A 72,089-nucleotide genomic window follows, 5' to 3' on the forward strand; every position below is an offset into this window, starting at 1 on the left:
TAGCGGAGAAGGACACGTGGCGGCCTGAGGTAGCTCCCCTAGGAGATGGCGTCAGAGCTGACCTACCGCAGTGTCCCCATCCGTCATTGTCGCCATTGTCGGGCCCCCCATGGGAGCGACTGGGGGTACCTGATGCAGAATCAGGGCAGGGAGATGCTGGGGGGAAGGCGGTGACGCGTCGTCAGAGAAGAAAGGCGTCAACGGGTGGGCGCGGGAGGAATGGCGGAGCCACATGGGAAAACAGGTCGAGTCTCGCTAGGAACAAGAGACGAGGTGGAGGAAACATGTGGGTGTAAATTGTTAGGAAAAGATAATGTTTAGGTGAGGCGGAGGTTCGGTGCGTTCCAACCTCTATAGGACATGAATCATTTTTATTTGTTTAAACTAGCACATACTAATGTGTAGGGATGTAAACAGATCGGATCAGATTTTGCTTGTACCATATCCTTTATCATATATGTTTCTCGAATTTGGACCGGAGCAGATATTGATCGGTTTCGGATTCGAAAGCGGATATACCGGACTGCGGATTCGAATGGGGTGGACTCGGACCGAAAAAAAGTCAGATATTTGCTCTCATGGTAGATAGTTATAGTTTTTGCAAATTTTGAGAGGAAATTAAACTTCCAATCTTGTGTAGTTAAGAGAAAAGAGACACAATACGCTAAAACTGAAGTATTGATAGAAGTTTAGAGCTAAACATGCTCGCCAAATGAGTTTAGTAACTCAATAAGTGCTAAATTTATGAGATTGGTCTTAGCTTTTGACTAAAAGCTCGGATTATCCGATTTAGAATCTTCGAATTATTCTAATTAAATTTTGGATAATTCATATCCGCAAGCTATTTGCTATACCGTATCCGGTGCACCTCTTTGAAGTCGGATATCTTTATCCGTCGGGTTCTCTAAAATTAGAGATGGATAGCTTAAAACAGATTTGGGCCGATTTCAGGGCGAAAATTATTCTACCGAATTACGCCCCTACTTACTTAGTGGGATGTGTGCTTTCAACCCTAACTTAGAGTAGGGAATTTAGACTGACGTAGCCACCCACCCACTACGCTAGTTGACTGCTTCCTCACTGCCCGGTGGGGTCTCCAAATCGGACCTGTCAGTCTGTGACAGCCGATCGACTGTCTCGTGGCATAGGATATTCGGATCCCGAGATCCCGACGGAATCGCGTGACCCATAGATTATCATGGACCCTGCACGACCACACCCTAGCGGGCATAAACATTGCGGGGAGAATCCTGTGGTTGATTCGTCGATCGATGGATCTGAGCTGCGGAATCTCAAGGACAAATGGGGACATGGATCGCCTGCTAGGCTGGGGCTGCTACCGAGCTTGTCTTGTGGTGAGCATGCATAACGCATGGGCGCATAGCCAAGCTGCCAATACAAATATATCACCCGCTATCGTTTTCCGATCCGTGAGTTGCCATGGGTGTGTGTTCGATCGCGATCGAGAGTACCCAGTTGCTCCCTTGGCATGCAATTGGCACACGTGGTCCGGCAAGATGAGGGTAGATCGATCCAATCGCCTTCGCCACCTTAATTTCTCCACCTACCAGATCAACTCTTTATGATAGGGCATCTCCAACCGGCTGACCCAAACGGACGCGCTGGGCCGTCCGTTTTGGGCCGTTTGGGTGGCCAAGCGGACACCCGGACAGCGGCCCGCGTCCGCGTGTCCGTTTGGGTCGCTGCAGCCCAACGCCAACGCGCGGACGCAGCGCATTTGTAATAAAATAAAACAAAAATGAACATAAAAAAGGAAAAGAACAAAACATAAATTTAAACTAGTTGGTCATTAAACTTAGCCCTATTTTGGGCAAATTTTACACAAAAGAAAGCCATATATGGCTTTAAACTAAAAAAACAAACCCTAGCCGGGGTTTGCGAGCACCTGTGATGGCCGCCGGCGATACTACCCCAGTAGTACTCGTCGTCGTCGGCGTCGATGACGACGACGCCCCGGCGGCGACGCGGCTGTTCGGCTCGAAACGCCGGAGGGCACCGGGACTCGGCCAGGGCAACCACTGCGCCCTTTCCCGGGCGGAGTCCGGGTTCGGCGGGCTCGCCGGCTGCGCGGCCGTGCCCTCCGCGCGGACTCACCGCGGAGCTGCTCCTCCGGTGCGGCTGCGGCTCCGCTGCGGCGGAGCGTGGCCAGGCGCTCCTCCTCCGCCAGGCGCGCGGCCCAGCGCTCCTCCTCCTCCCGGAGCGCCGCCTGACGCGTTGCCTCCTCCTAACGGCGCGCCAGCTCGAGGAAGGCCCACGCCTCCGCCTGGGCGTCCTCCTGGGCCTTCCTGGCCGCCTCCTCCAGCACGGAGGTGCGCAGCGTCTCGGCGAGGTGTGGCCATTTGGCCAGCTGTAAGGGTACATTGCCTCTATGTGTGGTTTTGGTAATTAATGACAACCCCTATGGACTAATGTTTTCATTGAGTTTATATGAAGGAATATTCCATAGGTACTACTTGCTCTCCATGTGTTGGATTCAAGTATGGATGTCATGAAGATAAATGTATATCTTGTGTATTGGCATCAAGATCATCGGTATGAAGATATATATATGTGATATGATCAATAAGAAGAAATGAAGATGGAGTTCTTATGTGAAACTCAATATTAGCCATGATCTATCTTATGTGAGTATGTGAAGATACAAGGTTGAGTTGGGCAAGTTCAAGATGAGCGTCTCAAGTGAATCACATACTTGAAGCTTGCCGTCCATTTGATGATAATGGACTTGTGAAGATGTGCATCAATGGAGCTTTCCCATCATAGTGTATGGGGGAGCATTTGTGAGTCTTCACGAAGCAACATTGGTCAAGAGAGGCATTCCGGCTTGAGTGAAGCTTGAAGAGTTATCATCAAGATCAAGCGGGATGCGCAAGGCAAATGTATGGCCTTGCTAGGTTTTCCTTTTACCGGTCTCAAGGTGGATGTTGGGAGACCGGATTATAGGATAGATAGCCGCACTATTAAGAGGGGCTTTCGGTTGGGTAACTTGATCACATCGTCTTAGGGAGCTCAACCCTTTGCATACTTTGCATATCCTTATTGCTTCTTGGTGTTTCTCTATGTGAGGTTCTTGAGCTTGTTGATAGCTTTACAACAAGCCCAAGTTCATCGAAAACGGAGTTCGCATGCATCTTCTATTGCGTTTTCGAGGTTGGGTGATTTTACCGGTTATTCATAATATAAGGTTCTACCCTTTTATATTCATGATAAAATCCCCTCATACAATTTCTTGAGTTTGCACTTTCTATTGGATGGCATTTGTTATTATCTTTCCAACGGAATTTGTTTCATGTCAATCGGAGTTCGGGAGCAATAGTTATTAAAGAAAAGGTAAAAGGAGAAAAAGGAAAAGAAAAGAAAAAAGGGGGAAGGCCCCGGTTGCCGCCCGGCCTGCCGGGCCGCTCGTCGGCCCACCCGGTCCGAACCGGGTGCCAACCGGACCGGGCGGCAACCGGCCCACGCGCCAGGCAGCCCAGCTCCCAGTCCGGTCCAACCGGGACTTTAACCGGGCCGCCACCCGGTCCGGCCCACGCCCGTCGCGCCCCGCGCGGCCCTGCGCTCCGCGCCGCCGGCACCTTCGGGCCGCCGCAGCACTGAGGCAGTTCGGCCGCCCTGCGCGCCATCTGCAGCGCCCGGTCGGTGGGCCGGTCCGACCGGGCAGGCCACCGGCCTCTCCGGCCCAGCTCGGTCGGCCGGCTTTGGCATTGGCTGTCTTTTTTAGCCGATTTTAATCCGATTTTCACCCGGTTTTCTCCCCAACGGTTATTTTTCTCCCTAGACTATAAATAGCTCTTCTTCCACCTTGAGCAACAACTTCTTCCCCTTTCTCTCACCTCCATTGTTGCATTTGAAGAAGTTGCTCTCTCCCTTGATTCCTCCAACCGTTCTTGCTCATATTTGAGGATTTGAGAGAGGAGATCTAGATCTACACTTCCACCAAACCGTTTCTTCTCTAAGTGAGGGAATCTCTTGGGATCTAGATCTTGGAGTCTTTGGTTGACTTTCCCCCTTGTTCTTCCTCTCCAATCTCATCCTAGCATTCGTTGCTTTGGTGAGATTTGAGTGTGAAGGACTTGAACACCTCCAGTGTTCTTGCTTTGCATCATTGCATAGTGTTGAGCTCTCCACCACGATTTGTTCGAGTGAGAGACCGTGAGCTTGTTACTCTTGGAGGGTGACCTCCTAGTTGGCTTGGTTGGTGTCCCGGTGATCTCTTCGTGGAAGATTGCGAAGGGGCCCGGGCTTCTCCTTCGTGGAGCTTGTGAAGTGGTTGTGGAGCTTGCCATCTCCGGAGCGGAGGAAAAGCTAACCATAAGGAAAGGGCCATTATCCTTCGTGGGTGTGGTTCGGAGAATAGGGTGAGCCTTCGTGGCGCGGGGAATCCTTCGTGGGACCTCCACTCCTCCAAACGTGACGTACCTTGTTGCAAATCAAGGGAACACGGGAATGCATCCTCGTCTCCGCGTGCCTCAGTTATTTCTATACCCGAGCTCTCTTTCCTTGTGATAGCCATCGTGCTTGAAGTACATATATCTTGCTATCACTTGTGCTACATATATCTTGTGCCTATCTTGGTTAGCTCTAGTTGCTATTGTTACACTTAGTTGAGCTTAGCATATTTAGGGTTTGTGCTTGTAAACTAAACGATAGTTTAATTCCGCATTCTTACAAGTCAAATCCGCAAGAGTTTGTAATTGCCTATTCACCCCCCCTCTAGGCGACATCTCGATCTTTCAATTGGTATCAGAGCAAGGTCTCTCCTTGTTTAAGGCTTCACCGCCTTGAGAGTAAAGATGTCGGCTAGTATAGTGCACAATGACACAATTGTCTTTAATGGCACAAATTATCTTTTGTGGAGAAATTGCTTGCTTTGTAAGCTTCGGACCTTGTGTCCACATATAGAGCAATTTCTAGATGTCGGTTTTTCTCCTCCGATGGATTCTCAAAATCTATCTTTAGAGGATGAGAAAAACTTACATCTTGAAGCTCAAGTATCTAATGAGCTTTTATTCTCTTTGAGACCCGATTTTCGTAGGTTCTTGATATATATAAAGCGAAAATCGTCTCATGAGATGTGGATCAAGCTTAAGGAAATGTTTGGTGGATCCACTTCTCAATTGGTCGGTGGTGACTCCGAGGAGCTCTCTTCCCCTTCACATCATGAAGAGCTCCAAGTTGCTTCCACCTCCGGTCGTGATGAGTTATCATCTTCTTTCACTTCACCAACGTGTAGCAAGACACGAGGTAATGATATGGTGAGTGGTGAGGAAAATTGCAATGTTGATATTGTGCTCAATAATGATGATTCTTCATCTCTATCCCATTGTAATGCTTCCTCTTTGGACTTAAACACATCTAGCATTGAAAATGACCTACATTCTTGTGTTGATAGTCCTTGCATATCATGTGTAAATTACTTACATAGATCTCATGAAGATATGCTTACATTGTCTTGCTCCCATAATCAAAATGCTTATATTTACTCTAGTTGTTTGTTGACTAACAATGTAGAGGAAACCGAACACTCTATGGATCAAGACATGATTTCAAATGAGGATTCAAGAATATCTTCATCTTCATCCTCCGGTATGCACATGTGCCTTATGGCAAATGGATCAAAGGTATCTCCTACTTTGACTCCTAACACTTCCTCTAATGATGAGAGTGATGATGATGATAATGATGAAGAATATAATACTTTGGTGCATAATATGGCAACGATATATGCTTCTCTTCATGGTAATAAAGAAGCTCGTGCTAATCTCGAACACTCTATGGATACCTTGAATAAATATAGGGAAACCATAGTGAAGTTGGAGTCCCATGTTGAAAATGAGGAAATGAGATTCACTCTCCTCAAGCATGAGCTAAAAGATGAGAAGCATACTAATTTTATGCTTACACAAAAAATTGAATCCTATATGCATGAAAATGAGAAAACTATTGTTGATGCTTGTGCTACTAACTCTAATTCCTGTGAAGCATCTACCTTAGAGGAGAATGTTGAGCTAAGGGCTCAACTTGAGTTGCTAACTAGCAATTATAGGGAATTGGAAGAAAATCATAAAAAGCTCTCAAGCTCTCATGATGATCTTCTAATTTCCTATGATGGGCTAAAGTTAGCTCATGAGGCAAGTATCACTAAGGTAACATCTTGTGAGCCTCATATGGATGCTAGCACAATCTCTACTACAAATGTTATATTGCCATGTGCTAGTCCTTGTAATCCATCTAGTCAAACTAGTGATACACCTTGTGTTGGATTACTCACTTTGCCTTGTTGCTCTAACAATGAAGCTTCTACTTCCTCTAGTACTTGTATTTCTACTAACCATGTAGAGGAAATCAAAGAGCTCGAGGCCCAAGTCCTTTCTTTGAAGAAAGTCTTGGAAAAGCGTCATGAAGGGAAATCCGCACTTGACAAGATGCTAAGTGTGCAACAATCCCCCAATGACAAGAGTGGACTTGGATTCAACTCCACTAACAAGAACAAGTCCAAGAGCAAGAGCAACAAGAAGAAGGGCCAAGATAAAGTCGATGATCCGGCCAAGTTAGTTTGCTTCAAGTGCAAGGTTGAAGGACATCATGTTAGATCATGCCCATTAAAGAAAAAGAAGAAGCACTTGAGTGAGAAACAACAAGGGAAAGGGCCACAAGGTAAAGGTCAAGCTCATGCTCTACCTCAAGTTGAAGATAGGCCACTTCCCAAGAAGAATCAAGATATTGTTCCCCAAGAGAAGAAATCAATAAAGAAGAGAAAGGGGAACACTTGCTACTTATGCCGTGAGAAGGGGCACTTTGCTTCTTCTTGCTTAGGTGGTACCTTATCTAACCCTATAATTGTTGATGATGATTATTCTCTAGGGAAGGATAAGGATGGCAATGTGTTTGCCAAGTTTGTTGGAACTCAAAGTGGTTTCAAGAAAAGAACCATTTGGGTTGCCAAGCCTATTGTGACTAACCTCTTAGGACCCAACTTGGTTGGGGACCAACAATCTCAAACTTGATCAATAGGTACAAGTGGAGGTCATTGGAGACTTGGCTACTTCATGAAGAATTAAGGGATCTTCATATATTATATTTTTACCAAGCCAAGTCGTATGGATTATCATCTATATCTTATATCCAATGTTCCTCTTTGCGGTAACTTATACTTCAACTCTTCATGTTTATTGTAAGTTACTTGCCCCTTTTGCATGTTTGGTTTTGTACCAAATATGTGTATGTATGTGTTGTGCCTTACTTGCCTATATTGTGTATTCAAGTATGTTTGTTTGACTCATCATATACTTGTGTATTGTTTTGAGCCTAATGCATCTTGATGATATCTTATTTGGCTCTCTTTTAAGTGATTAATGGAACATCCCATTTTGGGGGAGTGATATGCTTTGTGCATCTCTCTTTCTTTAAAATGTGTGTACATGAGTACCACCACTTAGTATTGATATTGCAAGATTATCTAGTCACTATGTGGTGTGCCATACTCATGAGAAATTCAAATTCTAAATATCCATTAATCATCTCTAGTTGAATTTTAGTTGCCTCTTATTTAGAAGAAATGTTTTATCACATTATGGGGGAGTAATATGTTTTGTACATATCACAAGCCTAGAAAATGTGAACATATGAGGTTATGCCACTTAGAGTTGATGCTCTTAATTATCTTGCTCCTAGGTGGCATGTTTGCTCAAACAAGCTCCATTCCTAATAAAATATTTTATTACTCATCTTGTGGGCTCTTGTTTGAATATGAAATTCTTGGTGCGGTTTTTCCTCAAATACATATCTCTATATCTTATTTGGGACACCGTTTGCTTCAAGTTATTCTAATCATTGCCGTGCGTGATTGTGTGACTAGTTGAAGTTATCAAGAATCTTCATCCGTGCATAGTGCATAATTCTATATACTTATCCTATGCCTTTTATTGTGAAGTTGATCCTTACTATCATTGTCAATACTCCACCGGAAATTATTTCCAATATACTCATTGTCTTTGACAATTGATAACCTTGTATGTGGTTGAATTTTTGGATCATCTTCACCTTGGATTGTTTCTTACTTCCTTATTTTATTTCCAAGAAATCTTTGTTGCTCCCATATGTCTTCCTTGTTCCTTTTTGAAAAATCTTTTGATAAAACCCCTTGATTCATATCAAGTGGTTGTTTTGGAATACATACCTTTTTTTTCTTACGGTACATTGTGCCATTGTGAAAAGTGTAGTGGGTTTGGTTTATTGGTTCGAACCTTGCTCTTTTGGGGAGTTTGCTATCTCATTCCTTCTTACATATTTCATTACCTTGAATGAGATAAATCTTTGAGCATGTTTGCTTTATTTCATCCTCTATGCTCAATGGTTTCTTCTTAGTTCATTTGTTGAACTTTGTTGAACAAATCTTTTGAGATTTGCTTCTTAGACATAATTTGGACAACAAATTTGTTTTGTAACACCTCTATACCTTATTTAATTCTTTTGGTGTTTTGTCCAAAGTATATCTTTCTTGGATCTTTAAAGTTTTGGTGCATGCTTATATGTAATTTGTTTATACTTGTAGCATGCTTGCTTTCTTTTGATCCATTATGTAGGATATACTCCATCAAATCCTAAATGGCTAAGATGTGCATGAAATTCAAACTTCATCTAAATATGCACATGTTTATATGGAGTGTGTCCTATATATTGTGGTTAGTCTAACCATGTTGGACCCAATAAGTTTGGGGACCAAGATGTACTTGAATATTGTTTTAGGTACATTGGAGATGCAATGGAGGCTTGTCTCATCTATAAGGAAGGTGTTGTCACCATATGAGAATTGGAGTCAAGCTAGGATGATCGATGAACTCTTATCTACTACATCAAGCCATTGCTATCTCGGTAACAAGTATCCTATTCATGCATTCACATATAGCATCCAACCTCTTCTAGGCTGTATCTTGGCATGAAGTTATTTATTTCAAAAAAAATATTGCGGTTCTTGAAAACTCATTTTTAAAAGTAAAACTTTTTATTGTACATTTGAGTAAATTGAGAAGATGCATATGTTGGGAATATATATACATCATGTTTATGATTCACCTACCCAAATATGCCCTCTAGCAATTTATTGCATATCAATTCCTCAAAGAGCTCTTATGTGCAATATTGATGAAATTGCGAAATAAATCCATATTTATGATACTTGTTGCCTTTCTCAAAACACTCCAACTAGCTCTACTTCCCTTATTGTTAGTTGTGATGTTTTTGAGGTTTAACTTGGTTGAAGTTCATTCATATATACCATAAGTGAAAATTGGAGCCATAGGCTATATATGCTTCTTAAGCAAACATCCTTTGGTATATTTTATGACTTCATCTTGGATATCTTGTCTTATCTATTTTTGTTAACCTCTTGTGTGTGCATGTTTCTTTATGGATCACTTTGTCCACTTTAGAAACTCATATACATAAGAGCGTCAATCCATCACCTTGATATCCTTGTTCTTTGCCAACTATCTTCTTATCCTTTTGATTTTAGTGTTATTGGTAAAGAAGATTTATGAGTGCTTGGTTTATTTGTTTCTCTTCATGCACTCATATCTCGTAATTGTTGGACTCAAGTTGTTCTTGATAAGCATATTCTCTTTATCTTTGTTGTGTTCTAAATGATATATATAGGGAGTAAGGATTCCATGTTTGTGCATATTGTATTCAAATGCAAACATTATAAATTGTGCACGAACCTTGGGGAGCTTTCTTATTTTTAGAGCACTATATCTCTCTTATCATGATATCTTTGTTTGTCCAAGTGGATCTTTGATTGCTTGCTTTATTTGTTGAAGCTCACTTCACCATGTTATCTTTATGCAATCTTTGATCCTCAATATAGTTTGACTTCCTTCAAGTATTCATCATTGGATATGTGCACTTGATTCCACTCAAATTATGAGAAGTGCACACTTTGGGGAGGAACTCACATTATATTGGCCTTCTAAATTTTTCACCCATTTTGACAATCGATGCCAATGGGGGAGAAGTTTAGAGGGTTTAAGGGAATGGTTTTATACTTAAGTTTGGTTTGTGCTTAAGTGTTTTGCCTCTCATGCATTCCATATTTATATGTCTTGCATGGTTGTATATATATAGTGGAAACTATCCCAAAGGTTAATCTTGACAATGTATGCAATGAATTCATGTTCATCACACGTGCATACATTGTGGGGGAGTTTTCTCTATATATATTGGTTCTACTCACATTCATTGAATTTGTTGTAGTTGTGTGAGTAGAGCCGGTTTTGATATGGGCTAGTAGCTTTGTGTTACTTGACCATATCAAATACAACCTCTTGTATACAACTTATTCTCGGATAAGTTGCGTACTTGTCACTAATATTCATTATATAAACCCTCTTATTGTGGTTGTCATCAATTACCAAAATGGGGGAGATTGTAAGGGTACATTGCCCCTATGTGTGGTTTTGGTAATTAATGACAACCCCTATGGACTAATGTTTTCATTGAGTTTATATGAAGGAATATTCCATAGGTACTAATTGCTCTCCATGTGTTGTATTCAAGTATGGATGCCATGAAGATAAAGGTATATCTTGTGTATTGGCATCAAGATCATCGGTATGAAGATATATATATATGTGATATGATCAATAAGAAGAAATGAAGATGGAGTTCTTATGCGAAACTCAATATTAGCCATGATCTATCTTATGTGAGTATGTGAAGATACAAGGTTGAGTTGGGCAAGTTCAAGATGAGCGTCTCAAGTGAATCACATACTTGAAGCTTGCCGTCCATTTGATGATAATGGACTTGTGAAGATGTGCATCAATGGAGCTTTCCCATCATAGTGTATGGGGGAGCATTTGTGAGTCTTCACGAAGCAACATTGGTCAAGAGAGGCATTCCGGCTTGAGTGAAGCTTGAAGAGTTATCATCAAGATCAAGCGGGATGCGCAAGGCAAAGGTATGGCCTTGCTAGGTTTTCCTTTTACCGGTCTCAAGGTGGATGTTGGGAGACCGGATTATAGGATAGATAGCCGCACTATTAAGAGGGGCTTTCGGTTGGGTAACTTGATCACATCGTCTTAGGGAGCTCAACCCTTTGCATACTTTGCATATCCTTATTGCTTCTTGGTGTTTCTCTATGTGAGGTTCTTGAGCTTGTTGATAGCTTTACAACAAGCCCAAGTTCATCGAAAACGGAGTTCGCATGCATCTTCTATTGCGTTTTCGAGGTTGGGTGATTTTACCGGTTATTCATAATATAAGGTTCTACCCTTTTATATTCATGATAAAATCCCCTCCTACAATTTCTTGAGTTTGCACTTTCTATTGGATGGCATTTGTTATTATCTTTCCAACGGAATTTGTTTCATGTCAATCGGAGTTCGGGAGCAATAGTTATTAAAGAAAAGGTAAAAGGAGAAAAAGGAAAAGAAAAGAAAAAAGGGGGAAGGCCCCGGTTGCCGCCCGGCCTGCCGGGCCGCTCGCCGGCCCACCCGGTCCGAACCGGGCGCCAACCGGACCGGGCGGCAACCGGCCCACGCGCCAGGCAGCCCAGCTCCCAGTCCGGTCCAACCGGGACTTTAACCGGGCCGCCACCCGATCCGGCCCACGCCCCGTCGCGCCCCCGCGCGGCTGCGCTCCGCGCCGCGCTGGCGCTTTGGCCGCCGCAGCCCGAGCGGCTCGTGCTTCCCCGCGCACCTGAGGCAGTTCGGCCGCCCTGCGCGCCATCTGCAGCGCCCGGTCGGTGGGCCGGTCCGACCGGGCAGGCCACCGGCCTCTCCGGCCCAGGCTCCGGTCGGCCGGCCTGCTGGCCGGCTGGGCTGTCTTTTTTAGCCAATTTTAATCCGATTTTCACCCGGTTTTCTCCCCAACGGTTATTTTTCTCCCTAGATTATAAATAGCTCTTCTTCCACCTTGAGCAACAACTTCTTCCCCTTTCTCTCACCTCCATTGTTGCATTTGAAGAAGTTGCTCTCTCCCTTGATTCCTCCAACCGTTCTTGCTCATATTTGAGGATTTGAGAGAGGAGATCTAGATCTACACTTCCACCAAACCGTTTCTTCTCTAAGTGAGGGAATCTCTTGGGATCTAGATCTTGGAGTCTTTGGTTGACTTTCCCCCTTGTTCTTCCTCTCCAATCTCATCCTAGCATTCGTTGCTTTGGTGAGATTTGAGTGTGAAGGACTTGAACACCTCCGGTGTTCTTGCTTTGCATCATTGCATAGTGTTGAGCTCTCCACCACGATTTGTTCGAGTGAGAGACCGTGAGCTTGTTACTCTTGGAGGGTGACCTCCTAGTTGGCTTGGTTGGTGTCCCGGTGATCTCTTCGTGGAAGATTGTGAAGGGGCCCGGGCTTCTCCTTCGTGGAGCTTGTGAAGTGGTTGTGGAGCTTGCCATCTCCGGAGCGGAGGAAAAGCTAACCATAAGGAAAGGGCCATTATCCTTCGTGGGTGTGGTTCGGAGAATAGGGTGAGCCTTCGTGGCGCGGGGAATCCTTCGTGGGACCTCCACTCCTCCAAATGTGACGTACCTTGTTGCAAAGCAAGGGAACACGGGAATACATCCTCGTCTCCGCGTGCCTCGGTTATTTCTATACCCGAGCTCTCTTTCCTTGTGATAGCCATCGTGCTTGAAGTACATATATCTTGCTATCACTTGTGCTACATATATCTTGTGCCTATCTTGCTTAGCTCTAGTTGCTATTGTTACACTTAGTTGAGCTTAGCATATTTAGGGTTTGTGCTTGTAAACTAAACGATAGTTTAATTCCGCATTCTTACAAGTCAAATCCGCAAGAGTTTGTAATTGCCTATTCACCCCCCCCTCTAGGCGACATCTCGATCTTTCACCAGCTCGTCGAGGTCGCCCTGCTCGCGGGACGCCGCGAGCGCCGCCTGCAGCTCCGGGTCGTCCTCCTCCTCCTGGGGCTGCGGCTGGGGCGCGGGCTCATTGATGTAGAGGCCGCCGGGGCGGCGGCCTGCCCGCCTAGCAGGTGTGCGCAGCTGCGCGCGAGGCCGCGCCGTCGCGGATGTGAAGCACGTGCGCCGGCGCGCATCGTGCTCCACCTCGAACCACAAGTCCCAGTTGGGACTTGCGTCGCCGCTGCGGGGTCTGCTGGAGGTCCGCCGGCGCTTGAGCGCGGCGCCTCCGGATCTCGGCGTAGCGGGCGCGGCCGGAGCCGGGATGGGCGGCACCGGAACCCGATCTGGGCTCGGTGCCAGCCGTGGGGAGGTGCACGTCCCCTACGGCATTGGGACGCCGGCGTCCCAGAACATCTGCGCCACCGCTACGGTGACGTAGATCCGGTCGCGTCTGGGCATCGCCGGCGGCCCCATGGCGAACGGCGCCGGCGCGACTGGCCGGCTGCTGCCGGCCTCGTGGTCGTTGGCGGATGGCGAGAACTCGCGCTTCGGGGCCATGACGGCGCGGAAGCTTCGAGCTCGCGCGTGCGGCCGGAGTGGGAAGTGGGGACTGGATAGGGACAGTCCCCTTCCCCAGTCCACATTTAATAGGACTGGGGCACCGACAGGTGGGCCAGCCACGTGGACGAGGCGGACACGCGAGGGCGCCGCGTGCCATCCGCGGCCACGCAAAACCGGCCTAGATTTGGGCCGGGTTTGCGTCGTTCCGGACTCCGCGGCCGTCCGCTTTTGCGGTGCGTCCCCGCGCTGGACCGCGTTTTTGTCCGGCTCGACCCAAACGGACGCGCGGGCGCGGTTGGGTCGCGCGGTTGGAGATGCCCTTAGGGCATCTCCAGCAGCGCGATGCATTTTAGCGTCCGCGCGCGTCCGTTTGCGTCGACCCTTTTGGTCGAAATCGACCGCGCGTCTGTTTGCCTCGGGGGTGGCTCCAGCGGCACGACGCATTTTTGTAGGACAAATCATTTTTTTAAACATGAAACATAGTTTACATACTTAAAACATAAAAAATAAACCTAAACGCCTACTGCTCCTCGTCGCTGTGCTGCTCCTCGTCGCTGTCGAGCACGATGAGGTCCGGTATGACCCAAGGCCAGTTGCCATCCGGGGGAGCGTACGCCGGGCGCGCCGCCGCCGGTGCTCGAGGTTGAGGAGGCTGCGGCTGTGGCGGCGGTGGAGGCGCCCAGTGCTGTAGCTGTGGCGGCGGTTGAGGCGCCCAGTACTGCGGCTGTGGCGGCGGTGGAGGCACCCAGTGCTGCGGCTGTGGCGGCGGTGGAAGCGCCCAGGCCTGCGGCTGTGGCGGCGGTGGAGGCGCCCAGTGCTGCGGCTGTGGCGGCGGTGGAGGCGCCCACTGCTGCGGCTGTGCCGGCGGTGGCGGAGGTGCCGCCGACTCCAGGAGCGCCCGTCGAAGTGCTTCATCCGCCGACAGGCCCGGCGGCATGACGGCGGTGGCGTAGCGGGGCATCAGCGGCTGCACAGGCGCGTCGTACTCTGAGACGAGGACGGCGACCTTCGTCATCTCGTCGTTCGTCATGTTCTCGGAACTCGAAGTTCCGGCCCTCGGCGAAGGCCTGCTGCCATTCGTGGAAGACGACAGCGACGTAGTCGTCGCTGTCGTCCTTCACCTCCTCGCTATGGTACGCGAGCGCCTCGACGTAGTCGTCGTCGTACACGGCGTAGGCTTCGTCGTCGTCCTCGCGGTCGTCGGCGTCGTTGTGCTGCGTCTGCTGATGTCGCGTCCGCGCCTGCTGACGACGGGTCGGCGCCTGCTGACGACGAGCCGGCGGTGCAGGGCCGAAGGGGTAATTCCTGTCGCCCATGAAGCCTGCCCTTCGTCTCCTGTCCGTCTCCGTGGACAGGTACGTACGCCAAAGCTCCGAGTCGATGGCGTACGCCGGATCGTCGCGGAGGTCCGCCGGCAGATACCGCCTCCTGCGCCGGATCTCCGCCGTCCGATCAGGCTCACGCGCAGGTACTGGAGGGATGGGCACCCGGCGGCAGCTGAGCCGCCAGCCGCCAGGCAGCTGCACGCCGGACCAGGCGTCATCGCACGGCATCCATTTGCCGTGCATGAGCCTCCCCACCGTGACGGGGAGCGGCACCCTCTTGCAGCCGCTGCCGGAGGCCTCGAAGTCGTTTTTCTTCCCCATGGCGCTGCGGCGGTGGTGGTGCGAGTGGAGGCGTGGTGTGGGTGAAGGAGCGACGCGGCCGGTGGACTTTTAAGGGCGGCCGCGCGCGGGATACAATGCCATTGAAGGCGGCGCAGAAGCCCAGCCGCCGCCCGCCAGTGCGCGTGCAGAACAGGCAGCCGCGCCATTGATGGCGAAGGCTGCGGCGCAGACGCGGAAGCGCTGACCGCCGAAGCGATGCCCTCGATGCAGGCTCGCTGCCAGGCGGGCCCGGTGGAGAAGCGAGCGGACACTTTGCGCGTCCGCCGAGCGTCCGCAGAGACGCAAACCTGACACATATTTGGGCCAGGTTTGCGTCTCCGCGGACGGCCCGGTCACTTTGCGTCGCGTCGCTGGAGATGGTGCACGACGCATTTTCGGTCAAGGCGGACACAAGCGTCGCGCCGCTGGAGATGCCCTTAAGCATTTGCTTCCATCGATCCCAGCTTACCAAACTAAAGCATACCCCTACCAACCCCCTCCCTCTTCTCGGCTACCCATCAGAGGAGATCGACCGGTCCATTTCCATGGGAGAGTACTCTCTCCTTCTCACGAGGATCGTGTCGTATGTCTATATACATCTAAATTTTAACGGATTTCAGATAACCTTATTCCTACGGCAGAGAGAATACTAGGACTAAGTGGTACCTTAAACTATGGCTCTCTTTTAGCCCCAACCGTAGTAATGAGTGCCTGCTATTATATTCATGAAAAATCAAGGAGACACAAACATAGATATCCCCTCGCTCGTACTGTCTACACGTATTTTACTATATAGATACATATGTATCTAGATAAATTTGAGTTAACTTTTTTTTTTCCAGTGGAGGTTATACTCAACTAGCTCTGGGTATGTGCCTCAGATCTCAGACATCACCTCATCGTCATGTCATTTTGGTTATCTATCCGAAGTAGGCGACATATCAGTTGAGTTGGCTAGTATTTTCAAGGTAGGATTTTTTCTTTTCTTTTATATGCATCTAATAAGGGATTGGTGATCGGAATCAAAACATCCCCCAACCCGCTCCCATGACGCCCCCAGGGGCGAACCCTAACTGCCGCCAGAAGCCCAACCGGTGGTCCTCCCTGCCGCTGCCGCTAGCATGGGCCGCGGTGGCGGCGGTCCCCGATGCCAAGGTGCTGGGGAGGAAAGGAGCTATGGCTTCTTCGAAGGGGCAACTGGGTCGACTTCGTCCGAGGTCGTGGCGGGCGGTGGTCGGGGCGGAGTTCTCGGTCAGGCGGTGGTGGTGGATTGTCCCGGATTCGGTGGATGCAGGCGGCGCTAGGCTGGTCGTCGTCTGACGGCGCGTGCGTACTAGGCGAGTGGCCAGACCGCAAGTGTGGGCAGCGCTCACAGGTGGAGTTGTGTCAATGAGTTGTCGGTGAACCACTCAGGCGATTATCTTCGATCTGCTCCGTGACTGGTCAAGATCTGAGCTTTTCGGCCAAGATCTAGGCCGGAGGGGCTCATCCAGGGAGAGTTGCGGGTTCTGGTGTTAGCACGGCTACGCTGGTGAAACAGAGCTCTGGATTGTCTTCTCCGAGATTAGCTCTACTTGAATAAAGGAAGTGGTCCTAGGGTTCCTTCTAGGCACCAAGATGAAGTTATGCCGGATGCATTCCCTCATTGACCTAGCCGAAGCGTCGTATTCCGGAAGGCTCCATCGGTGAGCTCCGCTGGGCGTATCATGCTTGGAGATTGCTGGTCCGGAAGGGATTCGGTCGTGCGCACCCATATTTTTTGTCTGGACGTTTGGTTTCAGAGGGAGCGCTTCGAAACTGTGTTGGATGTTAATATCATGGGGCATGTTCTCGTTCCATGGTGCTGGCGGAGAATGTCATAAAAGCCGAGGTCTGAGGACGAGGATGGTGGTTCGAGTCTGGGCGGCGATGGGAAATTGGCTTGGTTGATTTATGACTTGGAGCAGCGGCATGCTAGTGGGGGCGACCACACATGAGAGGTTCTTTGTCTTGCCTTTCAGGGTGAAAATCCAAGGTCTGGCCTTAATTTGTTGTGTCTGGCAATGTCCTTGCTGAAAACATTATTTTAAGAGTGAGGACTTTCTTTAGGGTGAAAACCTAAGATCTTCGATCGAGCGACGACGGTGCTTGTGCACTGCTTCCTTCTTGAAGGTGTCGCTTTTGGAGAAGCTGGACGTCTGGTGTTGTCTTGGGGGTGTTAGGGCTGCTGTTTCAAGGATTAGATCGCCGTAGCACAACTTTTTTTTGGTAATTATTTTTTTTCCTGTGTGCATCCGTACCTGCTAGGATAATGTGTTGTTGATTGGTATCTCTGCGATATGAATATGTGCTCTTTGTCGAAAAAGTATGTTCAAGGTTTGAGCTACAAATGATTAAGTCATTTGAATCCCATTTAACATGGCATAACTTAACTTTTTTGTTTTTGGCCTAAAGGGTCTCCGATCATTTCCAGAGGCTCCGGAAACCTTAGCACTAGCTAGTCCAAATGACGTGTGTTAGCTAGTTTTGACCCTGTCTAGGCCAAAACCGGCCAAATCATTTTGAGCCCAGACATACCAATCAACGTTCATGGTGGTGGTGGAGTGAATTCCACTTTTTTACCTTCTAATTATGTATTCGTGATACTAATTACCCATTGCGTAAAAATTGTCTAGATTATCCCTTTAAGAAGCTTTTGACGCTCATTTTCTGATGTGTGTCCACCCAGCAAGGTGTGAGGTGATAACCAAGTTTCAAAAATATCAGGACGGCAATGACCATGGAACATATGGACGAGGAAAGTTTAGACATGATTGTCGACGCTGCCCTCCGGTCTTTACACAATTTTCGCACCATCTCGATGCAAAACTCCAGTCCTATCTAGCAAAAACAAGCAAATGCTAAATAGGTTAACCGTGTTTAAAGTATTTTAGATGGGATATTTCAGTAGAACCTGCACTGGTAATATGTGTCAGAAATACGCAACTACATGTAAAAAAAAGTCCCTAACAAGCTAGCCCAAAATACTTAACTAAAATGGGTCATAAGTGGTTGAATTTTTTTTCCAAAGCCACAGGTGGTTGAAAAATTGATAAATGGGGCGTAATAGCTATCAGACATCTGTAAAGACAGTCCTCTCGCATCTTCATTTTTACTGTTTGTCCGATCACACATGTTTACGATCATAGCTAGCAAGCAAGTTCGGGAGCAGGGGTACGCCTTCCCGGCAACTCTATTATTACACACAAGCATATGCATACATTCATAATTTGTGATAGCAACCTGAATTAAAGTACGTGCCTGCAGTCTGATCTAAAAAACAAATTAAGTCTATTGTTTTCTGTCTGGACGTCTGGTGACCGCTACAGCGCGGATGTCACCACGCACAAGCACACAATACCAGTCAATCTTTTGCTACTTACTACTACTACCGCACATGTTTTTCTTTTCTTTCGTTTCTTTTTTGGTTTGTTGGCTTGCTGCGATGGTGCTACTGCTACGTGCACATGTTGAACACGTTCGTTTGACAATATTTAAAACCCTCATGGTGATAAACTGATAAAGTATATAGAAGCGTCAATTTTCTACATCCCTCACGGTGAGAAGTATATACAACTGTGAAATTTCGACAGCGACGGCTCCAGGAACTGTTATTGTACTTGTAGGTCTTCTCTTTGATCTGGTCATCCACCGTACCGCTCCATTTCTTACGGGGAGGACTACTAGCTGTTTTGTCTGAGATTTTGTAGCAGTTTCGAGGGCTTCTTTGGTTATAGTGGAGTAGTATTTTACAGTAGAAACAGGAAAACGAGCGATTGAGATATCGCGTGAGGTGGATTCCTATAGATTTCAGAACACATGAATTGTTAAACATGTGTCTTTGAATGGCGCAAAGGAAATAAACACAGGAATTTTGAAGGATTGATGAGAGAAAACAGATAGATATAGAGTAGACTTCTCAAAGAAAATTAATATTCAGTTTTAACTCATGTTGAGATTCCTATGAAACAGGAGGCATACAAACGAATTACATAGGAATTTGGTAGCCCGAACCCTATTATCTTAAGGGCTTCCATAGGATCTAAATCCTCCAAAATTTGTATGAAAATCATGCAGTCCAAAGAGCCCTCAAGGGTTACTTCATAAGTTCTAATGCATCGAAGGACATACATATAACATGAAAAACTTAATAATGGCCTCTTTGATTCGAAGAATTTTTACAGTAATTTTGGAGGATCCCAGTCCTTTGTATTTTTTTTCCTATTGTGGTTGTTTGATTTGCAGGATTAAATTATGTAGGGATTTTTCTAAGAGACATTTGGTCCACATTCCGTAGGAACTCTAACATTCACTTAAAACTATGTAGTAAGAAAGTTTTGCTTCTTCTGTGATGGAATCAAATTAACTTTAGTATAGATAAAATCTTGCAGGATTGAAATAGATTTGACATTGCAATCCTATGTTTTTCATATCCTCGCGTTTTGATATCATGTGAATCAAATGATGCCCTAAACATGCAGCCAAGAGAACCATGAGAGAAGTAAGGGGCTATTGGGATTGTAATAAGATTTGTAACATATATTTAGAATCCAAGTCCTAAAGATTTTTTTATGAAATCCTTTTGATCGTATTCTTGGGCTATCTAGTTTCTACGAAATCTATCGTCTCCACATTTCAAAGAATCTTGACAAGACCTCAAACGTTGTATTTTTTTAAAGAAGTATAATTAATGTAATTCCTCTCTCGCTCACTCATTTTCTGCTTAATTCCGGTGCCCCGTCCAATGTCATCTATAGTACAATTTTGGTGTTCTAGAAACCCAAAAGAAATCCACATTAAACGACACAATAATCCTTCATTTTCATATTCGTACATCATATATCAACTAGCCTTTTCGTACTAACTGGTAGTTAAGCAGTAGTTAAATAAGGAATTCTTATCATCATTTCAATGAATCCTAAGAAAGAAGACAATGATATACAAGAGACAAAGGGCGTGTTTGGTTAGCCTTACTTTTGGCTTCTGAATTTTGGATTACAAGCCAGAAAGACAGCTACATGGGTGCTCTTTCCTTTGACGTTTGGCTTTTTTTTACGTGGTGTTTGGTTAGGCCTATCTCTGACTTTTGGCTTAGAAGCCACATATGTCAAAATGTTATATCATATTGCAACAATATCCAGTCAAGGTAAAAAAGCTAAAGCCAAAGTACCTATATTTAGGTTGTTTAATTTGTGGGCTATAAGCCAAAATCTAACACTAAAAATAAGCCCAATCAAACAACTCCTAAATAATATAAAAGCGAGAAGCCAAAGCTCAAAAATCACCTATTAGGTTTGTTTTTGGCTTATAGGTGAGATTTTCCTATAGGATCATTTCAAGATTTTTTTAGTTGTTTAAAAAAAATTTAGGTTTAGGATTTTCTTTGAAGTATTCTTTTTTCAAAAGGAAAATCTAACAATACATCTCCTAACAGTATTTTCTCAGTGGAGGATCGAGTAATTAATTTGATAGACAATTGTTTTTAGATTTATGTAGCACGGCATATAAGCTTTCTCCATCTAGCGTTGACCTGTCACTAGAGGATGGGTGCGGTGTAATTTTATATACTGTCCACGCACGTTAGGCATGCAAGCTGGTCTCATAGTGTTCAACGTTTTTTTTTTAATATTCGGAACAAACTAATGAGGTGTATTTATTGTGCGCGTGTTGGCTGCATAATTTGACCTTACAAAGCTCCAAGCTAACTTTATACTTTTATTGCAATCTTGTCTTAATTTTTGAGATGCACATCTCACACGCTACATTATACATCATACTCCATACTCCATCTGTTCTCAAATAAGTGGACATCTAGCTTCAAACTTTGTCCATAAAAGAATGTGCTTCTATCTTCTCAATGCACTTTAAATTAGCAAAAAATGTTTCTCTCTCATCGCACGGAAATCAAACCCAATGCAATTTTTTCTCCTTTTGCTAATCTATCTTGAGAATCCCGCATGTCCACTTATTTATAGACGGAGGACATGTGTAAAAAATACGCTGAAATGGCACAGATGATAATAAATAACATGACAAACGGAGAACTTTTTTACTCCCTCCGTACCATCAGAAGTGTCTCAACTTTTACCAAAATTTAGATATATCTACCTACTAGATAGTGTCTACATACATTTAAATTTTGATAAATTTGAGATATTTTTGGTGGGAGGGAGGGAGTACATTTAAATGTTTTTTCCAACCACATGAATTTAGTTCTGTTCGGTGAAGCAGTGTGCGTTGGGTATGTTCAGTAGTACGCAAAGCCGGCCCAGGCTAGTTTCTCCGGCGTCCTTCCTGGGCGAGAGAGGCCCGTGCTCCACGCAGCCGTTACCGAGGAGCACAAGCTGATCTTCGTATTCTTCGAAAAAAGAATTAGGAAGTTCCCACGAGTTGCTTCACGGTCTAGACCAAGCCAAAACTTCCCAGTGACCCCGTGCAGAATCTTCTTTTTTTTTTTGCGGGTAACCCCGTGCAGAATCTTCATGTACCAAACGGTTTGGTCCAGATTTGTTTGACCATATGAACGGCAGAACGGCCAAAGATCGCAACCACGTGCCAAGTCCTGGGCAGTGTGTGAGGCATCCATTTTTGGTCGATCGGTGTCACTCCAACAATTATTGTCCTTGCATTAAATACATTGTTTCAATAATGGAGAATTATTGTACTATTCAATCTATTTTTATATTCCCTCTATCTTATAAAACATATCTTAATTTTATTTAAATTTAAGAACGTGTACATGTTAAATAATGTCTAGGTACATTTCAAATTAGATAAAATTAAGATATGTTTTATGAGGCTTGAGGGGGGGCAGTAGAGCAACTATTCTCTTTGTTCGTAAAAGAGTGGATGTCTACGGTCCAAAAAATTCAGATATACATGTATGTTGGGATTTTTGTTGGCTTGCGTTTAGGTCCTCAATCCACGCGTCAAGTTGTGACCATCTCTTACGTAACCGATGATAACAAGTGGTACCAGAGCATTTTGTGTTATGTAGCGTTGACCAAAACAACTTTTATGAGTTTCTCCAACATGACCTATGATCCTACTATATGGTTTCATTGGTTCAAGGAACAAATGGAAGACATACACCCGCCATTTGTGGTGATCATATATATCACCACAACAAATTATGACCTTGTAAGACTTTATGTACTTTCTCTGTTTATAAAGGATTGTCTTAACTTTGTCTAGATATGCATGTATCTAGATGTATTTTAAAGCATATAGACATATAAATTTTAATAAAGTTGAGATATTTTTTTATAAACGAAGGAAGTAGTTAAATTTTTGACAGATTCCTCCCTCTGTTTCCGGTGCTAATTCAAAACATTAGTACACTGTAATGTTGAGATTGATGGAGTTGTCATAGACAACGTTGGAATGATTGGAATAGCATTTTTTAAGAAAGAAGCGAACACCCATATAAAATGTAGGACTTGAATCCGATTGAGCAAATTCTACACAAGGGAGGCTAACCAACTGACCTATGTAAATCTGCCGACGTACAAATTTGTTCGGTGTTCTCCGCACCATAAATGTAACGCATCACGCGTACTGTTGTACTGTTCTACTGCACATCCATGTCGGGTATATGCGTGGTCAAGCGTTCGGCTGCGCGTTCGGTTAATTTGGTTAATTCGGTTCGGTTAATACGGTTTTTAAGTAAATACAATTTCAGTACTTTGATAAATACGGTTTCGTATAAAAATATCATACGGTTTCGGTAATAACCACAAAATATCGGTACGGTTTCGGTAATAATCAAACTAACCAAAGTTGACACAAATTTTTGAACACCGCATAAATTATAATGACATATATTTCATATATTTTATTTTTGTGATTGAACGGCAAAAATACAAAAAAGTGCGGCCAAAATAAAATTGTAGCCAAGTTTAGATGTCCAACTTAGGACCAGTGACCAAAATAGCAAAAACATCCACACCTAAATCACCACGCTGGGAGGGTCTTCTCTGTGTACATTGAAATGTAAAACTTATATGGACGTAGACTGCAAAGTTCAGCTAGACCAGGGAGGAAAATTCGTCACTAGCTTGAATATTTGGTTTCTTTTGATTTTTAACTGAATTAACTGTTTGACATATGGTTACCTAACTTAAAACTGAAAATAGTCCTTAATTTAGTTACGGTTAGATTTTTTCCAGTTCGGTTTTCAGTTTCGGTTCGGTTATGCACAGCTGGCTCAAGCGATTACGAATTTTGCTACGTGCCGAACATATTGGTTAAATATGTTTACTTGAAAATGTAATGCAAACGGGGTGGTGGCGCAGTTGGCTAGCGCGTAGGTCTCATAGCTAAAGCGAGTGATCCTGAGGTCGAGAGTTCGAGCCTCTCTCACCCCAACTTTTTTGTCTTTTTTTCATTTTTCAGTGTCGTTTTCGCATGCATTCCCTTGTCTCTTCTGACCTTTGCAATGCTCGAGTTTCAGGCCGTCCTCTTTGGACATGAATACGATTCTGTCTTACCCTCACGTCGAAATGTCGAATAGAGCATCGAATGCTCCTCGGAATAAAGTAGACACGGCCGAACCGAAAGGTAGCATCATCAGTACGTACAATCACCGTGTCATCCACCAAGCATCACATTATCGCCATTGTCCAGACTCCATTACTCCAACGCGACATATACCTCCCTTCCTTCTCGATTCGAACGAACACTGATACTAGTTCATCATCTTCGACACCTTCCAGAATGTCCGCCTAACCTATCTAGTCTGACCGTACACGGCGACACACACCGTCCGTCGCTCGGCCTACACACAGGTTTTGACAGTACGCCGCCCGAAAAGAACCGGCCGTCGACGGCACCGAGCTGGAGGCAAGCACAGACCTCTCACCCATGGCGGGCGGGAGACAGACGCGGACGACCTGGTGCAGCCGCTGCGGCGCGTACCTGTCGGTGCAGCCTGGCGCGCGCTCCGTCCGCTGCGCTCTCTGCCACGCCGTGACACGCGTGGAGCACCACGGCGGCCTGCACCAGGCCGTGGGTTTCATCAAGGGCCTGTTCAACGCCTTCGGGTCCCCGTCGCAGCCGCCGCCCTCGTCGTCGGGGTCCATGCGCGTCGGCGACCCGTACCGCCTGCCGGCCAGCTACCCCCATGCCCGCGGCAAGAAGCGGGCGCTCCTCGTCGGCATCAGCTACAGCTTCACCAAGTACGAGCTCAAGGGCACCGTCAACGACGTCAACTGCATGACCTACCTGCTCCGCGAGAGGTTCGGCTTCCCAACCGACTGCATCCTCGTCCTCACACGTAAGTAAACAATCACCCGTCGAGCCATCCTAGCAAATTCTGATCGTGTAGATCGTCTCAACTTTGGTGGTTCGTTTTGTGATCATCTATCTATTCTCTGGACAGAGGAGGACAAGGACCCGTACCGTGTGCCGAACAAGGATAACCTCCGGCTGGCGATGCGGTGGCTGGTGGAGGGCTGCACCTCCGGCGACTCCCTGGTGTTCCACTTCTCCGGCCACGGCATGCAGAAGCTGGACAGCAACGGCGACGAGGTCGACGGCTACGACGAGGCCATCTGCCCGCTCGACTTCGAGGACCGCGGCGTCATCCTCGACGACGAGATCAACGAGACCATTGTCCGCCCCCTCGGACCGGGCGTCAAGCTCCATGCCATCGTCGACACCTGCCACAGTGGCACCATCCTTGACCTCCCCTACCTCTGCCGCATATCCAGGTACGCACGACACCCTATTTCAAATTTCCGTTTACGCGCTAATAAGCCGAGATCCTGAAAAAAATATCGATTTTCTACGACGCGCGAAGAACTGGGTACTGGCAGTGGGAGAACCACAACCGTCAACCCGATACGCCGAAGGGCACGAGCGGCGGCCTAGCGATCTCCTTCAGCGGCTGCGGCGACAGCCAGACCTCGGCTGACACGACGGCGTTCGCCGGCTCCACCTCAACCGGCGCCATGACGTACAGCTTCATCAAGGCGGTGGAGTCTGATCCGGGCACCACCTACGGCCGTCTGCTCAACGCGATGCGGGCCACCATCCGCGACAACGGCGGCGACTCAGGCATCCCTGGACCCATCGGCTCCTTCTTCCGCCGGGTCATCACCTTCAGCTGCGCACAGGTAGTCCATCAGTTAACTCGCCATTGAACAACCGAAACATGCTAGCCAAGCATCGATCCGTAACTTCTATTCACCGATTTTGCAGGAACCTCAACTATGCGCGTCAGAAGCATTTGACATCTACAGGAAGCCGTTTCTCTTGTAGTTAAACCAGAAGCTGTTCCCATTGGCGGCACACTTGATAGGCGTCTTATATACCTGTGATCTATGGAAAAAAATTCTGATGAATCATACATTGCGTGACCAAATTAGGCGATCCATACAACGAACACAGTCACACTGTAATTGTGTTGTGTCATTTGAAATTTTGAATTCTGATGGAAATATTATGTTCGCGGTTCTGACAATATCACCGTGTAACACTATCAGTGTAACTCCTTAGGCAAATACTCCGTCAGTTCCATAACTTTTGTCGTGGTTTTAGTTCAAATTTTAACTAAAATTACGGAACGGAGGGAGTATGCTAAAAGAACTGAGGTAGCCAACCTTTCAAAAAACATATTACATATACACATACCCTACACTAAATTAAGAGTGAATTCAATCTAGTTTCTAGTTGTGATATTAAACGGGCTCTGTAACCTGATTTTATTACTTCTATTCATACTGATTGCTAGGCTCGTGTTTGCTATAAAAGAAATACACCCAACATTTTGCAATCATGTCAATCCGGCGACCTATACTCTCTCCTTTTTGTGGGGAAATCTCGCAAACTACTCACCCCGCGGGCGACGGGCGAACCCTAGCCGCCGCCACCCCAAGTCCTCCTCCTCCCTCTTCCCCGGCCGGTGCCCGCGCGGTGCCGGCGGCGGCGGGGCTGACCTTCCCCGCGGCGCAGCGGGGCGCGGGGCCCTTGGCGGCGCGGTGCACCTCGGCCGACGGCGGTCCGCGCGGCGGCGTGAGACCCGCGCGCCGGGTGGGAGGAGGAACGGCGGCGCAGCCAGTTGGAGGCGGAGCAGCGACGGCGGGCGGCGCGGACGGGACCTGCTCGGCCCAGATCTGGCCCAGTTCGGGGCCCAGATCGGCTGGGCGGGTCTCCTGTGTTTCGGCGCGCCGGCAGAGCTCCCTGGCGGCGGAGATGGTGCGGCGGCGGTGGATGGGTGGCGTCGGTGCTTCGGCCGGCCTGCTGCAGCTTGGCAGTGGGGCTTTACGGGCCTATTTGGGCCCGACCGGGCCAACTTGGGCCTGGTTTGCCCCCTTTGCCATGTCCGGTCGGCGACCGCGAAGGCGGTGGAGGTAGTTCCCTCCCGCCCGGTTGGGGTGCCGCTACCCCCGTCCCTGCCCATGTCGTCTCTTCCTCTAGGCCGTGTTCCGGTGACCACAGTGCGACGGCGAGGGCGACTACAAGACCGTGGTGGCGTGTGCTGGTGGGTGGCCTGTTTGGTGGAGCACGTCGGAGCGTTCAGGGTGGTGGGTTTGGTGGTCGGGAGAAATCCGTGTCGGCATGTTCGACTCCGACGCGGCGACGCCTGTGGGTGCCGCCTTCCTTCCTGAAGGGCGTCGGATGTATCCCTCCCTAATCCCTTCCCCGTACCGGGGGAAACCCTAGGCCGAGTCCAGGCAGCAGCGGTGTCGTCGTCGTTCCCTTGTTGAAGGTGTTGCTTGGTATGCGGCGTCTCGGCGTGCTAGGAGAGTGGTGGTACTTCTTCGGAGGGCGCAACGGTTGCGGAGTCATCATCATTTTCGTCAATCTGCCGGTGTCGGCATTAGTTTCTTTTTCGTTTCTTTTTCTTGTCGTTTGGGCTTGGTTGTGCTGCGGCCCCAGCTGTTTCGTTGTATCGGATGGTTGCTATATTAATATAGCGGGGCGAAAGCCTATTTCGAGGAGTCTCATGTTTATTTCAGATTGCATGATGTTGTTTTAGTAAGCTGACTATGTTCTAGCCAGTTGCATACACGTGATCGTGGCATAGAGGCAGATTGGCAAGAGAGAGCAGCACATAGCGATAGAGATTGTGTTGCGCAGCGGCCAGATTGCAAGCCATAAGCAGAGTAGTTGCATGCACGCGTTGTTAGAATTAGTCAATTATTAGTTAGTGGAGTCTCCATGTTTAGATCAGGATGGCCAAGCTAGTGTGGCCGTTACGTTAGCTTCAGCCGTGTGCTGAACGTGCGCATGTAGCTAGTGATGAGTAGAAATCGGATCAGGCGTTGGCTTAGCCGAGTCTACATGTTTCCCTTTATAAACATTTTGTATTCAGCTGAGTTCAGTTAAGAGAATAGAGAGAAAAGGCACAAGTGTGTGCGGTGCCACAAAAGTTCTCTGCGTGTTCTTCTTCCTCTACATACGTGTGTGTCGAGAGTCATCTTCAACCTCTAGCCAAACCTGTCAATTATGTGAAAATGTTTCTCCCAATTGGGAGAAATGAAATCTGCACTCTCTAATCCGAACAAGTGATAGTTCTCAGCAACTTGTTGCTGGAGTGTTTGATAACTCATTAAGTTACTATTTTGAAGATTGCCATAGCAATTAAGTTTTCGAACCCAAGGCAACAATAAATTATGTTGATTCATATCAAAGCCTTTTGTTCCAAGCAAATTGGGATAGACTAGATATGAAACCCAACAGAATTAATATCAACACTATAGTTCTTCGACATACTAGAATTCTTCACCGTTCGAAATAACTTGGATTTGTACTTAACAGGTAATTCAGTTATAACCAATATCTCTCACATTTCAACACTACTTACACAACCCATGTACATTGCACATCTGAATATCTAAAATGTAAGCTTGTCAGTAGCTTCTCTTAGTTGCTCAAGTAGGACCTGAAATACTTCACCCACATAGCTCTCTCTCTAGAAAGAGATAAACTTCTTGGTCCGTACCTAAAATGCAAGCTTGTCAGAATAGTTATTTTACTATGCGATTCTACACTTTACTAACTAAATTAAGTGAAATGATCGTATGATTCTAAGAAGTAGAATCTAAAATTTTACGATTCCAAAAGTTAAGATCCTACGATTTATGATTCTACCGTAGAGGTTTCGATCAGATTCAGAATCACGATTCTGACAACTTTGAATACATCACCAAATGTATGTCGGGGCACTTTTAGGAAGCTAACATTAATCCATCATTTATACAAATAGAACTCACACTAATCCATCAATTATACAAATCATGAACAAAAATTGAGCAACTAAGAGAAGCTTCTGACAATGTAGAGGATCAAGAAGTTATTTCTTTCTAGAGAGAGAGCTATGCGGGTGAAGTATTTCAGGTCCTACTTTATGAATCAACTAGATCATTAAAGCGCGCGTTGCCACGCCCGTCCATGTTTATAGAAATGATAGATATGGTGTTCAAACAAATAGAAAGTTCAGCCTTTTGTGGAAAAATTGAGAAGTAAATTATTTTTATTTAGTGCAGACTTGGCCTTAAACGTGTTTGATGTCAACATTTTTTTACAGGACAAATGAATGTTTTAGTATGCTTTCATCTCGTTCGCTTAATTAAGGGATAGTGGAAAGGTATTTACATGTTATGTTGTTCGGTTACCGTCAGTTATGTCCTTTAATTAATATATTAATCAATACATTGGCACCTGGAATGTATATAGTGCTTTGGCTAGCAATTTATAAAGAACATACTGAATACTACCTCTGGACGCAATTAATCGACGCGTCCGTCCGCTAATGATATGCCTGCACAGCACTCCCTCCGCGTCGATTAAATCCGACCGGAGGGAGTACATTTTAAGAAGAAAAACCATGCATATCCAAGAACATATATATGGAAAGAGTGGATAAGAAAATCTAAACCATTCAGGCAGATGTGACCTACCAAATCTTCATAAACTACTAAATCCAAAGGAAGTCTTTGCAGTCTTTACATAACAGAGCATCATTGTTTGACACATACCCTTGGCAAAATATTAAAGAAACTCATTGAACTCTAAATTGAAAACTTAATTTTTTATGTATACTTACTACTTAGCATGATGGTAGTAAAAGAACAATATCTGGTGCAATGTAAACCTGAAATTTGAAAAAACATCATCACCTACAGGCCTACTCAAGTGAGTTCCCACATGATTCTGCCTAGCTAATTTAGTTTATCATACACAAAGATTTTGTAGTATTTTTACATTTTGTGGAGGCTATAAATGATCCTCTATTTATAGTTAGTACAGCATATTCATGTTAAATTAGTACTACTAATCTCTGATCACCTCATCTCACTCAGGAAAAACAAATGTAAAGTAGCTGGCAACGGCTGGTGTAATGCTTCTTTGTAGATCATTTACCAAGGTTATCATTATTTAGGTTTAGAAAAAAGAGGCTAAGATGAGGGTGAGAAATCTGACATACCTATATTAGTCCAGTTGTACTATTTTCACCTCTTATCACCAGAACCACAACATAAGCATGCCTACACTAACCTGCAAAAGGAAGTACCATGCAATCTCTTCCGGACCAGGGACAAGTCACTATGGTATTTCACGAGTAAAAGCATGTACGTAACTGCAATCTCTTCAGGTGCCAGGACAAGTGACAATGGCCAACTACAGAAGGCAAAAGCCTGCCATCCAAAGTCAGTGAATCTGCCAACAAAAATACTAAATGTCATGTTAATAGACCAATTATTTGCATACCATTCTTTCCACTGACTGAATAATGTCATGTCAATGAATCTGCCAACAAAAATGCTAAATGTGATGTGAATAGACTAATCAATTCAGAACATTCTTTCAACTGCCTAAATAACATCACATCGATAGCAGTATCAAGATCAAAGCATTAGACATACCAATGTCAGATTTCATGCAAAATAGCGCCCAGTTGCAGCTCCACCCACTCGGATGTACAGTCACTTATACTTATTTCCTTAAGAGATTGAACAAAACTTGACATGTACATGTGCACTTATGCACAGATAAAATAATCCTTTACATCTCTTGATTTTCCTCGCGGGTGCTTAGTTTAATCCAAAAAAATAAGGTGTAAAATGTAGGATATCATTATGAGAAAATTAACCACTATTTTGATGATTACAAAATTAGCACTCACTGAAGATCAAAAATGAAAGGAAATTTAAGTGGAAAAATATTGAACACCATGGCATGTACATGTGCACTTTTGCACCGATAAAACAATTCTTCACGCCTCATGATTTTTCCTCGCCAGTGTAGTTTAATCCCAAAAAAAGGTGTAACCTGTAAGAAATCAGTCTCAGAAAATTAGCCACATTTTGCTGATTCCAAAATTAGCACTCACTAAGCATTAAAAAATGAAAAGAAATTTAGGTGGGCGAATAGCTTGTCGTTCTACTTCACTGGCTTCATGATTTTTTTGGGGGAAAATATGAACTCGATGGTGTAAACAAGATTGTCTACATTTGCCTCACCTTGAGCCATACAAACAAAATAGTTTTGCTGTGAAAAATTAAAGGTGAGTTTCAAATATGAATACACTCTCATCAAGACATCAGCCGTGAGCTCACCAACATGAGCGTCTTTGCCACTTTCTCCATGAATTCCACCCTTTCATGTGGAACTTTTCTTCCCGTGAATTGCATCAGTGGTAAATATTCGAGAGAAATGCAGCTAGTCAGATGGAGACTACCAATGCATCGGAGAAGGCAGTTTAGATCAATTAACCATGGCTCCTTTTCAAGTTGGGACTCCTTGACGGATCGCAGCCTCACAGTCGATCTCTCCATGCTGGCGGGCACTGCTCCGAGCAGGGTTTCACACTTCCATACAACAGATGATGGATCAAGGACTAAAAATAGAAACATAAATAAGCGTACCTTCCCGGAAGCTATTGCCGCAGATCCAACACAGAAATCCCAACTAAGAGCATGACAATCCCTGAATCTAGTACGTACGCAACATATATGAGGACCCGGCTAATAAGAGAAGACAATCAGACATAACCAAACGTACTTAGCTTACCAGGGAAGATTAAAAGAGGAATACGGTCGAGTTTAATTCCATCAATACGGCGCCGGCGGCAGTTTTAGTTCCGACGATATAGAGCGACAGAAACCGAAGGGGGGAAGACTAAAGTGTGCTCGTGATGATAGAAGACAGAGGAACCGCCGCAAAAGTCACCCTCGCATCTAGTGTTGAATGGGCCGTGCAGTTCACACATCTCGGCCCGATTCGCCACAGGCCACCCAGTTCAGTTTTCGGAGTAGCGGCCCAAGAGACAGCAGATGAGGCCCAGAGACGTCAAAGCGCTGTGAGCAGCTGTAGCTTGATGCGTTATACTGTCTCTTAATTTCTGAATCATCACTGTTCTATGGTTAGTGATTTTGTGTTAATGATAATGCAGTACATTATATACCGTAACTCACTGGTGTTCTTCTCACACATAACAATGAATCAATGGTTTTAAGTTCAAAATGTAGGGAGTAGCTATAAGTAGTTAAGCATATCATGCCCTTCTCTGAAAAATTATGTTTTTACTGATATTTTTATTATAATTTATATTGGTTGAGGCTTGTGTTGTACATCTGTATTAGTCAAGTACACACTTACTAGTTGGCACTAGTATTTGATAACTCCTATTCACCCTCTAGTAACTATATCCCAATCTTACAAAAATGAAGCAGAATCTTGGTCGTGATTTCATTCCTAGACTACATCACGGCGATGACAGGGAAAACCATGGTCGCGCGGGTCTCACCGCAGACTAGATCAGCAAAACCGCGTTGCAAACTGCAGAAAACACGTCGCCTGAATTGCCTCATATGTCACAAATCCGTGATGTCACACGAGGTTGACAACACACAAACATGTTCTAGATTTCCTCCGGTGGTCCCCCCTGCATGTGTCGACCGTCCCTACGGGATAATCCGCATCAACGAGCTCTTCACATGTGGAAACACGGACCGTATCAGATAAGATAAGGCATTGGGCATCGATCCCCGAGCGGATATGCGCGATACCGAAGCTAATTCAAGCGCAACGACACCAAACTGATCAGGAGCTGCGCCAGGAGCCATGTATGCATACTACACGACATGTGTAGTGTATGAATACAAGGCTTCAAAATTGTAAAATATAGCCTAGACAATACAAAGACATGGATGGGTATGTAAATCTCACTTCAGGGGAACCTAATAATTTAGAAGAGGCCATAAAAAATAAAAATTGGGGAAATGCCAAGGATGAATAGTATCTAGCACTTATAGAAAATAGAACTTAACATCTAGTTTCCCAACAACAAGCATGTAAAATATCATAGACTGCAAGTGGGTTTAGAAAATTAAGAATAGGGCTGGTGGTAGCATATATAGATACAATGATCGCCTAGTTGCCAAAAGCTTCAAACAAAAATATGTCACTGCCTTTTAGTTGTAACATCCCAAATTTCAAATCAATAAAGAAAGAGAAATCCAATTATTCAAATTTTGGAACTAACAAAAACTTTTAATATGTTACATAGTGTGCATAGTGATCATGCATGTTTGGTTTGACTTATGCCATGATTGCTTGCTTGAGTGTTACTAATACATCTAAAACCCTCACACTTGCTATTTGAGATCAAAATGAAATAGAATAAGCAAGAAAGAAAATAAAAGGGAAAAACCTTATGTGAGCAAATGGCCATTTTGCAAATCCTCAACCAAGGCCACATTGACTTGTGCCAATGCTTGGGAAACCTCAATAGACCAATAACAAACATTTTTGAATCAAAGAAACCCAAATCAAAGCAAAGGAAAATTCAAATCTTGATCACATATGATAATGGTCAAAATTGGAATTTATATCATCATACCCACTTTGAGCCCCTGGATTAAGAGATTCTTAAACCAAACTCCCCCAACTCTTTCCACCTCATCCAAGAGCACATCAAGGTGAACACTTTGTATGTTGACCAACATGGTTGACTCTGCCTACTTTGCTTAATATAAAATTGACAAGTGGCAACTTTGAAATAAAGAGTAGATCATACACATTTTGAGATTTCACAAACCAGCACCATTTTGCACACCACCACCACCATTCTACTCCAAATATTATCCAAATCAACTCCACCAAAAATCTCTGCAAAATTCAAAATAATTCTTCATGCGGCCATTTCATCGAACACATGGCAGACACCAAACTGGATTTGACACACACCCTTTTAACCAGTGGATTCTTGCCTAAACCCCTTTTGCTTTGTGATGATTATTGATCTCCTGGACCAAAGCAAGTACTTGCCCTTGCTGATTAAAGTGAGGAGAGGCTCAGAACCAACCCATGCCGTGCTCATGCCGACCCTCATGCCATCTCTTTTCTCTGATCCTTTCTCTCTTTTCCTTCTTGTCCTGGAGCATCCCCCTGCACCCTTGATCATCACCATGCACAACCCTAGCACGGGAGAGGCTGGCATTGGCCAGGCCAGCACGCGCCCAGAACGCCCAGGCGTGCCAGCCGGCGTGATCACCACGCTCTGGACGTGCCAGAGCATGGGCAAGACCCATCGCCTCCGTCCTCCCCTACTCTTCTCCCTCTGCATCAAGCACCACCACCTCTCCAGCTAGCGCGTAGACACGCTCAAGCGCCTGTGCGTGCACCGTCACCGTCGTCCTCTTCAAAGATTCGCCGCCAGTACCGTGGCAGACTCGACATGATCCCGAGCGATCCCGTCACCTTTTCTCTGCGCCGGCGAGCCGTTGAGCATCGCCATGATGCTGGCCATCCCACGCCGTCCTTATCTCGCCTCCTCGCGCACCAGAACGGCCGCGCCATGCTCGACCCCCACCGGCACCCGCAGCTCCCCTTCGCCGCTATAAATAGGGCACTCCCGCGCCTCCATTCTCCACACCCACAACTTCTCCTCCCATCCCTGCTTCTCCTCGAACAAAGCTCTAGCCACATCATCGCCGGAGCCACCTCAATTTGACGCCGGAGCCCGCCAGTACCCGCAGATCATCGCCGACGATTGGAGCCACCTCGAGCGAAGCCACTTATACCTGGAGCCTCGCCGTCCACACTAAGGATGGCAATTTTACCCACGGGTACGGGTACCCGCGGGTACCGTACCCACATGGGCAGGGTATGGGTACACTTTTATGCCCATGGGTAGTACCCATACCCTGCCCGTTAAGTCATGGGCAGGGCACGGGTATAGCCTCGTACCCGCGGGTATACCCATACCCTGCCCGTTTATTGTTAAATTCTTACATGACACGTCTATTTCTGTTGACTTATGAGTTAGAATATGAGAATGTAATTTTATATTATGTTAATTATTATGTACTCAACTACCTATTATTAAGTTGAGATAATTAAAAAAATTAATCGAAATTGTTATCGATAAATGTAAATTTGTGATTGATATGTGTACAATTTAACCTACCCATCGGGTACCCAATGGGTACGGGTACCCGCTGGGTATGGGCATGGGTAAAGTTTTATACCCATGGGTACGGGTATGGGTAGAAGTTTGTACCCATTGACTATACGGGTATGGGTATGGTATTGCTCTACCCTGCCCATACCCTGCCCATTGCCATCCTTAGTCCACACCAACGTCGCTGCGCACCTCGCCAACGATCGCCGGAGCACCGGTAGGCCCTCCAACCCCCTAGCCTTGCCGCCAGAGATGCCGGATCTCGTCGGGGATAACGACGATCCACTGCCGTCAGATCCCCTTCTAATCCTGCGTCTCAGATTCACCCGCACCCCTTCGCGTGTTATGATTCACTGACTGGTGGACCCCATCGTCAGACGGCCTGCTAGCGTGAGACGCACAGTGGGCCGGCCCAATTTATTTTCTCCCCTGGGCCAAGTCATTTTCCCGCGCGAGCTCGTTCGTTTGAATTCGAATATTTGATTTTAAATAAAATTCCTTTCAGATGCCGTATTCAAAATTAAATAGGATAAAATCTACTGCACCAAATTTGACAAATTTTATATATTTGAAAAGCCTGTAAAATTATCTATCCAGCCACACCAGTCTCAACCTTAGATGTGTTGTAGAAATAATGTGGTAAAAATAACAAGTCAGGGCCTTTTCCAACTTCAAACATTATTTAAAAATTAACCATAAATGATTTTGAGTTGATTCCAACTCTCAAAAATCACATTTCATATTGTCTATCTGAATATGTAAAAATATGACATGGTTTATTCATATGATCATGGGATAGAGCAAAATAATGGCTATGTGGCCATTTCTAGTCCATTTAAATTATTTCAATTAATCTATTTCAATAGTATGAGAGTTACTTTCTCATTTAAATCATTATCTTAAGTAGTCCAATATGAGGTAATGACCTTAGTATGTAGCACCTCATATTTGACCACTTAATGATATTAAATTGTTCCATAGTAGTATTTAAATTGCATGAGATGGAGTATCTCATTTAAATCATTTTCCCAAATGATAATTATGAAGTGTTGACCTTGGTCAACATGTGTTCATACTTTGTTATTTGAGGAGATTAAATCTTAACAAGATATAATGAGAGGAAATTACTTCTCAAAGATAATAAATAGAAACTCTAATAAATAGTGTAATGAGAGGAAATTATTTTTCTTAAATAAGAAAACCAAGTCAACCACCATATAAATAAGATTGTGATGTTAGAATAGCTTGTGTGAACCATTTGTGTGTTTAGTCTAGCCCTTAAGCATTGTTTGGTGATTGTATACCTCGTATTCGTTTATAGACGCTAGTACCGAGGAATACCAGGAGGAGGAGGTCTACGAGGAGGAAGAAGAACACTTTGATCAATACACCACTCAAGGGAAGCTATACTCTTGCAAGCTCACAAGTGCAAAGCTCTACTAGAGCAAGGCGCCATTACACTTCTATTTTGTTTAAGGATCCAATCCCAACTTTTATTACTTGCAAGCTTTTACTTTATTTTACCAAAGTTTACTTTATTGTTAATCTTGGTCTAAGTATAGATGGTTACAAGAACATCAAAGTTATCCTAGAGAAATACAAGCTAGATTAGCACCCCTCATGACTAGTTGCTAGTGCTAAACTAAAAATGATTATTCCAGATGGGAACATGTGAAAACCAATGAGTTTGAAAACCTTGGAATGATGAGTCATTCTATTGAAAGATTTTGAAGGTGAATATGACATGAATGACATGGTGACTTTGACAAAAACTGATGATTGGGTTTGGATGCGATACCATTCCAATTTTTGAGTACCCCCACAATACCTAATTATGGGTAAGGCTTAACTAGAAACTTATGCGCTTTAGTATGGGTTCCCTCTAAACAAGCGTCATAGGGGTTATGCCGAGGCTGCCTCCGTTGAAAGTGAAATGACGTGAACTGAGGTGAATGTACGACCCAAGCCCTGTGCAGTTCCCGGGATAACAGTTGGCTATCACCGGGAGGCCAAACTCATGGGGAGAGGTGCCTATACTAGAGTTTATAAGTGAAAGGTTATGGTTGATGATTCGCATACTGAGTTATGATTATTCAGGGTTATCCCTGACGGATGTAATCAAAAGTTGTGGCACAAGTGTGCAACCTCTGCAGAGTGTAAACCTATTCGAATAGCCGTGTCCACGGTTACGGACGATTGGAAAGGCCATATTATTCCGTTGTCAAATATTTCTGAAAATGAATGGTGAATTGAATGGTGAATTTTGACTTGAACACAACATGATTGTGGGAATGACACTAATGTTCCCACTTGAGTTAAGTTAGGCAAATGAGGAGTCTTTCATTTAAAATTGCTTATGAAATAAAATTGACTTTATGCAAATAAACTTAGAGCTTAGCACCCCCTTACAAAAATTGATAAGTACTTACACTAGTATTAGTTTGTGAGTACTTTAAAGTACTCATGGCTGTGTCCCTGGCTATTCAAATGGCCAGACTATGAAGAGGAGCAGCAGTATCAGGACGATGGACAGTAGGACGTCTACGATAATTAGGATCATCTCCTAACGTCAAGCGTTGCCTGTGGATTAGATGGACTACTACTTCGCTTCCGCTATGTGTTGTGTTTGTTGATCATTAGATCAACTATTATTGTAAGTGTGGATCATGTGATCTATTATTGTAAGAAGACTATGGTTTGTAATGAATGATGACTTTATGATATGAACTGTTATGTCTCGTAAAAACAATCTTCATGGGATTGCGATGTATGGCATAATAGGCATCCGAACTTAAAAATACGGGTGTTGACATTAGTCCTGTGATCAAGGAGGCTACTATTCATTATCTGCCATCTATTGCAGTATCGAGGGGTGGAGTCTTCAACAATTAGATGTGAAAAACACGTTTCTTCATGGTGTTCTAGAAGAGAACGTATTCATGAGGAAGCTACCAAGGTATGATGTTAAGGAAAAAATTCATTGCATCTATAGACTTGACAAGGCTTTGTATGGACTGAAGCAAGTCCCAAGAGCATGGTTCTCAAAACTCATCACAAAGTTGCAAGCACTTGGATTTTGGCCTTCCAAGCTATCCCATGTGGTTTAAGTGCAACGTGGAAGCTAGTTTCATGGCTGAAGACAAATGTGGAGCTTGGCGAGCAGTAATATCACATGCTCCAAGCTTTTTTTTTTCTTTGCATTTATGTTGATCATGGTTTCTTCCTTCCGGCACCTGGTTTATTACTCTTTTCCCTTTTCTGTCAACATTACTCCCACAGTTTGCAATTTCCTGCAAGGTAGCTAGATAATTTGTAAGTTAAGAATTGAGTTATCAATGGATGCATCTCCTTTATCAAAAATAATATTATTTTGGTGATGCCAAGACCGCCACCAGATAAACATCATTTTATCCCTTTTATCCTTGTCCAGTTTATCCAACAGAATCAGCACCCAATCATTCCTATTATAGCTTAGCTCTATTTCATGTGGTAGGTTCCAAACATCTACCAGACCTTGCCTTAGCGTTCGGGCTTTTGTGCAGCTCATCGTGGCATGATACCCCGTTTCTGCGTCCATCCCGCAAATAGTACAGGTTGGTAGCACATTTGGTAGCCTCCACTTGAACTGCAAGGCTATTAGTAGCAAGTTTCCAAGTGAATTTTTTTACCTTTTGAGGAACCTTGGAGCTCCAGATTATTTTCCATAAACCTCTATCACCGTTACCGTTAGTGCTAGTATTTTGTGTGATATTATTCCTCAAGTCCAACACCAAGTTATAGGCACTGCAAACAGTGAATAAACCATGTCTTTCCAAAGTCCAAGAAATGAAGTCTTCACCCTCATAGTTTGGCAACCGAATTTTTAGAATTTCCTCGGCATCATAGTTTGTAAAAATCCTCTTGACCACATCCTCTTTCCAGGTGTGCTCCTCATGGTTAATCAGCTGTTCAACTCGTCTAATTCTGGATTTAGTGGTATTAACAGTAACTTTCATATCACCCCTTGGGACCCAATTATCTCGCCAGATTCTGATTTTTTTTACCATTGCCAATCCACCAAATAGCACCTCTTTTGAGAAGGTCCAAACCGTGCATAATGCCTTGCCATCCAAGGGGTGGTTTTTTTTTACAAAGGTAGTGCCTGTGAGATCGCCATAGGGGTAATATCTTGCTTTTAGTAGCCTTGCACATAGACTAGCTATCAGGGTAGGCTATTAGACGCCAAGCTTGCTTTACCAAGAGAGCCTGGTTGAAAAGTTGTAGATCTCTAAAGCCCATATCACCCTGACCTTTCCTCCTAGCTTGTTAGTTTATCCCAACTCATCCAATGTATTTTCCTTCATCGTTTTCATCTCCCCACCAAAAATCCCTCGTCAATTTCATGAGCTCTTCACAAAAGCCTTCTGAAAACTTGAAGACACTCATAGGATAGGTAGGAATGGCTTGTATCACTGATTTAATCAGTACTTCCTTGGCTCCACTCGAAGAGTATTTTTCTATGTAGTCAGTGCAACGTTTCTTGATTTTCTCTTTGATTGGCTGGAATTTCTCATCTTTCATGCGTCCCTCTGGCATTACAATACTTAACCCTTACCAGGCTAGATATTTCTTTTTCTGTTAACAAGGTATACCAGTTTTTTTTTCTTGGCCCAAATTTCATTTCATGAAGTGCAAGAAACCAGGCCGTAGTCTAAATATCAAGTACATAGGAATAATACAAGTCTCCAACCAATGTCACGGCTGAAGTTATGTGGGTACAAACCCTTCTTGATGAACTAAAGGTTTCTCATCCTTTAGCAGCTCAACTGTGATGTGATAACATAGGCGCAACTTATCTTTCAGCTAATTCAGTTTCCATGCTAGAGTTAAGCATATTGAAATTGATTATCATTTGTTAAAGAACGAGTAGCTCAGAAATTTTTGACATCAAGTTTATTCCAGCAGGTGACCAAGTTGCAGATGGATTACTAATTAAACTACTCACGGTTCCCCAACTCGAAGTTTTCAGGAACAATCTTAACTTAGATAAGAGGGTGTGTTAGCCTGTTAGTTTGTAACTTAGTATGTACACAGTGGCAGATCTACAGCAAGCTAGGGGGTGCACATGACCTTGGTAGAAAAAATCTTTGTAAAATGACATGTTTTCACCACATATGCACCCTCTAATTTTTTTTTTAATCTTTCGAGGCACCCTCTAGGCACCATGGTTCTAAATGTTCGAACTCCGCCACTGCACGTACAGCAAGATGTATTGCACCGTTTCCATAGATAAGGGTCGGTATCTGGAAAATCTTCTTGTAACCTTCGTTGTAATCCTTTTGAGGTTGTTGTTTAAACCTCCTATGTTAACACACACGGTGTGTCCTCATCGGGGTAAGACACCTTCCACCCATTTCCACAGCAAAGATTTTCTGAACTACATTATTCAACTGAGTCCACTGAAGGGAGTGGCCGTCCAAATTTCCAAGTACTGCATTGCTACGAGTGCAGACTAAGTTCTGACTTCTATGCACATGGTTACTGAGCATACTTAGGCGATTGTATACTACTGTCTCGATGCTTTACACTTCAGTTGGCAAAATAAAATTACCTGATCATGACATGCATATCTGTCTGATGTGCCAGCAAGCAGATGAATATAAGGACACTCTTCTTTTCTATTGATCATTGGCCCTTCTATTAAACATCCAAGAATTACACAGACGGTAAATACTTTTCACTTACACATTAAATCTTTTGATTTTCTATGGTTCTTCCTTATGCATGTTTCAACTAGTAGTTGTGCAACTCCCGTCAATTTTAAGGATATAATACAAGGAAGCATTCGGGAGCCTGAACTCTCATTTTGCTTCCGCTTCTTCGTCCTCGTCCTTCAAATGCTCCTTGAGGCTCTGAATCTGAGGTTGGCAATCGACATTCTCCCAGATTGAATCAGTGCATGGAAATTCGTACCCCTCAGGTCTCAGAGACAGTGGAAACTCCGGAAGATCAGGCAAGGATTGAAGTGCACTGCAGCAGGAAATAAGAGGTGCCACAAACAGAGTAAGAAAATATGCATAAAATGATTGGTCATGCATTGTCCTTGAGCCAAAGGATTTTAAATGAACAAGCTTTCAACTTTGAAATTTATCATATTCAGATCTAGCGTTCATCTGATAGCAGAAGTAAAGTTACCTATTCTTGTCTTGTTCAAAAAGATGTCCATAAATTTGGAATTTCTTGTACGCAACATCTGGAATTTTCTTGTGCATGTTTTTCATGATACCCCAAGGAGGAGGTACCCTATATTCAATTGAAAACGAACGCGTCAGGTCATAAGTTGTATGACTAGATTTATTACTGATGATTTATCTTGCAGTAATCTCAGACCTCGTGATAGGATTTGCCAGACAAAAGCTCAGACAAGCTCTCTTGCTCTCTGCAAGGAGGTCATCAGCTGCAGAGAGGCAACAGACTGCGCTTATATGGTTGCTCGGTTCGCCGCCTTTGTCAAGTACTAGAGCATGGTAGTAATATGCCACTGCCTGATGACAAGATGCAACATTGTTGTAGTACCATTAGTGAGGCATTTATCAAGCTTCAGCAATTGAGGGGTTCTTTGGCCAACCTTAGCATCCATGCATTTCCACTTAAGGAACAGCAGAAGCTTCTTTCCGTACGAGTCACTTGTGTCGCATCCCGACAGACAATAGTGAGCCTGAGGAAAGGGAGAGATCATGGGCCAAACTAGTAAAAAAACAAGTTCATTACGAATGGTAAAAGATGATGATGACATGTACTATGTGAGATGAGATTAGTCATGAACTGCGAACCTGTGAAAAATAGCTGACTTGCTCACATGCTAGCCGTCTCTTTACCGACAATGTTGCCTTCTCACATTCAGAAGCCAATCCAAGCTGTATTTCTACACACTGGTTTTAAGAGTAGATACAGTATACGGGTTTATTTTGTAGAATCATGCACCACAAGCAAATTTGGCTTGACATTCTGAAGAATATATCAAGTGGAATTTTATGTTTACACTACCTGAGCCAATGCCTGAATTGAGATGGCCTCAAGCATACCTTCCTGCAGGTAACTAGGAAAACTCTTCCTGTAATAAAAAGGTGAGCTGAAGTGAGTACTTGATCAATGGCAGGTAGTACAGGTTGATATTTTTTTAATGGGTTTTTGCATCTCAAGTGGGCACATACTTGATTTGTACAGGTATCTGAACAAGTAAGCGATGCACCGAGTAGTCTAAGCATCCAGAGGCCCGGAGCAATGAGTCGACGACATCCTTCTTTGAATCTAAAACATAAAATGCATCATTTCATTAATTTAACTCTGAGTTGAACACACAGAAACAGATTTCACTGTGGTCTAACTATGTAACCCAATGAATATTCCAAAAGTGATGTAATCTCGTTGAGTTGAAAGTATATTCATCGAACTGACCTTCTGAGACCTTCTTTTCAATTCCATACTGCCCGTTCCTTGGAATGAGTTTCAGGTTTGCCTCAAACAATGCAAGCATCGCCATCATGTGGATAACAGAAAGAACTTCATACCACGCGCTCGCGAGACAGCACTCCTAGATTCAGCACTTGATCAACCAATAAGAACATCACCGCGAGCAGGATAATAGTGGCAAGAACTATAGACTCGTAATTACCTGGTCATCATCCAAGGTCCTCCAACTGAATTGTACAGACGCTTCAAGACGGCTCTCTAGCAAAAGCAATAACAGTTGAGTACTATCTATAGCATAGTCTTGAAAATTACACAGAAGGGACAGGCTATAGAAGTTCAGACCTTTCGCTGTTAAACCGAGAACGACCGGCAGGTACTCCTCCAGGGCGCGTTCTAATTCAGAGATAGCCGCCATATCCCCATGATCTGCATTAGAAGATCAACAAAAGGGCATGAGAAGTACCCTTATGAGTTATGGACTCACCCATCACTAGTCAAGTAAAACCAAAGTGATGTGTAATCAGGAAACACAACAGAAGTAGTGATCAACATACAGATATCTTCAGCCAGCAGGACGACGTTGGAACGGAGCGTGGCGAGACGGTCGAGCAGCTCCTTGGAAACCAGTCCCCTGAGCGGATGGACGATGTCGATGGCCACCGGAACGCGGATGGTCGGAAGGAAGACGGCGACCTCCTGTATGACACTGCGGCGCTTCCGGCCCTTCCCGCCCAGCTTGTTGGGGATCGACGCACCGCACCCCATTTCTGTGTTAATTTGGATCAGAAAATTTCCCAGTGCATATCATCAGTATCATAGACTCGTTTTGTCAGAACAAGAATGTAGATGCGTCGCGTGAGTATGTGGATCAAAAATTGGAAACTATAAGCGAGCTCTGGGTCAAATACTAGCATGCAGCAGGAAAGGATCAGCTAGTTAGTAATGAAATGGAGCATCTGATTTTCAATCAGCAGTTTCTAGATCTCTGAAACCACAGATTGAGCAGATGCAAAAGCAATATAAGATGGTCACATGATGCATACTACAAGAACTATCAATACTCGACGAAATCGATGATCCCCACCCCTAGACTTACAATGTGGGCAAGGCCGGAGGCGGCCAGGCAGGCAAGCAGGTTGGGGGCGCCCAGGCAGGAGAGAAGAAGCCTTTGACCCTGCCTGCACACCGGTACAAAAGGGTTTACCCATCGTAGGACTCAGCTTTATAGTTGGCGAAACAAACGGGAAAGCGAACAGAGGACGCTTACGCGGAGGAGACCCGAGCGGCCAATGGCAGCAACATAGCCTTTGTGCAGATCGGAGATATCTTTGGCGTGGAAATACCGAGGAGGAGGACGAGGAGATCACATGGCGCACAAGTGGTGGAGGCTGTACTGGGGTCTGGGGAGCCAGTCAGACAGCTAAACTATGCTCACCGTCGTGCATGGGAACGTGCGCAGTTAACTGCTCCAAATATTATATTTGGAAACGTAGCGGCTAGCTCCAACAAATATCTCTTCTTTTCTCTACTAATAATAAAATTGGAATCGGTGCTGTTGCTATATGAAAAAACCGTCTAGTTTTTCACCCTTGAACCATAAATAGCCTTTTTTTCCTCCATAAGGAGGTAAGGTCAACCAATCTTTTGATCTCTCTACTCCATTATTGAACCTCAAAAGTTGATTCTTCTTCCGTCCTTCTGATTTTTGCATCTTCTTGAGAGTTCAAAGGATATGTAAATCTGCAATCTCCACCAATCAATCCTCTAAGTGAGGGGAACTTTTGGGATCTCGATTTTGGAGTTATTTGTTGATTTCCTCCATTTTTCTTCCTTTAATTTCTAGCACTTTTTTTTTTTACCTTGGTGGGGTTTGAGCGTGAAGTATTTGAACACATTTGGTGTTCTTGCTTTGCATCCTTGAATAGTGTTGATATTTCCATTACGATTTATTCAAGTAAGAAATCGCGATTTTCTTACTATTGGAGGGTGACCTCCTAGTTGGCTTGGTGGTTGGTGCTCCAATGACCTCTTTGTGGAAGACTGTAAAGAGGCACGGGCATCTCCTTCATGGAGTTTGTGAAGTGGTTGTGGAGCTTGTGATCTCCGGAAAATCTAGCCATAAGTGAAAGGCTTTTGTCCTTTGTGGAATTGGCTTGGAGAATAAGGCGAGCCTTTGTGCCGTTCAGGATACCTTCATGGTAACCCACATCTCTAATGTGACGTATCTCTCTTCATGTGCGGGAACACAAGAATACATCTTCGTCTCCGCTTGCCTCTCCGCTTGCCTCGGTTATCTCTATACCCAAGTTTACTTCCTTGTGATAGCCATTGTGCTTGAAGTAATTATATCTTGCTTATCACTTGTGATATATATCTTTACCTATCTTGCTTATCTCTAGTTGTTGGTGAACTTACTTGATCCTAGTTTATTTAGTTTTTGTGATTGTAAAATAAAAGTTAGTTTAATTCTGCATTCTTACAAGACAAATCATATTCACCCCTCTATGCATCATCTTAACCTTTTAATCCTAAACCTTGGCCTTCAAAGCTAGGTTTCGTCCTCCCTTGTGCATTCCTAAAACCTAAGCACGAGCATCCTCGCAATCTTCTTAGCAACTTTCAAAGCTTTGATTCTTGAACGACATCATTGGAGGACACTTGAAGAAAGTTGTATATTCCTTTGATTTTTTGATCTTTTGTTCTTAATAAGGCAAGAAGGTGGAATGTACTTCCTCTTTGTACACCCATCATCTCCATGAGATGCACCATGGCAAAGTTGTTACTTTGCATACTTGCATTGACAATAAACAAATCAGTGAGAGCTTCTCATGCTTTCTTTGTAGTACGTAGTGAGGTGACGAATATGTGGCATATCCTTTGGACCCACGGCTTGTTGAATGATGTACAAGGCAGATATTACTACATAACCGGACATACGAGGCGGTTCCCTACCATAGGCTGGATGTGGCGATCCCATCCGCCGTCCGAAGGCATTGAGTAGACTATAACCCACTTCTGTTCAAGTCAAGTTGTCGGGATTATGTGCCTTGAACCCTTGACAAATTCTACAAGATAAGGAGCAGCAAGGCTTGGTAGGTCATAAGAACCATGCACTCACCGTATCAAAGAAAAAAACAGGCGTATAAGATAAAGACAATTGAGGTACCCATTGCTAGAAGAACTAGTGCTAGGCTAAAATTAAAAAATGATATAATGAAGGATAGTTTTTGAAATAGTAATGGTTTTAAGGATCTAACAAAGCATTTAATAGTTCAAGAGACAATTAGGGAACGTAAGCTGGATTTCTTTATTGTTATAGAAACAGGGAAAAACAATTTTTCAGTACCTTTCCTTCAAAATTTGTCAGTTGATTTGGAATATGTTTGGTACTGCCTTCCCCCTATTGGAAGATCCCAGGGGTATGCTGGTGGGGATCATTCGCAAACTATTTTGGTTAATTCTTTTGTTGCTGGAGATAGATGTGTTAAGTTTCATCTCTCTTCAAAGGCGTATAATTTTGAGTGGTCTCTTGTTGTAGTATACAGCCCAGAATGTTCAAAAAGGTGAGTTTATGGCTGAGTTTGGTCGCTTTTTGATGATGATGTCCGTCCTATGTTAGTTTGCGGAGATTTTAACATTACTCGCCCCGTAGGAAGAGAAGAACAATGATAATTTTGATACTTGATGGCCATTTATTTTTAACGCAATTATTGAAAGTTTTGATTTACGAGAATTAGTTCTCTCAAGAAGACAATTTACTTGGGACAATAGAAGACAAACTCCCGCATACGAAAAGCATGACAAAATTCTTGCTAGTGTATTGTGGGAACAAAAATTTCCTCTAATAAGCAATAGAGTTGTATCAAGATCGGGGTCAGATCACACGCATTTGCTTTTGGATTCACATGACCAAGCTCACCTAGGAAATAAAGCTATGTTTTCTTTTGAACTGTCTTAGCTTCAACATGACCATTTGTATAATATGGTGGCTCAAGAGTGGGATGCTATAAGCTATGGAAATACTCCAATGGAGAGATGGCAGAACAATATCCGCCATCTTCATAATTTGCTTAGGTTTGGGCTAGGAATGAAAGTAGCGGTTATATAAAAAAAGGAGAAACGATGTTTGCTTGAGGTAATTGATAATCTTGATCTCAAAGCTAAAAATGGTCCACTCACTGCCTCTGAGAGGGAGGCGATGAGGGATGCCAATGAGAAAGTGGACAAGTTGTGCCGAGACGAAGAGTCCAAAGGGGCACAATGAGCTAAAGTAAAGCATATTCGGGAAGGAGGCAATAAAACTAAATATTTCACTTAATTGCAAATGGAAATCATCGTAGGAAAAAAATCTTCCAACTTGAACAAGATGAGGGGACGGTCATTGGGGCTCCGATTCAGAATCTATTCTCGATGGTTGAGTCTGAGGTCCATTATATCCCACAAATTTCCATAGAGGAAAATTGTATTCTTGCATCCGACTTTGAGGATAAGAAGGTGTTTGAGGCTGTAATCCAAATGAAAAAGAATAAGGCACCAAGATCTGATGTTTTTTATGATTCTTTTTAGGGGAAGTCAGAAAAATAGATGTTATGGATTTGTTTTAGAGTTTTCAACGGGGACAGCTATCATTATTTCATCTTAGTTAAGGCACCATCATTGTTCGTCCTAAGAAGGAGAATGCAATTCAAATCCAACAATATAGACCGATTTGTTTTCTAAACATAAGCTTTAATTTTTTTAACAAAGTAGGTATAAATAGAGTTACCAAGGTGGCACATGTTGTAATTAGACCAACACAAACCACGTTCTTGCCTGGTAGGAATATTTTTGAAGGTATCATTATTCTTCATGAGATTATCTATGAACTTCGTAGGAAGAAAATGGACGGTGTGTTACAGAAAATTGGTTTCGAAAAAGCATATGATAAGATTAAGTGGCCGTTTTTGAAACAAGTAATGCGTATGAAAGGTTTCGATCCTAAGTGTTGCTAGTGGATTGATCATTTTTTTAGTCAGGGGAGTGTTGGTATCAAAGTAAATGATGACATTAGTTAACAGTATAATGGAACGACCTAGGAGCCACCATAGCAATTTTATGTTCTGGACCGTCCGATCATGCACTTGAATGGTTCAGATTGCCTCCACGTCATCTCATCCTTCCCGCAGGGCCATGAACCTGGTTCGCTTCGTGAAATCGCTCTAAATGGGTCAACTAATCATTGTTGGGCTGCTACTCCCCTGATCGAGCTAGGGGAGTTCTGGTTAATTAGACCGTGTAAGTCTCATATGGGCTTAGAGGCCTTTTAGAATCCGCGTTGTCGTCCTCGTGGAAAAATTGTCAGCCAAAGCGACGAGGTCTTCTCATTAATCGGGCCACACCGTACGTGCGGTCGATCCCTTCAACAACCCAACTCCTGCCCTTATGTATCGGCTGCGGCGGAGTTTCCTCTGCGCGACTCGATCTGGATGGGTGTAACATCCCTTTTTCTCTAAACCTAATTAGGGTTGTTTGTGCATCATGAGCATCATGGTATTTTCCTAGGGAAATTGCATAAGGAAATAATCTTGGAAAACCCTAATGTTATGCAAAAACCCTCTAAATTCAAATCCTCTCAAATGTTTCAGAAGTTTCAAACTGAAATATGTTGCATTTGTGCTTTGTTAAGAAGTACATTTGTTATTTTGAAAGTTTAAGAAAGTTTGAAGTTTCAAACCTATTTCAAAGAGCAAAAGAGTTTGAAAAAAAGTTAGAAAAAGAGAAGAGAGAAGAAAACCCCCTCTCCACTGTTCTGGGCCAACATCCCAACTCTCCTCTCTCCCCTCCTCTCTCTGCGCCGCCCAGCAAAGGCCCAAGCAGCCCAACTCGGCCCAGCAGAAAGTTTTCTGCAAAATCTTCATCTCCCCCGCAAAACCAAGGTGCTGTCTGGCAGCTCGTCGGCCGCCCGATGGTCGCCGCGCGCGGAGATGCCCGCCGCCGCCCCCCAGCCAACAATAAAGCCTTCTCCGCCGCCAGGACGAACCCTAGACGCCGCCTTTTTCCTCTCTCTCTCTCACTCTCTCCGCCTCCTCCCGCTCGAGGCCGAACCCTAGCCGACCAGCAACCGCCGTGCCCCGTTGTTTCAGGCCACCCGAAGCTACGGCGAGTGGCCCCTGAGCACCACCGGCCTCTCGTCGTTCGCCTCATCCATGCGCAGGTGCAAGGAAGCCCAGAGACGAGCCAATCGGGCCCTCCGTCCCCGCTGATGTCTACGCACGCTTCTATTCCTGTAGACAGTGTTGGGCCTCCAAGAGCATAGGTTTGTAGAACAGCAGCAAGTTTCCCTTAAGTGAATCACCCAAGGTTTATCGAACTCAGGGAGGTAGAGGTCAGAGATATCCCTCTCAAGCAACCCTGCAATTACGATACAAGAAGTCTCTTGTGTCCCCAACAAACCTAATACACTTGTCAGATGTATAGGTGCACTAGTTCGGCGAAGAGATAGTAAAATACAAGTGGTATAGATGGTGGTAATATTGCAGGAAGTAAAGATGCAGTAACACAGTAAACAAGCGATGTTTGCAGTATTTGGAAACAAGGCCTAGGGATCATACTTTCACTAGTGGACACTCTCAACATTGATCACATAACAAATAAATAACTTCTCCTCACTTGTGCTACATACACTCTCTTGTTTGATAACAAACACCATTCATTGTGTAGGGCTACAAGAGCTCCCTCAAGCCGGAGTTAACAAGCTCCACAACATTCGGAGTTCATATTTAAGTAACCTCTAGAGCATAATAGATCATTGCAATTTAGACCGAGTACTAACATAGCATACACACCGTCACCAATAAGCTATGAAAGGGGGAATAGATCTCATCAATACTATCATAGTAATAGTTAACTCCATAATCTACAAGAGATTACAATCATAACCTACGCCAAGTACTACATGATGCACACACCGTCACCTTTACATCATGAAGGAGGAATAGACTACTTTAATAACATCACTAGAGTAGCACATAGATTAATAGTGATACAAAGCTCATCATATGGATCTCAATCATGTAAAGCAGCTCATGAGATCATTGTATTGAGGTACATGAGAGAGAGATTAACCACATAGCTACCGGTAGAGCCCTTAGCCTCGAGGGAGAACTACTCCCTCCTCATCATGGGAGACAGCAGCGGCGATGAAGATGGCGGTGATGTCGATGGAGATGCCTTCCGGGGGCAATTCCCCGTCCCGGCGGCGTGCCGGAACAGAGACTTCTGTCCCCCGAATCTTGGCTTCACGATGGCAGCGGCTCTGGAACTTTTCTCGTATCGTGGCTTATTCTCCTCGAAGTTTTAGGTCACGAAGGCTTATATGGGCGAAGAGGCGGAGTCGGAGGGGCCCTGGGGCAGCCAGACCATAGGGGGGCGCCCCCCTTGGCCGCGCCGCCTTGTGGGGTGGGGCCCCCCTGGCTCTCCTCTGGCCCCTCTTCGGTGCTCTAGAAGCTTCAGGGAAAAATAAGATATTGGGCGTTGATTTCGTCCGATTCCGAGAATATTTCCTTTCTAGGATTTCTGAAACCAAAAACAGCAGAAAACAACAACTGGCTCTTCGGCATCTCGTTAATAGGTTAGTGCCGGAAAATGCATCAAAACGATATAAAGTATGAATAAAACATGTAGATATTGTCATAAAACTAGCATGGAACATAAGAAATTATAGATACGTTGGAGACGTATCAGGCATCCCCAAGCTTAGTTCCTACTCGCCCTCGAGTAGGTAAACGATAACAAGGATAATTTCTGAAGTGACATGCTATCATAATCTTGATCAATACTATTGTAAGCATATGAGATGAATGCAGCGATTCGAAGCAATGGTAAAGACAATGAGTAAACAACTGAATCATATAGCAAAGACTTTTCATGAATAGTACTTTCAAGACAAGCATCAATAAGACTTGCATAAGAGTTAACTCATAAGCAATAAATTCTTAGTAGAAAGCTTTGAAGCAACACAAATAAAGATATAAGTTTCAGCGGTTGCTTTCAACTTCAACATGTATATCTCATGGATAATTGTCAACATAAAGCAATATAACAAGTGCAATAGGTAAACATGTAAGAATCAATGCACACAGTTGACACAAGTGTTTGCTTCTAAGATAGAAAGAAGTGGGTAAACTAACTCAACATAAAGTAAAAGAATGGCCCTTCGCAGAGGGAAGCATGGATTACTATTATTGTGCTAGAGCTTTTCATTTTGAAAACATAGAAACAATTTTATCAACGGTAGTAATAATTCATATGTGTTATGTATAAGACATCCTATAAGTTGCAAGCCTCATGCATAGAATACTAATAGTGCCCGCACCTTGTCCTAATTAGCTTGGATTAACACGGATTATCATTGCATACATATGTTTCAACCAAGTGTCACAAAGGGGTACCTCTATGCCGCCTGTACAGAGGTCTAAGGAGAAAGTTCGCATTGGATTTCTCGCTTTTGATTATTCTCAACTTAGACATCCATACCGGGACAACATAGACAACAGATAATGGACTCCTCTTTTAATGCTTAAGCATTCAACAACAGATAATATTCTCATAAGAGATTGAGGATTTGTGTCCAAACTGAAACTTCCACCATGATTCATGGCTTTAATTAGCGGCCCAATGTTCTTCTCTAACAATATGCATACTCAAACCATTTGATCATGAAAATCGCCCTTACTTCAGACAAGACGAACATGCATAGCAACTCACATGATATCCAACAAAGGTGTAATAGTTGATGGCGTCCCCAGAAACATGGTTACCGCTCAACAAGCAACTTATAAGAAATAAGATACATAGCAACATATTCAATACCACAATAGTTTTTAAGGCTATTTTCCCATGAGCTATGTATTGTAAAGGCAAAGAATAGAATTTTAAAGGTAGCACTCAAGTAATGTACTTTGGAATGGCAGAGAAATACCATGTAGTAGGTAGGTATGGTGGACACAAATGCCATAGTTTTTGGCTCAAGGATTTGGATGCACGAGAAGTAATCCCTCTCAATACAAGGCTTAGGCTAGCAAGGTTGTTTGAAGCAAACTCAAGTATAAACCGGTACAGCAAAACTTACATAAAAACATATTGCAAGCATTATAAGACTCTACACTGTCTTCCTTGTTGTTCAAACACCTTAACCAGAAAATATCTAGACTTAGAGAGACCAATCATGCAAACCAAAATTTAACAAGCTCTATGTAGTTCTTCATTAATAGGTGCAAAGTACATGATGCAAGAGCTTAAACATGATCTATATGAGCACAACAATTGCCAAGTATCAAATTATTCAAGACATTATACCAATTACCACATGAAGCATTTTCCGTTTCCAACCATATAACAATGAACGAAGCAGTTTTCAACCTCCGCCATGAACATTAAAAGTAGCACTAAGAACACATGTGTTCATATGCAACAGCGGAGCGTGTCTCTCTCCCACACAAAGAATGCTAGGATCCGATTTTATTCAAACAAAAACAAGAACAAAAGCAAACAGACGCTCCAAGTAAAGCACATAAGATGTGACTGAATAAAAATATAGTTTCACTAGAGGTGACATGATAAGTTGTCGATGAAGAAGGGGATGCCTTGGGCATCCCCAAGCTTAGATGCTTGAGTCTTCTTGAAATATGCAGGGATGAACCATGGGGGAATCCCCAAGCTTAGACTTTTCACTCTTCTTGATCATATTGTATCATCCTCCTCTCTTGACCCTTGAAAACTTCCTCCACACCAAACTCGAAACAAACTCATTAGAGGGTTAGTGCATAATCAAAAATTCACATGTTCAGAGGTAACACAATCATTCTTAACACTTCTGGACATTGCCCAAAGCTACTGAAAGTTAATGGAACAAAGAAATCCATCAAACATAGCAAAACAGGCAATGCGAAATAAAAGGCAGAATCTGTCAAAACAGAACAGTCCGTAAAGACGAATTTTTCTGGGGCACTTAACTTGCTCAGATGAAAAAGCTAAAATAGAATGAAAGTTGCGTACATATCTGAGGATCACGCACGTAAATTGGCAGATTTTTCTGAGTTACCTACAGAGAATTCTACACAAATTCGTGACAGCAAGAAATCTGTTTCTGCGCAGTAATCCAAATCTAGTATCAACCCTACTATCAAAGACTTTACTTGGCACAACAATGCAATAAAATAAAGATAAGAAGAGGTTGCTACAGTAGTAACAACTTCCAAGACACAACAAAACAGTAGCAAAAATAAAAACATGGGTTATCTCCCAAGAAGTGCTTTCTTTATAGCCATTAAGATGGGCTCAGTAATTTTAATGATGCTCGCGCAAGAAATAAGAGTTGAAGCAAAAGAGAGCATCAAGAAGCAAATTCAAAACACATTTAAGTCTAACCCACTTCCTATGAAAAGGAATCTTTTAAATAAACAAGTACTGAAAGCACATAGCAACAAGCACAGAAAGGCAATACAAGCGCAACTTCAATATTCTCAACATAAAGAGGGGAAACTTAATATTATTAAGATGCATATAACCATGTTTTCCTCTCTCATAATAACTTTCAGTAGCATCATTGATGAAATCCACAATATATCCATCACTTAAAACATTCTTATCATGGTTCATGTGCATAAAAGTATCATTATTTTTGGCATAAGAAAAACTCTTCCCATTAATAATAATTGGAGCAGGATCATTATCAAGAATTTGAACATGGTAAACAAGTTGCATACTAAAGAAATGGTTTTTGGCAATCCCATCATAACTATGACAAGTTTCATAAGGATAATTATAACATGTGTCATATCCATCTCTATAACCAGAATATATAATATCATCTTTTTCACTAAAAGTAAAGGTCTCAAATATAGGATCTTCAAGCACAACATCCCCAAGCTTAGAGCTTTCAATATCAACATTTAAGGGAACATGAATAGTGCTAACATCATTACTTTCATAATCAGTACCAAAGAGATTTCCAATATCAAAGGTAGTGTGCTCTTCCAAATCATGATCACTAATATGGGTAAAGGGCATAGGAAGATCATTGTACTCAGATTCATTATCATAATAATCATTAGGAGCAACATACTTACGGTTACCTATCGTTATCTCATACACGCGGGGATATGCCGTTACCTCTTTCTTTTTATTCCTCCTCTTCTTCTTCTTCGTTCCCTTCTTCTTCTTCTTCTTCTTCTTCTTCTTCTTCTTCTTCTTCTTCTTCTTCTTCTTCTTCTTCTTCTTCTTCTTCTCCTTCTCCTCGTTCCCTTCTTCAGGAGTGAGAGGCTTGAAGGGAGGCTTCTCCACATAACCTGATTTATTTCGAGAAATAATAGAAGAAACTTGGGGGGATTCCTCCTTTTCATTAATAAGTTCAAAACACACAGCGGTCCTATCATATTTTGGCAAGGTATCATCTTCTAAGATATTCCATATGTAAGTATTTGTATGGCAATTATTAATGCAATAAGAAAGACACCCATGCAGGACATCATCAATATCAAGATCACTCATATGTAACAAAGAGATTTTTCTTGATAACTCTTCACACCCCAAAAATAAAGTAAGTTCATCATGCTGATTAGGAAGGATTTCATCATCACAATACAAATTTGTAGCACTCATGGGGTTTGAATTATCATTGGAGGAACATTGAAAATTAAAATGACCCACTCTATGGCAAAGTTCACAAATAAAAGGATAGAGGGCACAAACTTTTTTCACCAAGATCATCTAGAGCCCTAAACCACTTTCTAGTTTTTTCATTCCTATGATGGATACAATATTCATCTTCGATTTGATTAATTCCACAAGGTCTATGCATTCCACAAAAATTAACATGCTTATAAGAAATAGTATTTTCAGAAGTTTGGGCATGTTTATTGCAATCATTAACAACAATTTCATTTTCCATGCAAGTTTCTTTAAAAGGTTCATGATACATGTACCAATTTTCTTTAGGAACATTAATATGAGAAGCAAAGGCTTTATAGCAATCGATCATAATTTGAGGATCAAGACCATATTTAGCACTAAGCTCTTGAAAATCAACAGTTTCAATGAAAGACTTAATGCATTCATATTCATAGTTTATACCTGATTCTTTACCTTTGTCGTTCTCCCAATCTTCAGCGTTCTCCTGAATCCGATTAAGAAGGTCCCATTTAAACTCTTCTTTATTGTGCGTGAATGATCCAGAACAAGCAGTATCCAGCAAGGTTTTATCTTGAAAAGAAAGTCTTGCATAGAAATTATCAATGATGATATTACCAGGAAGCTCATGAATGGGGCATTTGAGCATTAAAGACTTCAATCTCTCCCATGCTTGGGCAATACTCTCTCCATCATGAGGCCAGAAATTATATATGCGGTTTCGGTCTTTGTGAATTTCACTTGGAGGATAGAATTTAGAATAAAATAGAGGCACAATATATCCTTCCAATCAAGAGAATGCCATCCTTCAGCAGTTTATACCAATGCGCCGCTTTACCAGACAATGACATATAGAATAATTTCTTCTTCACTTCATCCATAGAGATACCTGCACACTTGAATAACCCACATAATTCATGCAAAAAGAGTAAATGATCTCCAGGATGGACAGCTCCATCCCCTTCATAGCGGTTATCCACAACACGTTCAATAATTTTCATGGGTATCTTGAAAGGAATACTTTCAGTAGGTGGATTTAAAATGTCACAAGCATCATTAGAGTTATCGCATATGGGAGATAAAGCATTATCAGAGCAAATTTTCTCCCCTAAAGATGGGAAGCTAAAAAGATCACAAAAACTAGCTTCCCCAAGCTTAGACTTCTCCATAGCATTAGCAGTAATTGCGTTCATACTAATAACTTTGCTACTAGCATGCAAATAAGGTTCCATAGGTTTTTTAATTTTCGCATCACATAATTCATGTCTTATTTCAGGAAATAGATTAAAAAGCTCACTGTTGTTTTCCATTATGCCTAACTAGTGAAAAATAAAAACAAGAAACAAAAAGATGCAATTGCAGGATCTAAAGGAAATAGCTTCGAGCACTCACACACCGGCAACAGTGCTAGGAAATAGCTTAGTAGTCGGAGGATGTGAATACCTTTTACCTTACCTCCCCGGCAACGGCGCCAGAAAATAGCTTGATGTCTACGCACGCTTCTATTCCTGTAGACAGTGTTGGGCCTCCAAGAGCAGAGGTTTGTAGAACAGCAGCAAGTTTCCCTTAAGTGAATCACCCAAGGTTTATCGAACTCAGGGAGGTAGAGGTCAGAGATATCCCTCTCAAGCAACCCTGCAATTATGATACAAGAAGTCTCTTGTGTCCCCAACACACATAATACACTTGTCAGATGTATAGGTGCACTAGTTCGGCGAAGAGATAGTAAAATACAAGTGGTATAGATGGTGGTAATATTGCAGGAAGTAAAGATGCAGTAAAACAGTAAACAAGCGATGTTTGCAGTATTTGGAAACAAGGCCTAGGGATCATACTTTCACTAGTGGACACTCTCAACATTGATCACATAACAAATAAATAACTTCTCCTCACTTGTGCTACATACACTCTCTTGTTTGATAACAAACACCATTCATTGTGTAGGGCTACAAGAGCTCCCTCAAGCCGGAGTTAACAAGCTCCACAACATTCGGAGTTCATATTTAAGTAACCTCTAGAGCATAATAGATCATTGCAATTTAGACCGAGTACTAACATAGCATACACACCGTCACCAATAAGCTATGAAAGGGGGAATAGATCTCATCAATACTATCATAGTAATAGTTAACTCCATAATCTACAAGAGATTACAATCATAACCTACGCCAAGTACTACATGATGCACACACCGTCACCTTTACATCATGAAGGAGGAATAGACTACTTTAATAACATCACTAGAGTAGCACATAGATTAATAGTGATACAAAGCTCATCATATGGATCTCAATCATGTAAAGCAGCTCATGAGATCATTGTATTGAGGTACATGAGAGAGAGATTAACCACATAGCTACCGGTAGAGCCCTTAGCCTCGAGGGAGAACTACTCCCTCCTCATCATGGGAGACAGCAGCGGCGATGAAGATGGCGGTGATGTCGATGGAGATGCCTTCCGGGGGCAATTCCCCGTCCCGGCGGCGTGCCGGAACAGAGACTTCTGTCCCCCGAATCTTGGCTTCACGATGGCAGCGGCTCTGGAACTTTTCTCGTATCGTGGCTTATTCTCCTCGAAGTTTTAGGTCACGAAGGCTTATATGGGCGAAGAGGCGGAGTCGGAGGGGCCCTGGGGCAGCCAGACCATAGGGGGGCGCCCCCCTTGGCCGCGCCGCCTTGTGGGGTGGGGCCCCCCTGGCTCTCCTCTGGCCCCTCTTCGGTGCTCTAGAAGCTTCAGGGAAAAATAAGATATTGGGCGTTGATTTCATCCGATTCCGAGAATATTTCCTTTCTAGGATTTCTGAAACCAAAAACAGCAGAAAAGATCAACTGGCTCTTCGGCATCTCGTTAATAGGTTAGTGCCGGAAAATGCATCAAAACGATATAAAGTATGAATAAAACATGTAGATATTGTCATAAAACTAGCATGGAACATAAGAAATTATAGATACGTTGGAGACGTATCACCCGCCTCCGGTGAGGGTCGTCGGCGTCGATTCCGGCCGCCCCGAGGCTCGCCGTCACCACCATCAGCATCGCGGTGAACTCCTCAACCCGCCGGTGCTCTCGGCCCTCTCTCTAGCCCTCTGGTTCGCCTCCGCCACGTACGCCTGCCCTGGCCGCCGCTCGGCATCGCCGTTGGCAATGCACCGACCACCCTCAGCTAACGGCGCCACCACCATCCTGCTCTCCTCGGACAGGCGCGACCAACGCGCCCATCCGCGCATCCAGGGGCGCCCTCTAGCGTCGCCGCGCTATGGTCACTGGCGGCAGCACAAGGTAGTTGACCACCGTGGTTGACCCCGTGGGCCTCGTAGCCTTTTTCTTTTTTTAAATGTTTCTGAAATTCATTTTGGTAAATAAAAATAATATGATAGGTGGGGCCCCTTGTTAGGATTTTATTATTTTTGTAAATAATTATAGAAAGATTAAAACCATGACATGTGGGTCCAGTATGTCAGAATTTTATTAATTTCCAGATTTTTCAGAAATGATTTAAAATGAATAAAACTTGTAAAATTCATAACTTATTCATTTTTAATCAGAAAATATGTATAATATATCAAAATTTTCAGAAAAATGAGATCTACATTTTTGTTGCAAAATCATGCATTATTAAACAACTTAGAACCTAGTTGTTTTAGAAGAACTTAATCAACCCCTCTGAGGCTCCAGAACTGCTAACCCTAATTCCGTCGAATCTCAATTAAATTGATGTTGTCTTAGGGTTAACTTCAATACCTTTAACATGTCATGTCATAATTCTTGTATGTGCATTGTATCAATGCCATGTGTTGATTGTTATTCTACCTTTCCGGTGTTTGCTTCTTCGCGATCGATAGAGCACGAGCCCAAGATGATGAAGATCGACAACGACGCAACTCAATATTTGTCCATCAAGAACAATCAAGCATGGGATCTCCGAAGATCCATATTGGTTTGTCAGGGACAAAGGCAAGCCCTAGCTTGGTTCATATTATGATTTCGAAATGCTTTTACTTCTGGTTCCTACATATTGCATTTGTTTCCAATATGTTTTATCGGCAGGTATAGTTATCCTATGAGTGTTGCATTTACCATCCTTGTAGCCTAAATACTCTGATCCACTGCTCCCAGCAAGACTAGGTTTGAGCTATGTGTGCATCGCTAGAGCTGTTATATCAAATATGTTTAGCCATGCTTAGTTGACGAATTCTGATACATCCGGTTGTAAGGATTCGTTGCATAGAAAACAAAAAATTTCCTACCGCGAGAACGCAATCCAAGCCAAGATGCAATCTAGAAGACGGGAGCAACGAGAAGATCATCGAGACTCACCCTTGAAGATTTCCAAAGCCTACAAGATGAGGCTCTTGTTGCTGCGGTAGACGATCACTTGCCGCTTGCAAAAGCGCGTAGAAGATCTTGATCACGGCGCCACGATCGGGCAGCACCTCCGTACTCGGTCACACGTTCGGTGTTGATGAAGACGATGTCCTTCTCCCCGTTCCAGCGGGCAGCGGAAGTAGTAGCTCCTCCTTGAATCCGGCAGCACGACGGCGTGGTGGCGGTGGCGATGGAGATCTCCGGCGGAGCTTCGCTAAGCGTTGCGGGAGAGGTGGAGGAGATGGGGCGGCTAGGGTTTGGGAGAGGGGGTGGCCGGCCACTTAGGGGGTGCGGCCAAGCTATGGCTTGAGGTGGCTGGCCCCCTCCCCTTGGCCCTCATTATATAGGTGGAACACCCAAGAGTTGGTCTACAAGTCTTCGAATAAGACCCCAAACCAAAACCTTCCATATGACATGAAACCTACGGAAGGTGGGATTCCCACTTGAGGTGGGATTCCCACCTTTCCTTGGGAGGGGGTGGCCGGCCACCTTTGGTGGAGTCCACCTGGGACTCCACCCTCTAGGGTTGGCCGGCCATGATGGTGGAGTCCCTCCGGGACTCTGCCTTCCAAAGTGATTTCTTCCGGACTTTTCTAGAACCTTCTAGAACCTTCCATAAATGCACCGGATCATTTTCAAACTTATAAAATGACTTCCTATATATGAATCTTATTCTCCAGACCATTCCGGAACTCCTCGTGATGTCTGGGATCCCATCCGAGACTTCGAACAATACTTCGAACTCCATTCCATATTCAAGTTCTACTATTACAACATCAAACCTTAAGTGTGTCACCCTACGGTTCGCGAACTATGTAGACATGGTTGAGATCTCTCTCCGACCAATAACCAATAGCGGGATCTGGAGATCCATAATGGCTCCCACATATTCAACGATGACTTAGTGATCAAATGAACCATTCACATATGATACCAATTCCCTTTGTCACGTGATATTTTACTTGTTCGAGGTTTGATCATCGGTATCACTCTATACCTTGTTCAACCTCGTCTCCTGACAAGTACTCTTTTCTCGTACCGTGGTATGTGGTCTCTTATGAACTTATTCATATGCTTGCAAGACATTAGACGACATTCCACCGAGAGGGCCCAGAGTATATCTATCCGTCATTGGGATGGACAAATCCCACTGTTGATCCATATGCCTCAACTCATACTTTCCGGATACTTAATCCCACCTTTATAACCACCCATTTACGCAGTGGCGTTTGATGTAATCAAAGTACCTTTCCGGTATAAGTGATTTACATGATCTCATGGTCGAAAGGACTAGGTAACTTATGTATCGAAAGCTTATAGCAAATAACTTAATGACGTGATCTTATGCTACGCTTAATTGGGTGTGTCCATTACATCATTCATATAATGATATAACCTTGTTATTAATAACATCCAATGTTCATGATTATGAAACTAATCATCTATTAATCAACAAGCTAGTTAAGAGGCTTACTAGGGACTCATTGTTGTTTACATAACACACATGTATCAATGTTTCGGTTAATACAATTATAGCATGGTATATAAACATTTATCATAAACATAAAGATATATAATAACCACTTTTATTATTGCCTCTTGGGCATATCTCCATGATCTCCCACTTGCACTAGAGTCAATAATCTAGATTACATTGTAAGGTACCTAACACCCATGGCATTCTGGTGTTGGTCATGCTTTTCCCTAGGGAGAGCTTTAGTCAACGGATCTGCTACATTCAGATCAGTGTGTACTTTGCAAATCTTTACTTCTCCATCTTCGATGTACTCGCGAATCGAATGATAACGCAGCTTGATATGCTTCAGCCTCTTGTGTGACCTTGGTTCTTGTGCATTGGCGATGGCACCCATGTTGTCACAGTAGATGGCTAGTGGGTCCAATGCACTAGGAACCACACCGAGCTCTACAATGAACCTCTTCATCCATACCGCTTCTGATGAAGCCTCTGAAGCCGCTATGTATTCTGATTCTGTTGATGACTTCGCCACCGTGCACTGCTTCGAGCTTGCCCAGCTTACTGCAGCACCATTCAATATAAACACGTACCCTGACTGTGACTTAGAGTCATCAGGATCAGTGTTCCAACTTGCATCGGTGTAACTTGTTACAACGAGCTCTTGGTCACCTCCATAACAAAGAAACATATCCTTAGTTCTTTTCAAGTACTTCAGGATATTCTTGACCGCTGTCCAATGTTCCATTCCTGGATCACTTTGATATCTGCTAGTCAAACTAACAGCATGTGCTATATCCGGTCTAGTACATAGCATGGCATACATGATAGAGCCTACTGCCGAGGCATAGGGGATCTGACTCATCCTTTCTCTTTCTTCTGCCGTAGCCGGACCTTGAGTCTTACTCAAAACCTTGCCTGGTAACATAGGTAAGAATCCTTTCTTACTTTCTTCCATTCTAAACTTCTTTAGAATCTTGTCCAGGTATGTACTTTGTGATAGCCCTATTAGACGTCTTGATCTATCTCTATAAATCTTGATGCCTAATATATACGATGTTTCACCAAGGTCTTTCATTGAAAAACTATTATTCAAATAACCTTTTACACTGCTTAATAGTTCTATATCATTCCCAATCAATAATATGTCATCTACATATAATATCAGGAATGCTACAGAGCTCCCACTCACTTTCTTGTAAATACAGGCCTCTCCATGACACTGTATAAACCCGAAGTCTTTGATCACCTTATCAAAGCGTCGGTTGCAACTTCTTGATGCTTGCTTCAGTCCATAAATTGAACGCTGAAGTTTGCATACTTTGTCAGCATTTTTAGGATCGACAAAACCTTTGGGTTGTACCATATACAACTCTTCCTCAATGTCTCCATTAAGGAATGCCGTTTTGACATCCATCTGCCAAATCTCATAATCGAAAAATGCAGCTATTGCTAACAAAATCCTCACAGATTTTAGCTTCGCTACAGGTGAGAAAGTCTCATCGTATTCAACACCTTGAATTTGTCGGAAACCCTTTGCGACAAGTCGAGCTTTATAGACAGTAATATTACCATCAGCATCTGTTTTTCTCTTGAAGATCCATTTATTCTCGACAGCCTTGCGGCTATCAGGTAAGTCTACCAAAGTCCACACTTTGTTATCATACATGGATCCCATTTCGGATTTCATGGCTTCTTGCCATTTGTTGGAATCTGGGCTCATCATCGCTTCTTCATACGTCGCAGGGTCTTCATCATTGTTGTCCACAATCATGACATTTAGACAAGGATCATACCAATCAGGAGTGGCATGTTCCCTTGTCGATCTGCGAGGTTCAGTAGCTATCTCGTTTGAAGTTTCATGATCATCATCATTAGCTTCCTCTGTTGACGGTGTAGGCGGCACAGGAACATCTTCCGATCGCGCTACTCTGATCAATGAGTGAAGATTCATCAATCTCATCGAGTTCTACTTTTCTTCCAGTCACTTCTTTAGTGAGAAATTCTTTCTCAAGAAAGGTTCCGTTCTTAGCAACAAAGATCTTGCCTTCGGATCTGTGATAGAAAGTATACCCTATAGTTTCCTTAGGGTATCCTATTAAGACGCATTTCTCCGCTTTGGGTTCTAGCTTGTCCGGTTGTAACTTTTTTACATAGGCTTCGCAACCCCAAACTTTTAGGAACGATAGCTTAGGTTTCTTATTAAACCATAATTCATATGGTGTCGTTTCAACGGATTTTGATGGTGCTCTATTTAAAGTGAATGCTGCTGTCTCTAATGCATAACTCCAAAATGATAGCGGTAAATCAGTAAGAGACATCATAGAACGAACCATATCTAAGAGAGTTCGATTACGACGTTCGGACACACCGTTTCGTTGTGGTGTTCCCGGCGGTGTCAATTGTGAAAGTATTCCGCATTTCTTTAAATGCATGCCAAACTCATAACTCAGATATTCACCTCCGCGATCAGATCGTAGAAATTTAATCTTCTTGTTACGTTGATTTTCTACTTCACTTTGGAATTCCTTAAACTTCTCGAAAGTTTCGGATTTATGTTTCATTAAATAGATATACCCATATCTACTCAAATCATGTGTGAAGGTTAGAACATAACGATAACCACCGCGCGAGGCTACACTCATTGGTCCGCACACATCGGTATGTATGATTTCCAATAAGTCTGTAGCTCGCTCCATAATACCAGAGAATGGAGTCTTAGTCATTTTTCCCATTAGACATGCTTCGCATCTATCAAGTGACTCGAAGTCAAGTGATTCAAGTAATCCATCGGTATGGAGTTTCTTCATGCGTTTCACTCCAATATGACCAAGACGACAGTGCCACATATAATTAGAATTATCATTCAATTTAATTCGCTTAGCATCAATGTTATGTATATGTGTATCACTACTATCGAGATCTAATAGAAATAAGCCATTCTTTTCAGGTGCTCGACCATAAAAGATATTATTCATAAAAATAGAACAACCATTATTCTCAGACTTGAATGAATAACCGTCTTGCATTAAACAAGATCCAGATATAATGTTCATGCTTAACGCGGGTACAAAATAACAATTATTGAGGCTTAAAACTAATCCTGAAGGTAGATGTAGAGGAAGTGTGCCGACAGCGATCACATCGACTTTGGATCCATTTCCAACGCGCATCGTCACTTCATCCTTTAGTAGTCTTCGTTTATTCTTTAGTTCCTGTTTCGAGTTACAAATATGAGCAACCGAACCAGTATCAAATACCCAGGTACTAGTGCGAGAACCAGTAAGATAAACATCTATAACATGTATATCAGATATACCTTCTTTCTTCTTCTTGACAAGGCCGCTCTTTAGATCCGCCAAATACTTGGAGCAATTACGCTTCCAGTGTCCCTTCTCCTTGCAGTAATAACACTCAACATCAGGCTTAGGGCCAGTCTTAGGTTTCACAGGAGGCGTGGCAGCTTTCTTGCCACCCTTCTTGAATTTTCCCTTAGACTTGCCCTGTTTCTTGAAACTGGTGGTCTTGTTGACCATCAACACTTGGTGCTCTTTCTTGATCTCAATCTCAGCAGATTTCAGCATGGAGAAGAGTTCAGGTAACTCTTTGTTCATGTTCTGCATATTGTAGTTCATCACAAAGTTCTTGTAACTAGGTGGCAGTGATTGAAGGACACGATTAATCCCCAGTCGGTTAGGAATCACTATTCCCAAATCATCGAAGTTTCTTCGCATGCCCGGTCATGGCGAGCATGTGCTCACTAACGGAGCTGCCTTCTTCCATCATGCAACTGAAGAAGTGTTTCGATGCTTCATAGCATTCCACGGCCGCATGAGTTTCAAAGATAGTTTTCAACTCATTGATTAACTCATGTGGATCGTGGTGCTCAAAACGTTTTTGAAGATCGGCTTCCAGACTGCACAGGATGGCACACTGAACTTGAGAGTACCGAGTTTTCCGAGTCGCGTAAACATTCTTTACTTCATCAGTTTCAGTTTCTGCAGGAGGGTCACCTAGCGGTGCATCAAGCACATATTGCAGATTTCCGCCATTGAGGAAGATCATCACATGACGGAACCAGTCGGTGAAGTTGCTACCGTTGCTCTTAAGCTTTTCTTTCTCTAGGAACTGGTTAAAATTGATTGGGGACGCCATATCTACAACATATATTTGCAATAGTTTTAGACTAATGTTTATGACAAATTGAGTTCAAATTTTAATTCAATATAATTAAAAACTAGGTGAACTCCCACTCAAAACAATATCCCTCGCATTGTCTTAGTGATCACATGAACCAAATCCACCACACCAAGTCCGATCATCACGAGACAAGATGTAATTTCAATGGTGAACACTCAAAATGTTCATCATATCAATCATATGATTCATGCTCTACCTTTCGGTATCACGTGTTTCGAGACCATGGCTGTACATGCTAGGCTCGTCAAGGCCACCTTAGTATCCGCATGTGCAAAACTGGCTTGCACCCGTTGTATGCACTTGTTGAGTCTATCACACCCGATCATCACGAGATGCTTCGAAACGACAAGTCTTGGCAACAGTGCTACTAAGGATGAACACTTTATTATCTTGATATTTTAGTGAGAGGGATCATCTTATAATGCTACCGTCGCGATCTAAGCAAAATAAGATGCATAAAGGATTAACATCACATGCAGTTCATATGTGATATGATATGGCCCTTTTGTCTTTGCGCCTTTGATCTTCATCTCCAAAACACGGACATGATCTTCATCATCAACAGGCATGATCTCCATCATCGTCGGCGAAGCACCAAGGTCAATGGCGCCGTCTTCATGATTGTCCTCCATGTAGCAACTATTACAACTACTTTGAAATACTACTCAACGTGAAATTTAAAGACAACCATAAGGCTCCTGCCGGTTGCCAGAATACAATAATGATCATCTCATACATAGTCATCATCACATTATGGCCATATCACATCACCAAACCCTGCAAAAACAAGTTAGACGTTCTCTAATTTGGTTTGCATATTTTACGTGGTTTAGGGTTTTCGAGTGAGATCCAATCTACCTACGAACATGAACCACAACGGTGATACTAGTGTTGTCAATAGAAGAGTAAATTGAATCTTCACTATAGTAGGAGAGACAGACACCCGCAAAGCCACTTATGCAATACAAGTTGCATGTCGAGCGTGGAGCAAATCTCATGAACGCGGTCATGTAAAGTTAGCCCGAGCCGCTTCATCCCACTATGCCACAAAGATGCAAAGTACTCAAACTAAAGACAACATAAGCATTAACGCCCACAAAACCATTGTGTTCTACTCGTGCAACCATCTATGCATAGACACGGCTCTGATACCACTGTAAGGATTCGTTGCATAGAAAACAAAAAATTTCCTACCGCGAGAACGCAATCCAAGCCAAGATGCAATCTAGAAGACGGGAGCAACGAGAAGATCATCGAGACTCACCCTTGAAGATTTCCAAAGCCTACAAGATGAGGCTCTTGTTGCTGCGGTAGACGATCACTTGCCGCTTGCAAAAGCGCGTAGAAGATCTTGATCACGGCGCCACGATCGGGCAGCACCTCCGTACTCGGTCACACGTTCGGTGTTGATGAAGACGACGTCCTTCTCCCCGTTCCAGCGGGCAGCGGAAGTAGTAGCTCCTCCTTGAATCCGGCAGCACGACGGCGTGGTGGCGGTGGCGATGGAGATCTCCGGCGGAGCTTCGCTAAGCGTTGCGGGAGAGGTGGAGGAGATGGGGCGGCTAGGGTTTGGGAGAGGGGGTGGCCGGCCACTTAGGGGGTGCGGCCAAGCTATGGCTTGAGGTGGCCGGCCCCCTCCCCTTGGCCCTCATTATATAGGTGGAACACCCCAAGAGTTGGTCTACAAGTCTTCGAATAAGACCCCAAACCAAAACCTTCCATATGACATGAAACCTACCCAAGGTGGGATTCCCACTTGAGGTGGGATTCCCACCTTTCCTTGGGAGGGGGTGGCCGGCCACCTTTGATGGAGTCCACCTGGGACTCCACCCTCTAGGGTTGGACGGCCATGATGGTGGAGTCCTTCCGGGACTCCGCCTTCCAAAGTGATTTCTTCCGGACTTTTCTAGAACCTTCTAGAACCTTCCATAAATGCACCGTATCATTTTCAAACTTATAAAATGACTTCCTATATATGAATCTTATTCTCCGGACCATTCCGGAACTCCTCGTGATGTCTGGGATCCCATCCGAGACTTCGAACAATACTTCGAACTCCATTCCATATTCAAGTTCTACTATTACAACATCAAACCTTAAGTGTGTCACCCTACGGTTCGCGAACTATGTAGAAATGGTTGAGATCTCTCTCCGACCAATAACCAATAGCGGGATCTGGAGATCCATAATGGCTCCCACATATTCAACGATGACTTAGTGATCGAATGAACCATTCACATATGATACCAATTCCCTTTGTCACGCGATATTTTACTTGTCCGAGGTTTGATCATCGGTATCACTCTATACCTTGTTCAACCTCGTCTCCTGACAAGTACTCTTTTCTCGTACCGTGGTATGTGGTCTCTTATGAACTTATTCATATGCTTGCAAGACATTAGACGACATTCCACCGAGAGGGCCCAGAGTATATCTATCCGTCATTGGGATGGACAAATCCCACTGTTGATCCATATGCCTCAACTCATACTTTCCGGATACTTAATCCCACCTTTATAACCACCCATTTACGCAGTGGCGTTTGATGTAATCAAAGTACCTTTCCAGTATAAGTGATTTACATGATCTCATGGTCGAAAGGACTAGGTAACTTATGTATCGAAAGCTTATAGCAAATAACTTAATGACGTGATCTTATGCTACGCTTAATTGGGTGTGTCCATTACATCATTCATATAATGATATAACCTTGTTATTAATAACATCCAATGTTCATGATTATGAAACTAATCATCTATTAATCAACAAGCTAGTTAAGAGGCTTACTAGGGACTCATTGTTGTTTACATAACACACATGTATCAATGTTTCGGTTAATACAATTATAGCATGGTATATAAACATTTATCATAAACATAAAGATATATAATAACCACTTTTATTATTGCCTCTTGGGCATATCTCCAACACCGGTTGATGAGTCAGAGCTGTGAATGAACCTAGTTTGATAGGATGATGTGGTAAGACCAGTGATGATGTTAATAAACATGTTTAAAGGTTTGGATGGGCCGCCACATGGGGATGTGGTGATTTGACTCGTTCTAGCCGATACTAGGACCTGAGTTCTCGCCTTCGGACCAAGACTGAGCGTACGACCACACGGGGCCCATGGGAACCCCTTGGCCCGAACTTGCCTACCTTGCCCATGTGTCAATTAAATTGCGAGTTTCATTTGCCATACTCATGGAAAAAAGGTGGAAAAGGTTTTCAAAGTGCATCATATTGATGGGGTTCGTAGCATAGAAAACAAAAAATTTCCTACCGCAAGACGAATAAATCCAAGATCTAATCTATGGAACACCCAAGATCTAATCTACAAGATCGGAGCAACGAGATTGATGTGAGACTAACCCTCGAAGATTTCCAAAGCCTACGAGATTAGATCTCGTTGTTGGTGTAGACGATCATCCCAAGTGCTGCAATCCGGCAGCACTTCCGTACTCGGTCGCGTGTACGGTGTCGATGAAGCCCCTTCCTCTCCCCGTTCCAGCGGGCAGCGGAGGTGTGGTAGATCTCCACGGAATCCCAGCAGCACGACGGCGTGGTGGTGGTGGTGGAGAAGAATTGCTGCAGGGCTTCGCCTAAGCCTGCGCAGCATATGGAAGAGGAAGAGAGGGGGCGGCCAGGGTTTCTGGATGGTGGTGTGGCCGGCCACCCCCTCCCCTCTTTATATAGGAGGAGGGGTCGGCCAAGGGTTCCCCCTGGGCCCCACCTATCCCTTTGGCCGGCCATGGGGGGAGACTTTTCTTCCCCCTCAAGCCTTCCCCCTTATCTCTTCGTTTAAACACTTTATTTTGGAGATAGATCTTATCTCTAGATTTTAAACCATTTAAATTAAGAGATAGATCTTATCTCCAAGGGGTAGGCCGGCCTGGGCCCACATGTCATGGTGGGCAGGCCCCACCATGCCATGTGGCACCTATGTGGCCTCTCCCGGGGTGGTGGGCCCACTGGTGGACCTCTAGAACCTTCTAGAAGCTCCGGTTAAAACACCGGACTTTTTCCCGAACCCCGGAAACTGACTTCCCTTATATGAATCTTATTCTCCGGACCATTCCGGACCTCCTCGTGATGTCCTGGATCCCATCCGAGACTCCGAACAAAAATTTCGGACTCCATCTCATATTCCGAATCTACTTATGCGACATCGAACCTTAAGCGTGTCACCCTACGGTTCGTGAACTATGTAGACATGGTCGAGACTCCTCTCCGAGCAATAACCAATAGCGGGATCTGGAGATCCATAATGGCTCCCACATATTCAACGATGACTTAGTGATCGATTGAACCATTTACATACGATGCCGATTCCCTTTGTCACGCGATATTTTACTTGTCCGAGGTTCGATCATCGGTATCTCCATACCTTGTTCAACCTCATTACCGACAAGTACTCTTTACTCGTACCGTGGTATGTCATCTCTTATGATCCAATTATATGCTTGCAAGCTAATCAGACGACATTCCACCGAGAGGGCCCAAAGTATATCTATCCGTCATCGGGATGGACAAATCCCACTGTTGATCCATATGCCTCAACTCACACTTTCCGAATACTTAATCCCATCTTTATAACCACCCATTTACGCAATGGCGTATGATGTAATCAAAGTACCCTTCCGGTGTAAGTGATTTACATGATCTCATGGTCGAAGGACTAGGCAACTATGTATTGAAAGCTTATAGCAAATTGAACTTAATGACTTGATCTTATGCTATGCTTATTTGGGTGTGTGTCCATTATATCATTCACCTAATGACATAACCTTGTTATTAATAACATCCAATGTTCATGATCACGAAACCATGATCATCCATTAATCAACAAGCTAGTTATACAAGAGGCTTACTAGGGACTCCATGTTGTTTACATAACACACATGTATCAATGTTTCGGTTAATACAATTATAGCATGAGATGTAAACATTTATCATGAACACTAAGATATAACAATAACTAATTTATTATTGCCTCTTGGGCATATCTTCAACAGTCTCCCACTTGCACTAGAGTCAATAATCTAGTTTACATTTACAAAGATATAACACCTTGGCCTTCTGGTGCTTATCATGTTTTGCTCACGGCAGAGGTTTTTAGTCAACGGATCTGACTGTTCAGAAACGTATTGATAACCCACAAGTATAGGGGATCGCAGCAGTCTTCGTGGGTAGTAAAACCCAATTTATTGATTCGACACAAGGGGAGGCAAAGAATACTTGAAAGCCTTAACAACGGAGTTGTCAATTCAGCTGCACCTGGAAACAGACTTGCTCGCAAGAGTTTATCAGTAGTAACAGTTTTATAGCAGTAGCAGTAGTGAAATAACAGCAGCAGAGTAACAGAGACAGCAGTAGTGATTATAGTAAACAGCAGGATTAAAATACTGTAGGCACGGGGACGGATAACGGGCGTTGCATGGATGAGAGAAACTCATGTAACAATCAAGCAGGGCATTTGCAGATAATAATAAAACGGTGTCTAAGTACAAAGCAATCAATAGGCATATGTTCCAATTATAGTCGTACGTGCTCGCAATGAGAAACTTGCACAACATCTTTTGTCCTACCAGCCGGTGGCAGCCGGGCCTCAAGGGAATCTACTGGATATTAAGGTACTCCTTTTAATAGAGTACCGGAGCAAAGCATTAACACTCCGTGAACACATGTGATCCTCACATCACTACCATCCCCTCCGGTTGTCCCGATTTCTGTCACTTCGGGGCCATTGGTTCCGGACAGCGACATGTGTATACAACTTGCAGGTAAGACCATAAACAATGAATATCATGATGAAGTAATAACATGTTCAGATCTGAGATCATGGCACTCGGGCCCTAGTGACAAGCATTAAGCATAACAAGTTGCAACAATATCATCAAAGTACCAATTACGGACACTAGGCACTATGCCCTAACAATCTTATACTATTACATGACCAATCTCATCCAATCCCTAACATCCCCTTCAGCCTACAGCGGGGGAATTACTCACACATGGATGGGGGAAACATGGCTGGTCGATGGAGAGGCGTCGGTGGTGATGATGGTGATGATCTCCTCCAATTCCCCGTCCCGGCGGAGTGCCAGAACGGAGACTTCTGGCTGCTGAGACGGAGTTTCGCGATGTGGCGGCGTTCTGGAGGGTTTCTGGCGACTTCGACTTCTCCCCGTGCGTTTTTAGGTCGAAGGCAATAAATAGTCCGAAAGAGGGCGTCGGGGGCCAGCCGAGGGGGCCACACGCTAGGGCCGCGCGCCCCCCTCCTGGGCCGCGCCGCCCTAGGGTGTGGGGCCCTCGGGCCTCCACCTGACTTGCCCTTCTGGCTCCGTAAGTATTCTGGGAAAATAGGGCCTTCTGTATAAATTCCGAGGATTTTCCTGAAAGTTGGATTTCTGCACAAAAACGAGACACCAGAACAGTTCTGCTGAAAACAGCGTTAGTCCGTGTTAGTTGCATCCAAAATACACAAATTAGAGGCAAAACAATAGCAAAAGTGTTCGGGAAAGTAGATACGTTTTGGACGTATCAACTCCCCCCAAGCTTAGCTTATTGCCTGTCCTCAAGCAATTCAGTTAACAACTGAGCGATAAAACAACTTTCACGAACACATTTGTTCATATGATGTAAATATTCTCATGCTATGGCTAACACTTAGGCAGTTCATAATAAGATACATGCAAATAAGATCATCCAATAGCTATGTCAATCATGGAAAAGTACCAACAATTAATAATAAGCATCATGAATCATGTATATAAGCAGGATTGCAATGTTCATAAAAGAGTATGATAGAGTGGTATCTCGCTTGCCCATATTTGATCAGCAAAACATAAATGCTCAGGCACCTCTGAAGTTCATAGAAAGACTAGAAATAGTGATTGTCAAAGATAAAAGCATCAAAGTTATACCACAATCAATCATATTTTGAGACAAGCATATTACACTAAGAATGACAGTTGTGCTCTCAAGAAAGTACTCAAAGAAAGGATGGAGACTCAATGTAAAAGTAAAAGATTGACCCTTCGCAGAGGGAAGCAGGGATTAACATGCGCTAGAGCTTTTCATTTTCAAAACAGGAGTAAAATTGTTTTGAGAGGTGTTTGTTGTTGTCAACGAATGGTAATGGGTACACCAACTACCTCGCCAACCGGACTTCCAAGAGCGGCTCCCATGAAGGACGTTATCTCTACCAGCAAGGTAGATCATCCCTCTTCTCTTTTGTTTACACACATATTTAGTTTTATTATGAGTGACACTCCCCCCAACCTTTGCTTGCACAAGCCATGGCTAACCGAATCCTCGGGTGCCTTCCATCAATCACATACCATGGAGGAGTGTCTATTTGCAAAATTAAGTTGCTTACTGATGGATCAGTGCAAAACATGTGAAGAGAATTATTAATGAAGTTTGATTAATCGGGGCTGGGAACCCCATTGCCAGCTCTTTTTGCAAAATTATTGGATAAGCGGATGTGCCACTAGTCCATAATGAAAGTCCGTCAAGAGTAAATGACAAGGTTGAAGGTTAAACACCACATACTTCCTCATGAGCTATGAAACATTAACACAAATTGAGAAACATTTTGAAGGTTTTAAAGGTAGCGCATGAGAATTTACTTGGAATGGTTTTAAATGCCATGCATAGGTATTTATGGTGGACACTTTGGAACAACTTGGTTTTCAGGGGTTTGGAAGCACGAGCAGTGTTCCCACTCAGTACAAGTGAAGGCTAGCAAAAGACTAGGGAGCGACAAATCAAGAGAGCAGTAACTGTCATAATCATGCTTGCGGCAAAATAAATTAACTGAGGCATAAAAGTGATACAAGAACTCTGAGGCAATGTAAATCATTGAGGCTTAATTGACTCTTGTTCAGTCATATGCATGCGTGAGCATGTGCCAAGTTAATTCAAATGAATTATTCAGAGGAGGATACCATAATATCATTCCTATTTATGAATAAAACAATGCAAGCAAACATTCATGACATGCTACTCATATTAATAGATTGGAGCTAAACATGAGAGATCATGAACTACTAGACTTCCTTAAATGACATATACCTCACATGAACCAACTAAGCATGCTCACATGGATGAGTATATGTACAAAAATGAAAACAAATAGAGTTCATACCAGCCTCTCACCACAATCAGATTGTCGAATATCGTCATTATTGCCTTTCACTTGTGTAGCTTGGATAATATGAAATGAAAACCACGCTCCAGCCACCGAAGACCATTGAACTCATAAAGATCTTTACAAAACCAAAGAAGAACAACAAATATTTTTGGTGTTTTCGAATTTGGACACAAGAACAAAAGGAAACAAGCAAACAAAGCAAAATCTTTTTGGGTTTTCTTATAGCAAACTAGCAATAGCAAATAAAGCAAGACA

General features: G+C 43.6%; 2 protein-coding genes, 1 long non-coding RNA gene and 1 other non-coding gene across 4 annotated transcripts; 2 read left to right on the forward strand and 2 right to left on the reverse strand.

Annotated features, from left to right (window-relative positions):
- The first annotated feature begins 23,386 nt into the window (after positions 1–23,386).
- Positions 23,387–23,473, forward strand: TRNAM-CAU (transfer RNA methionine (anticodon CAU)). Its single transcript is given in 2 exon segments — positions 23,387–23,424; positions 23,438–23,473. It is a non-coding gene; the product is annotated as a tRNA-Met (tRNA).
- A 242-nt stretch (positions 23,474–23,715) lies between these two features.
- LOC127332355 (metacaspase-1) lies at positions 23,716–25,628 on the forward strand. The gene is made up of 4 exons (XM_051358629.2): positions 23,716–24,381; positions 24,487–24,817; positions 24,907–25,222; positions 25,308–25,628. The coding sequence occupies exons 1-4, from the start codon at positions 23,970–23,972 to the stop codon at positions 25,365–25,367; spliced, it is 1,119 nt and encodes a 372-aa protein (XP_051214589.1). The 5' UTR covers positions 23,716–23,969; the 3' UTR covers positions 25,368–25,628.
- A 3,401-nt stretch (positions 25,629–29,029) lies between these two features.
- Positions 29,030–31,212, reverse strand: LOC127329978 (uncharacterized). The gene is made up of 3 exons (XR_007869075.2): positions 31,125–31,212; positions 30,980–31,040; positions 29,030–30,900 (listed from the first exon to the last, which is right to left on the reverse strand). It is a non-coding gene; the product is annotated as an uncharacterized lncRNA (long non-coding RNA).
- Positions 31,213–40,151: 8,939 nt separating this feature from the next.
- LOC127332354 (uncharacterized) lies at positions 40,152–43,367 on the reverse strand. Its single transcript, XM_051358628.2, has 13 exons — positions 43,238–43,367; positions 43,067–43,148; positions 42,525–42,737; positions 42,313–42,396; positions 42,173–42,228; positions 41,956–42,091; positions 41,712–41,808; positions 41,545–41,611; positions 41,331–41,429; positions 41,126–41,215; positions 40,888–41,042; positions 40,693–40,800; positions 40,152–40,527 (listed from the first exon to the last, which is right to left on the reverse strand). Exons 3-13 carry the CDS (start codon positions 42,733–42,735, stop codon positions 40,359–40,361), a joined length of 1,272 nt encoding a protein of 423 aa, XP_051214588.1. The 5' UTR covers positions 42,736–42,737; positions 43,067–43,148; positions 43,238–43,367; the 3' UTR covers positions 40,152–40,358.
- Between the last annotated feature and the right edge of the window lie 28,722 nt (positions 43,368–72,089).

Source organism: Lolium perenne, chromosome 4 (assembly GCF_019359855.2).
Source record: "Lolium perenne isolate Kyuss_39 chromosome 4, Kyuss_2.0, whole genome shotgun sequence".
NCBI lineage: Eukaryota > Viridiplantae > Streptophyta > Magnoliopsida > Poales > Poaceae > Lolium > Lolium perenne.

Bases quoted from the DNA above. Each gene is read 5' to 3' on its own strand.
- LOC127332355 (XM_051358629.2), top strand. From the start codon at position 23,970: ATGGCGGGCGGGAGACAGACGCGGACGACCTGGTGCAGCCGCTGCGGC. The intron at 24,818-24,906 runs GTACGCACGACA...CGACGCGCGAAG, and splicing joins TACCTCTGCCGCATATCCAG to AACTGGGTACTGGCAGTGGG. The intron at 25,223-25,307 runs GTAGTCCATCAG...CCGATTTTGCAG, and splicing joins TCACCTTCAGCTGCGCACAG to GAACCTCAACTATGCGCGTC.
- LOC127332354 (XM_051358628.2), bottom strand. From the start codon at position 42,735: ATGGGGTGCGGTGCGTCGATCCCCAACAAGCTGGGCGGGAAGGGCCGG. The intron at 42,229-42,312 runs GTCTGAACTTCT...TGCTTTTGCTAG, and splicing joins TCTCGGTTTAACAGCGAAAG to AGAGCCGTCTTGAAGCGTCT. The intron at 41,043-41,125 runs GTTGGCCAAAGA...TCTTGTCATCAG, and splicing joins GGAAATGCATGGATGCTAAG to GCAGTGGCATATTACTACCA.